A 72,089-nucleotide genomic window follows, 5' to 3' on the forward strand; every position below is an offset into this window, starting at 1 on the left:
CCACAATACCAACAAAGAGTGAGAGTACCAAGGAAACAAGCAAACTCTAGTTGGGGTTCTCACAATGACCACTTGGGAAGTTCATCCACTGTGGCACTGCTACACAATCCCCTCTAATTCTAAGTTACACAGACCCGGGTATAGGGCCCCACTCATTATATGCACAATGTGTGTGTGAAGGGAGAATAATGCATACCCAAACCCCCACCTGCAAAACAACCAGAAAATTTCCCAGGCAAGTAGAGCAATTCCATATATATCAAAATAAGCAAAGAAATTCACACACAATTAATCCAAAAAGAAAATATATACAAAGACATATAAAGACATGAATACACAAATGAAAGAAATGGGGAAAGAAAACATTAGGAAAATCACATCAAGTTTGCATATCTAATTAAATGGTTTGACTCTCTAGCGTCCCCAGTGAAGTCGCCAACTGTCGCAACCGAAATCACGACGGGAGGGCGAACCGAAAAAAGAAAACGGGTTTAAAAAGAGATTTGGAGTCGCCACCATAGTTATTCTGGAAAACTATGGAAAACCATAAAAATAAGACAAGTCTGCGGAAAAAACCAAAGTTTTGGGTTCGGGAGTCGGTTACGCGTAGGGAAGGTGTTAGCACCCTATAGCGTCCGCCCAAGGGCGGTACCCTTAATTAAACATGCAAAGTTGATGTGGTTTTCGAAATATTAATTTTCCCCAAAAATAATGAGACAAATAATACTAAAAAGAAACAAAAGTATTTTTTGATTTTTGAGCCCGACAAGGATTGACCTTCGTCCTACGTATTCTCATTAAAGATGAGAAATCAGGGTTACGTAGTTCTTGAAAAGCTTGTTTGTTTGGAAATGTTGATGTTTTTATATTTTGAAATTTTATATATATATATTTTTTTTATTTTTGAATTACTTGAAAATACGTGTCACACGACGCGAGCGGTCGGACAAACACAAAAAGAGAAGGAAAATTTTAGTATTTTTTTTGGTTTAGTGGAAGAAAGTGTCACACGATGCGAGTGGCCGGACAGACACAATAAAAATGTAAAAGAACCCTTTTTTCTATTTTTTTTATATTTTAATCTTTTATAATTTTTAAATATTTTGTTTTCTTTTTAGAAAAGAAATTAAAAGGGGAAATTTATTTAAAAAGGATAAAAGCGGAAAACAAAATATGAGGATACATGAGTAATGTATGAGGTGCATGAAGCAAATTGGGTGTGTGCAGTAAAAATGTGTGTGCAACAAGTAAAATATAAAACATGCCCAAACTTGACAATAAAAGGAGGTGTGATGCTAGCGAATAACAGGGGTGCAGCAGGTAGTCACGGAATATGGGCTGCACACAGGAAACCGGTCCAAAACCAAAAAGGGAGTGTGATGCTAGCAAATAACAGGGGTGCGCAGAGAAAGAGAAATAAAAAACAGCATAAGAAAGCAGAGGGGTGCAAAGATTGAAAGTGGGGGTGCGCGGAGCAAGAGCGTCTCACCCATCTCCTAAAACCTAAATTCTCTTCGCGCCTCTTTCTTCTCCCAACCGTCATCTTCCACACAGCACAACTCCCCGCCCTAGGTCACGCACCTGCTCAACCTTAGACGCCAGCGACAATGGCAGCCACCGTCGACGGAGCTGCCGGCACTCGCGCCACCACTCCGACTTCGTTCTCGCGCACCACAGAACCAGTCGACTACGGCGTCTTTCGCGGCTCTGACGACCAACCAACGTCGCTGCCACCACCTTCGTTCTACACCGGAGCCGTCGCCGCGGTGGTCATGATCGAGCTTTCACCGGCAGCGACACGTCCTTCTCTCGAGCAACCACCGCTTCCCTCGACCCTCCACCTAGCCGCACCTCTGGAGCTCGCCGCCGCTCATCTCCGGACGGCTGGTGTTGTCGCAAATGCGATGCTCGTGATCGAGACCTTCTCTCTCGTCACTGTTGCACGAAAACCATTGGAACATGTGGCCAAGATGCTTCTCTGCTCCAGCTCTGACCCGCCGGCAGCCTTGCCGCCGACGATACCTTTTCTTCCTCACGCGTGAAGGGTGCGGGTGTTTGGTGTGCTGTGAAAGTAAGGGATGAATTGAACTTGTTTGGTTGTTTTGTGAAGGTGTTCAAGATGAGGGTGATGATAGAGGGAATGCGTGTATGGAGTTGAGGTTCTATTTAGAGGAGAAGGAGGCGTCTGTTGGTCATGTGTTGGGATTGAAAACTTTGGAATAATTATGCACGACTGATGAAAACTTGTTGAGTTAAAAATGATGGTAAAGTGGAGAGGATGGTTGTGTTGGGTCTTTGTTTCTTCCTTTGGACTTTATGCAGGTGAGCGACAAAGATGAAGGTTGGTGAAAACGAAAGCAGATGGCGTGATGTTGACGGGTTGTTTCCGGGTTGTTGGTTTGGCATTCATGTTGGGTGCAGCGGAAGAGAAAATAAAGTGGCGAGGGGATGATGTTGATGGTGACGACATGGATTGTGGGTGAGGAGCTTGGTTCTGTTTATTTTTCATTTGTGCAGTGGTATGGAGACATGGGATGGAGGAAACACAGCGTTTCGTTTTCAAACATCACTCAAATCCAACAGACTACGAGTTATACCAACCCAACATCATGTTCATGCCAAAGTGTCTAAGTATTGGTGCTTACCTCTTGGAGCTCCTGCTGGTGGTCTTGGGTTTGCTCGTTCAAGTCTGCGATCCCTTTCGCCTTCTGCTCTTGTTTCCTCTCCTCCAATTTTCTCCTCCTCTGTTAGGAAGCTCCCCCCTCTTTCTTTCATACCCTCTATTTTTGAAATAACCAAAAACTTCAGCCGTTCCCTCCCAACCACCCTACGTTGCTATCTGCATGCCATTGGCTGATGTCGCAGTGAATAGTTGCCATCTAAACATTTCCTTTTTCATGTCAAGACCCAAAATCAGGGAAAAGTATGCAAGTTGACAATCTTTCTTTGGACGAGAGTGGGTGGGTCAGCGAGAGTGCAGCAGGTGTGGCAGCTTCAGCCCAGTTGACTTCAACATTCATCATTTCATTTTTTTTTATATTATTATTATTTTTTTCTTTTTTTTTTAAAAAAAGAAAGATAAAACGAAAATAATAATAAAAAAGAAATAAAATAGGATAAGATGAAAATTCAAAATAAGATAAAATAAATGTAAAGAAAAACAAGATAATAATAATAATAATAATAATAATAAATAAATAAATAAACGTGTATATATCTATAAGAAATACAAATAATAATAAGATAAAATTAAGATTAAAGTAAAAAAAAAAAAAACTGTTCATACTCAAATCAATGTTCACCTTTTTTGTATTTTTTTAATTATTTTTTAAATTAAAATTTTTATTTCTTATCTGGACGAAATTGGGTGTTGACAGAGTTCATCTTATGTTTTATTCCATTGTTTTTCCAGTTCCCTAAACTGTTCCAGAGCTGCTGTGCTCACTCTTGTGGTGTCGAGGTCCCTTGCTAAACCCTTTCCAGGTAAGGGAAGCTAGAACCCTCTTGTTTGTTGGTGTGATTACAGTTGTTTTGCGTTTGTTCCATGATTGGTTGAGTTGTATGCTGCTGTGGATGTATGAGCTGGTTAAAATTTTTGTTTGGGTATGAAATATAAATGTGGCAGGGAGAAATAGTGGCGAGGTTCGATACACTCGCCCAAGCGAGCCTGTCTCGCCTAGGCGAAACTTGTAGGAACAAATCAGAGCTGCACTCGAGCTCTCGCTCAGGCGAAAGCCCTTGTTTTGAGCGAGAAATTATCTCGCTCAGGCGAGAGACGCTTGCCTAAGCGAGGACGCGTGAGAGCTCTGGGCCTGTTGCTCCTGTTTTAGCCCAGGCGAGGAACCTCACCTTTGGGCGAGGGGTTGTCTCGCTCAGGCGAGGAGGGCTCGCCTAAGCAACCCATGCGAAAGCCTCTCCATGCCCCTGTCACGATCTCGCCTAAGCGAGGGAACTCCTCTCGCATGAGCGAGGACTCTTGGCTTGAGCGAGATCTGCTGCAAGTTGTGTTGTTTCCTTCACTTGGCTAAATGAAATGTTTGATTTACGATGTGTGAAGGCTCGGGGGTGAGCAGAGGTATCCACCACAAGTGCAAGCATCCGCTGAATCCGACCAGTTTATATGTATCCAGGTAAGGGAAGCTAAAACCCTCTTGGATGATATATGTATATTGGACTGTGAAGGCATATCTGATTGCATGATAAAATCTTTTTGGCTCTAGCTTACCCTTTGCTTGTTTGATTGTCTTGTATGTGATTCTTCTCTTTTGCGATGATCATCAATTTATTGATGTGAGCAGAGGCGAGAGGTTCTCGCGGTCAATAGAGGAATGGTGACTCCAGTGCGTAGCTCGCCTGGGTTGGATCCTGTTTTGTGGATTTTCTTTTAAAGCCACGACCCATGTAGTATCTCTGCCCTTTAAATTCCAATATGTTTACTGTAGAATATTTGTACCTGGTTCAGTTTGACTCCGTTACGCGTTTTGGAGATTTGTATAGAGTTACTTTTAAACTCCGTGACTGCGCTACGATATTATTCTAGTGTGACGTTTATTTACGTTATTAATTAAATTGGGTGTTACATTAATGGTATCAGAGCAGTTTGTCCTTAGGATGACCTGAGGTTTTGGGTTTGTCATGCCTTGTAGGCGTGAGTAGTCATGTCTAGTCAAGTGTGTCAGTAAAACCAAAAGTTTTAAGAACAGAAAAACGCCTTGATAAAGTAATGAGGGTGCACACTCATGACTAGATCAAAGGTTATATTTCCTTTCTTAATTCTAATGGTTTGGGGAAGGAAGGGTGACAGACGAAAGGTTTGATTGTTTGTAGATGATGGAGTGTTGCCTTGTATGTTCTAGTTTGTCCTGTTACGCCTTTGTGTTTTGTGTCTCATGTTTGTAGCGATGAGGAAATGCAGATTCAAGCTCAACTTGACCTACTCACCCTTACTAGGATTGGTGGGGCCTAGGATGAAGTCTCTTGTCTCAAGGGTGCGAAGATGTAAAGGATTGTATATTGATAGATGATGAAAGTTGAGTCTTGGTTTAGAGGGCTGAGAAATGATGTTAAAAGTTAAGAAACAATGCTTTAGGTTGAGAGAGATGATCAAGTTCTAAGATCGTATACCATAAGTTTTACAATAAGAGTTGAGTTCAGAGATTAGTATATGAGAAAATATCAGTGGGTGTTCATGCGGCAATGTTTGAGAAATCAACTTGGTTTTACATCTTGACAATGTCTAAGATTCAAAGTGGAACAGTGTGGGAAGTTTAAGGTTAAGGGTGGAGGCCATGAAGTGTATAGGGAAAGCAGACGTGTAGTTGGAAGCTTTTGGGAGGCAGAGCTTTGAAGATCAGTTAAGTATGATGATGTGATAGGAGAATGAAGTATATTAGGAGTTATATACCAAACCAATTCAGTAAGGAATAGTCAGGTCTTCTCAGCGGTAGCAGTTACCCAAGTTAGGAGGATGAGGGATGTTCTAAGTAAAACGGACTACAAAAGAGAAAGGTTTAACCTTGGATATGAGATGAATGGTTTTAAGTATAAGAAGAAGAAGCACACAGTTAAGTTTGTTTTGGTGGGGAAGGATAGTTAGTAATGTCATGATGCAGGGAAATAGGAAAGGAAAATAAAAGTTTTGAGTAGCTACGAGAGTGTTTGTGATGATTGGTACTAAAGTGGTTAGCACAAATGATCTAATTCAAAAGATACATGTGATGAAGGATTGACCCCAACCAAGGATGGAGGCAAATGCTTAAGAAGACTAAGCATGTTTAGAAAGGAAGTTCACTAATCCTTCATCTCTTTCATTTGTGTTTGTTATTTTTGATTCCCTAAGTTGACTTAGTTGAATCAACTTTAGTTGACTTGTTGACCTTTGACTAGGTTTGACTTGTTGACTATAGTTGACTTGACTTAAGCCAACATGCTAATCTAAGTTTATTTGCTTTGTAGGTTAATTAGGAGTAAGAAAGCAATGCTAGGTGGCGCATGGTGATTGGGGAGCATAAATGATGTGGAGGAGAGAGTAAAGCAAAGGCATAAAGCATAAAGTAAAAGGCATAAAACAAGTGTACCTATGTACCTTTGGTCTCCTTTGTTTTTAGCACACTTTGGCCACTTTTTGGAGACATATGAGACACATTCTTTGTCTCCTTTTGTGCTAGAACGAAATTAGCCTTGCACACACCATAGTTAGCTCTTTTGTCTCTCATTTTTTGTAACCTTATTTGACCTAGTGTCTAGAAGCTAGGGTTAGGTTTTTGTAGAGACATCCTTAGGTATCTTTTATTTGCTTAGAGGCCCCTAAACTCTTCTATATAAGGGGTGCTCCTAGACATGTAAAAGGGTTGAACATTTTGAAGTAAAAACACTCTTGTGTCTCAACCATTTGTGAGAGTTTCCTCCCTTGGGAGTGAAACTTTTAAGCCTTATCTTGCATAGCAAGTGGCGGCACACATCCACTCATCTTCAAGGTTGTCATGGCTTCTAGCCTAGCCTTGTAGTGGCGTGCTTCTCACATTTTTACCATTTCTTTCCTTTCCATTTTATGTTTTCTTCTTCCTTTAATTGTTCTTGGTTTTCTATGGTTTATGTGCTTTCCATTTCCTTGTCATTTTGAATCAATCCATCATCTTCTTCTCTTGAGCTTTGTGAAAGGAACCTTCACATCTAGATAGCTTGCTATCTTAATGTCCAGTGGGGATTTCACTTAGCTTTCTTAATCAACTCACACCATATTCAATATTCTTAAAAAGGAACAAGATAATCCTTCATCATTTGGTATCTAGAGCCTAGGTTATCTTGAATATGGTGTTTTTCGTGTGCTAACCTTGTCTTGTTGTAGCTATCTTGGTATGGTTCAAATCCACTTCCATGACACACAAAAACAGTGCTGGCAGAAAATATGACGATTTTAAAACATTAAACTGCACCAGCTCAGCGCTCCAAAAATTACGTTTTTGGTGTCAAAAGAAAGCTCTTTGAGTCTAGTTTCCAGAAAAAAAAGAACCAACGCATTTGGAGTTCTATGGAGAAAGTTATGATCAAATTAGTGAGCAAAAGTCAGATCTGCCAAGAATACGTGAATCAGCGTTTTCAGGTTTTATTGGGGCAGTTTGACTACGGTTTTTGCACCTCTTTAAGTTCCTAAATGTGGTTGGATAACATGTCTTTGGATGCTTAGTCTTTGAGCCTCAAATCCATGAGTTTAAATGCATGATAGCTACATGTTTGTGTCTTTGTGTATGTCATGTTGAGTCTTTAAATGTGTCTAACTTTTGCTTGAGTCATATGTCATATGCTTCTTTGAGTTTTCTTCTTCTTGTTTCTAAGTATTTGAGCTATTGCATGAGATCTATGCCTTTTGTTGTAGCATGCTCCTTGAGATTGATTTTGACCTAATTTTTAAGGAACTAAGTGTTCAAGACACCTTAAAATATCCTTCTCATCATCTTAAGTACCTAGTTTTGAAAAGAAAAATTATTTTCATGACCAAAAACAGTTTGGCCAAGAGCTAATGTGTTGCTTGGTGAATCCATTTGGCCATTGTTACTAGGTGTTATGCTACCAAATTTTATACTTGGATTTTGGGTGATATTGCCAAATTAGTTCCATGCTTTAACTTGGTTATGATCTTTCTTGGTGTATGCATAATTTGAGGTATAATCTTGGCTTGTTCAAATGCTTTCCATAGAGTCTTTAAAAGTGTTTTTCATTGCTTTAGTCTTGTTCAAGTTTTGTCTTTAAAACAAAATTTCCTTAGAAGTTAAACTTTCTTGTTTTTGTGTTTTTCTTGCTTGTCACTAGGTGTTCTTTGTTGTGTCTTAATAGTTTTCTTTTCTTGAAACTCTTGGGATGTTGTGGCCGAATCACTTGTCTTGCATTTGAAAGGTTTTGAACAAGTTTTTAAAAGTGTTTGCTTCACTCCTTTGGTGGATTTTGAGTGCTAGCCTTGCCTTGTTACTTTGGGAGAGCGATCTAAACACTTGGGGTTACAATTTGGGTTGGATTTAGTCTCGGTTTTCATGTTGTCTAACCTCTAATCCATTTATTTTGTCTCGGATTTGAGTGTTTTTGTTGTAGGAATCATGGCAAGTTCATCAAGTGCACCTACACCAAACAAAAACAATACTTTGATGAGATTGCTTCGGGATTTGGAGTTGTCTAGGAAGGAGACCTTTGAACAATTGAGAAAAGACAAGGAGCAAAGTGACCTAAGAATCCAAGAGCACATTCAAAGGCTTGAAGCTAGGGAGAAAGAAAGAGAGCCTAGGAAAAGAAGGCATTCTAGACGCAACCCATCACAAGAGAAGCAAACTCTAAAGATTCCTAAGTTCTATGGTGGAAGTGATCCCAAAATCTTCCTTGATTGGGAAGCTAAAGTTGATCAAATTTTCAATGAAAATCATGTAAAGGATCAAGCACAAGTTGATCTAGTAGTTTTAGGATTTTTGGAGTATGCCAATACTTGGTGGCATAAAGTTTGTAAGAATTATGACCAAGGGCCACCCGCGGCTTCTTGGATGGACATTAAAACTCTTATGTGCGCTAGATTTGTTCCTCCCTCCTATAGGAAGGAACTTCTTTTGAAGCTCCAAAGGCTTCACCAAGGTTCTATGAGTGTGAGTGAGTACTTTAAAGAATTAGAGTCTCAAATACGTAGGGTTGAAATAAAAGAAACTAACAAAGAGAAAATAAAAAGATTTGTGAGTGATCTTAGGAGAGACATACAAGACCAAGTAGAGTTGTATGAGTACTCCACTCTTGAAAATGTTTTCACACTTGCCCTTGGGATTGAAATTCAATTGAAAAGAAAAAGAAGGGCAAGGAAGAGTTACTCACCCAACCACTACTTTAGTCACTCATGGAAGGGAAAGGATAAAAAGAAACATGATAAGTTCCTTTCTAACTCTCATCAAGAACCACCAAGTAAAAGTAAGTCTCCAAGTGATCACATTCACCATTCCACTTCTTCAAGATCAAGTTCCATTAAATGTTTTAAATGTTTGGGTTATAATCACATTGCTTTCAATTGCCTAACCAAGAGGACCATGATCTTAAAGAAGAGTAATGATGTTGAAAGTGAACACTCATCTCCCATTCTCTTTCAAAAGAATCTTCTTCCTCTAGTAAAACTAAAATTTTTGAGAAAGACCCTATGTTATTAAGGCGCATGATAGGTCAAGATCAAAGTGAGCTTGAGCCAACTCAAAGAGAAAACATTTTTCAATCTAGATGCAAAATTAACAAATGGGTTTGCTCTCTAATTATTGATGGAGGAAGTAGTACCAATGTAGCTAGCACAAGGTTGGTGGAAAAGCTTAACTTAGAGACCATTCCTCATGCTAAGCCCTACAAGCTTGCTTGGATAAGTAAAGAGGGAGAAATAGATGTCAATAAACAAGTCCTAATTAACTTCTCTATAGGAAGCTACAAAGATGAGGTGTTATGTGATGTTGTTCCCATGGAAGTCACACATATCTTACTAGGTAGGCCATGGCAATTTGATAAACAAACTTTACATGATGGTCATACCAACCAATACATTTTCTTCAAAAATGGGAAAAAGACCACTTTACAACCTCTATCACCTCAAGAAGTTAATAAGGATAGAAATAAAATAAGAAAAGATAAAAAAGAAAAAGAAAAGGGGCAAGCTTTCACTAAGGTGTTAGTTGCCTACAAAAAAATTCTTCCAAAGCAAGATGTGCATCACCCTTCCTTCCCTTCCCAAGCCAAAAAGGAAGGCCCAAAGCACAAGAAAGAGAGGAAGAGTAGTCTAGAAAATAAAGATGGTCTAACCAAAGCTAGGGGTAATACCCTTAGAAAGGATGGAACAAGAGCTCATAAAAGGGAGGCGCAAATCCTCCCCCAAATCAAGTCAAGCTCCATCTACAAAGGCTTAAAGAATTTATGGGCAAATTCTCTCTAAGGAGGGGAGGATGATGAAGGATTGACCCCAACCAAGGATGGAGGCAAATGCTTAAGAAGACTAAGCATGTTTAGAAAGGAAGTTCACTAATCCTTCATCTCTTTCATTTGTGTTTGTTATTTTTGATTCCCTAAGTTGACTTAGTTGAATCAACTTTAGTTGACTTGTTGACCTTTGACTAGGTTTGACTTGTTGACTATAGTTGACTTGACTTAAGCCAACATGCTAATCTAAGTTTATTTGCTTTGTAGGTTAATTAGGAGTAAGAAAGCAATGTTAGGTGGCGCATGGTGATTGGGGAGCATAAATGATGTGGAGGAGAGAGTAAAGCAAAGGCATAAAGCATAAAGTAAAAGGCATAAAACAAGTGTACCTATGTACCTTTGGTCTCCTTTGTTTTTAGCACACTTTGGCCACTTTTTGGAGACATATGAGACACATTCTTTGTCTCCTTTTGTGCTAGAACGAAATTAGCCTTGCACACACCATAGTTAGCTCTTTTGTCTCTCATTTTTTGTAACCTTATTTGACCTAGTTTCTAGAAGCTAGGGTTAGGTTTTTGTAGAGACATCCTTAGGTATCTTTTATTTGCTTAGAGGCCCATAAACTCTTCTATATAAGGGGTGCTCCTAGACATGTAAAAGGGTTGAACATTTTGAAGTAAAAACACTCTTGTGTCTCAACCATTTGTGAGAGTTTCCTCCCTTGGGAGTGAAACTTTTAAGCCTTATCTTGCATAGCAAGTGGCGGCACACATCCACTCATCTTCAAGGTTGTCATGGCTTCTAGCCTAGCCTTGTAGTGGCGTGCTTCTCACATTTTTACCATTTCTTTCCTTTCCATTTTATGTTTTCTTCTTCCTTTAATTGTTCTTGGTTTTCTATGGTTTATGTGCTTTCCATTTCCTTGTCATTTTGAATCAATCCATCATCTTCTTCTCTTGAGCTTTGTGAAAGGAACCTTCACATCTAGATAGCTTGCTATCTTAATGTCCAGTGGGGATTTCACTTAGCTTTCTTAATCAACTCACACCATATTCAATATTCTTAAAAAGGAACAAGATAATCCTTCATCAACATGTTACGAAGGCGGTGATTAGATTATGGGTTCTGGTCTCGTTTAAAGTCGTATACTCATTGATGTTGCCAGTATGGTAAAGAAGTCATGGTTATCTCTAAGAATGAGCTAAGGTTGAGATGGTGGTTTTGCTACAAATGCGGCCAAATGGAGATTCACTCGGGTGTGTGGTGCTTTCGTGGGGATCAAAGTATTTAAATTCAAACCCAATTTGAATTGTTTCCTTTGCAAGGTTGGGACATAATCTCAAGGGTGGATTGGTTGCTTTCTCAATCTCATTCCGATGAGTTGGGACAACCAACAAGGTGGTGTTCTTTGATTGGAAGAGATAAGTCAGTGGTTGCATATGAAGTATGGATCAAGCTAAATAGTGGGGGCAGAGTTTCACGTGAATCAAAATCATCTCACAAAGGAAAGTGAATAATAGACGCAAAGGATCTCAATGGTATAAGAGTTTATAGACGTGTTCTGAAGCTAGTATTAGAATTTTGACCTTGGTGGGGTGGAATTCACTTTTGCATTGGTGTCTGAAGAAGAACTTGTGTCAATAGTTCCTAATTGGATGGTTCCTACTAAGAGTTTGAAGTTAATACGGAAGTGGAGGAGATGTTGGAGAAGTAGTGACTTATACTAAGTATAATCACAAAGATGACTGCAAGTTGGTGGATCTTAGGGGAGAGCTAGTGGTAGGATAGACTGTGCAAGGATAAACGTTGGATAAGGGAGGATTGGCTTTTCAAGCCTATGGTTTTAAAGAGTGGAAACATGATGAAGGTAAGGAATTTCAAACAGGTTAATGGTATCATCAAGGTTTAGTGGCAAGTTTTTCAAGTGTGAAGAGAGTCCTTAGAATGTTCAAGAGGAGTATTGACAAAGGTCGGAGTGACTAGTAAGACATATGGTTTAAAAAAGATGGATGTGATGCTGAGAAGATAGGATGTTAAGGCTATAAACAAGGGAGTCCAAAGGGTTTTGCAAGTTTCATAGAAGTTTTGGAAGAAGGTTTCTCAGTGATGATTGATTCCTTGTCATGACAGACATGAAAGGAGCATCATTTTGAGTAAATAAATAAGTGACCTTTTGTGGTGATCAGAGTTGCGTAACGAGATTATGGCAAGTGATACTTATGAAGGGTAAAAGGTGCGTGGAAAGAACTATCTTACTTATGACCTAGTGGTTACTACGACAACTAGTTCTTTATAAACAACAAATGTGTCGTTCTTATGAGTATCAATTAAGGATGTTCAGTGACCAGTTACTCAAAGAAAGTTGTGCTAGAGAAGTAGGAGATGGTTTGAGTTATGATTTCAAGTTAGGGTGCCAACTTGGAAGTGAGAAAGTGGGGGTAGATGTTTAGCCAGAGAAGGGAATTCAAGATCCTTGATTTGACGAGGTAAGAGTGAGAATTGGTTGAGAAACATAAGTGTTTGGGTTGGGAAGAGAATGTGTGAGGAGACTTCATTAGTCTAGTCATTTGACTAGCACTAGTGAGTCTCTCAACAAGGTTGAGAAAAGGCGAATCAAAAAATCTTAGTTTGAGGTGTATCGTGGAGTTGCGTGGTACGAACCGGATTAGAAATTTGAAGTCAATGGAAGTTATGGTTCGTAGGTTTTGTGGAATGTTGCCTATAAGTTAGGGAATTAAAGATGAAGATGTGATGCCAAGACGATATGGTGAAGGAAGCAGTTGAATGTTTAAATGGGAAGTGGAACAACTCAGTAGTGAACTTTGTTGCCTTGGTTGAAGTCAACAAAGGAAGCAAGATGTAGGAGTCTCGTTATACATAAAAGTGGTCAAAAATGTTGATGGTGTGGCAGTAGGCCAGCACTCAAGAGTGATCAAGTCAGTGGAGTGATGCATAAAGGAGTGAACAAGGTGATGTGAAGTGATAACGAACATGCTTTAGTTTGAGACTTAAGGCCATCTGAGACGTTGATAAAAACCTATAGGAGGTAGTGGAGAGCATATGGTAAGTGAGTCAGTATAGCAGATACAAGTTAGTGGGGCATGTATGGAGGAGCATTCCAATTTTAAGGCTGGAGGATTAGGAGTGCTTCGAGAGTAGTGACTAAAGTAATCTACATAGTTGAACACATATCGCTTAGCACAGAGGCAAAGTTTCCAGTGACTATAGGTGTTGGAGTCGTTATATCCGTCGTGTTTGAGTGGTGGTTCTCAGAGGAGATAAGGAGAACATAGTTCCTTACTATCTCATCGATGAATTTTTGAGGACGAAAATTTTTGTTGTTGGGGAGAATGTAAGGCCCAATTTTCTGCCCTAATATTTTAAGGGTTGCCTTAAAAATTGTTAGGCCTAAAGGCTGGCTCAAAGGATAAAACCCACTCCTAAGTCTGCCCTAACTCACACTTTCTACTCACTTTCAGAGAACCTTGAGTTGCTGTCGTCAACCCCTCTGCTAGGGTTTGTTTCCTCACCGTTGTCAAGTTCGCTCGAGCTCTTTCCTACTTAACGTAAATTACCCTTCGTCTCGTACCATCCCTCCCTGGTTATGTTTTCGTATTTTCCCAGTTAGGGTTCTGTAGGGAGCTCATCTTATGTTTTATTCCATTGTTTTTCCAGTTCCCTAAACTGTTCCGGAGCTGCTGTGCTCACTTTTGTGGTGTCGAGGTCCCCTGCTAAACCCTTTCCAGGTAAGGGAAGTTAGAACCCTCTTATTTGTTGATGTGATGACGATTGTTTTGCATTTGTTCCATGATTGGTTGAGTTGTATGTTGTTGTGGATGTATGAGCTGGTTAGCATTTTTGTTTGGGTATGAAATATGAATGTGGCAGGGAGAAACAGTGGCGAGGTTCGATACACTCGCCCAAGTGAGCCTGTCTCGCCTAGGTGAGACATGCAAGAACAGATCAGAGTTGCACTCGAGCTCTCACTAAGGCGGAAGCCCTTGTTTTGAGCGAGACACTATCTCGCTCAGGCGAGAGATGCTCGCATAAGCGAGGACGCATGAGAGCTCTTGGCCTGTTACTCCTGTTTTACCCAAGCGAGGAACCTAACCTTTGGGCGAGGGGTTGTCTCGCTTAGGCGAGGAGGGCTCGCTTAAGCGAGCCATGCGAAAGCCTCCCCATGCCCCTGTCGCGATCTCGCCTAAGCGAGGGCACTCCTCTCGCTTGAGCGAGGACTCTTGGCTTGAGCGAGATCTACTTCGAGTTGTGTTGTTTCCTTCACTTGGCTAAATGAAATGTTTGATTTATGATGTACCCTATATAATGTATGAGACCTGCGAAATGAAATGCATGAGATAAGCTATGGTTATAAATTGGATTGATATGATTTCATGATCTCGGCATGTGAAACACATGAGATGGTTGGTGTTAAAGTGGCATGGTATTGGCATGAGCTGAAATTCCACAACTATAGTTTGAGAGTAATGAAAGGGTATGGAATCACTGGGAAAGAAATGAAAAAGGTGAATTATAAAGAGCTGATATGCGATGTATATGTATATGTGTGATAAACCTTTCTTGATTGGTCTGGTATGCTTAGTCCGTGTCAATGCGTAATTCCTTGGAAATCTCTAGGTGGGATTTCAGGGTCGTGCTTCAGTGGTCGAGACGTAATTCCATGGCCCCTGTTAGTGGGTGTCCATGGTGGTGCCCCATCTATATAACTTGGTAAGGATTCAAGGTAAGGATTGCATCCTGACACTTTAAGGAGTCAGTTAGTCTCACTTAGAGCGGACTAACACTTATGGTGAGAGTAATAGGAGGCCTAAAACTCATTAAGGGCTAACCTTGTGTGTGAGGGAATTGATTCATTATAACACTTGTAACACATAGCTCGGGGATGAGCAGAGGTATCCACCACAAGTGCAAGCATCCGCTGAATCCGACCAGGTTATATGTATCTTGATGAGTCGAATCAAGTCTTAGTGTATTGATTGGAAGGTCATAACATGCTTGGAATGATATATGTATATTGGACTGTGAAGGCATATCTGATTGCATGATAAAATCTTTTTGGCTCTAGCTTACCCTTTACTTATTTGATTGTCTTGTATGTGATTCTTCTCTTTTGCAATGATCATCAATTTATTGATGTGAGCAGAGACGAGAGGTTCTCGCGGTCAACAGAGGAATGGTGACTCCATTACGTAGCCCGCTTGGGCTGGATCCTGTTTTGTGGATTTTCTTTTAGGGCCACGACCCATGTAGTATCACTGCCCTTTAAATTCCAATTTGTTTACTGTAGAATATTTGTACCTGGTTCAGTTTGACTCCGTTACGCGTTTTGAAGATTTGTATGGAGTTACTTTTAAACTCCGTGACTGCGCTACGATATTATTCTAGTGTGACGCTTCCTTTATTTACGTTATTAATTAAATAGGGTGTTACATCGTTTGTGTGTTCGCATTTTTTAATTTTCAAGAAATTTAAGATAAGATGAATAACAAATATATAATTAATTTTTAATATAGTCTTTAAATGTAAAATTAAAAAAATAAGATATGTACAAAAAAATAATTTAAAATAATGGTTTAAGACAAAAGAGATTTTTAGAATAACGATTAAAAGTAAAATATTTATCAAATAATTAAGGGTAAAATTGGTATTATGAAATGTGGACACAAGAAAGAATCCTCTTTATATATTGTTATAGATTATTATTATTATTATTATTATTATTATTATTATTATTATTATTATTATTATTAGTTTAAGTATTTTTTGTAAGTTGTTACTCTGAGTTGATATGAAAGTAAAATTTTAACTTAAATTTTGTATTTGGCAGTTACTTTTTTAACATTAGTTTTCAATTGTATTTATTTTGTATGAGTCATATTACACAATATGTCTATATTCTACCTTAACAAACAACACGTGCATACAATTTTATTTTAATATAACATACAAACATTTATATCTGCATGTGTTTCTATTTAAAAATTTTAACATCAATTCCATATTTTATTTATTTTGTATGAGACCATATTATACAATAGACCTACATTTTACTTTAACGACAATTTGTACATACGCATCTCATTTTAATATAATATACATTTATTTATTTCTACGTGTGTTTTTATATAAAAATTTTAACATCATCTTGAATTTATTTATTATTTTGTACGTGACCATATTATATAATATACCTATATTTTATTTTAACAACGACCAGTCAAGATTATAATTGTAAATTTTAATAATGTAAAATCTTGTTTTGTTACAGGTTACTTCAATTTTATAATTTAAAAGAAACAAATTTATAATTACTTATTATTTTTTAATTTTATCATTATTATTAATATTATTATTAGTATAATCTATTATTATTATTAATATAATAATAATTATATAATTATATAATAATAAAATATAATTATAAAAATAAATAATTTATTCAAATATAATAATAATAATATTAATTTTTTTAATCTTAATAATTAAAAAAAAAAAACGACCCGTGCATAGACACGGTCTCATATTAGTTTTGAGTAAAATAAGGAGTATTGGAATTTTGTTGAACAAACTTCTTTATTATATCTTCAAATAAAAAAAATCATAAATTAAAATTAAGTAATTTTGAATAAAAAAAGTCCAGTTGTTTGTTTCTAGCAAGCCCATTTTTGCTCTCTCCAATTCCTTCTTAATTTTTTAACATTGTTAAAAAGAAGACATTGGAACAATCGGAAGTGGTTTAATAACATGGAAAATACCAACTTAATAATTTCTTAAATACAAAGTTGCTTTCCCATCACTCTAATCAGCAATGATCAACTTTCAAAATGAAAGCATAATTCATTTGAGTTAAGTGATTTTGTTTTATTGGAGCTTGTAAACTTTCCATTGAATTGTCACACCAATTGATCTTTTTTCTTAGTGCACCCATTACAAACCAACGGATATTACATAGAATTTCTTCTATCAAAGCGTAATATGCCATTTAAAAAGTCACATCCTTTCTTTCTTTTTTTACCACTGCATATCCTAAATTCAGTTCCAATAAAAAACTAAATTATTTAAAGGGTAAAAATGTCTTTCACTATATATATATTCCAATTACCGTCATGTATACTAAAATGTAAATGTTTTACTGAAGATAATTTCTTTTTCGATGAGAAAAATTTAAATTTATGTTGTACATAAAATTATTTATATATAAAAAGCGAATATTCTTCTTTTAACAGAAAATAAATTCGAATTCTTGAGACGCCGCGTAAGGGTAAAAGTAAAATGATGGCATGGGAAATATGATAATATGATTTTTTTTGTACCTTTTAGAAAAAAACATGCAATAGCAATATCGTTAAAGTAGAAAACAACACAAGATCCAATTCATATAAAAAATATTCGAAACTGCATGGGAATGAATGCAGGTGCAGGAAGCGCAGAGAGTCCACGCTATCGAGATTGTCGATCACGCGAGTGGGTGGCGCGTGTACGAGGCTTGTATTTGTAGCAATAGCACAGTGAGAAGACAAAGCGCACTCGTTTCGTTGATCACCGTTCCCCTGCCGGTGACGGAATTCAAAAACACCCGCCTCTTTCTCTCTCTCTCTCTCTTGCTCTGACCAGAATCTGTTCCATTCATCTTCTCTGGTTTCGATTCCAATTCGCTGGGGTAAGAATTCGATACACCGTTTTCGTAGTAGTGTAGGGGAATTTCGGGGTATCTGATCTCATTATGTTTTGCTTCATTTTCACGTTTTTCGTTGCGTTACTTCACTCCACTTCGCATCGCATTGCCTAACTCCACTTCCCTCGCATTTTCGATCCTACGCTGGTTTTCCTACCGCCTCTGTTTCTCTCTCTCTCTCTCTCTTTCACTCTTGTTTTTTTCTTTTAAATGATTTTCAAACTTTTGAAGTTTGTTGTTGATTTCATCGATTTTGTATATGCTATATCAATTTGCATGTCTATTCGTGCGAGTACGAATTTCTTTCGTCCTTTTTTTATGTGTTGTTTGCTGTGTGAAAGTGTTTGATAATCGGTTTATGTTTTTCCTTTTTATGTATTGGATTGGCATCATCCCTCTCTGAACTCTAAACTTCTTAGAAACAATATAGAAAGAAGCTGAAAACGTTTAGCGGTTAAACACTCATACTCCAGTTATATTTCATCGAGAGAGAGAATAGATGTTCTTCTGCTTGCTAGGGTGTAACCACTCTTCTTCTCATGCTTGGTTTGTAAATCAAAGGTATTGTAAAAAGAGATTCTTATCTTTAAAAATAGATGGATTGACGTGTTTGAAGGAAAGATGGTAATGAATATGGGGAAACTATGCTTGGTCTGTACTTTAGCCTGTGATAGACTTGTGTCACAGAAAGTTTTATGTTAGAAAAATGAAAGATGGGGGATGATAATTTCACTCTGTATTTGCGTTTGTTGTCTGTAGTTGGACTGCATCTCTTTCTTACAGTATGTATTGTGTAAATTGAGAGAAAGGTAGGAATGCTATGGTTGCATAATGATCGCAAGAGGTGGTTCCATATTGGGAGTAGCCTGAGGGCTATTGGTTAATCTTCTGGTATTTAGGCGCCTGAAATCTCTTCGTAGTTTCATTTCTCTAACTGGACAGAACAAATTCAGGTGAGGCAGGAGACAACTTGATTATCAGTTTCTCTTGTTACTGCTGTTGAAAATAAGTACCTGACTAATTAACTTATCAATCAAACAACAGTGGTTTTGAATTGGGAATGGAGAGATAGAGAGAAAATGGTTGTGCTTTATAACTATTACATGAATTAACTTGATCACAGTGGACTATCTACTATTACAGGAATTAACTTAATATCTTGCTTTAGAACTTTGAGGTTTGTGATCAACTGCAATGATGATTTCATCAGTATGTTTCTGGTTTTTACTTGTTTTCAGGATTGGGCATGCTTTTTATCTAGTCTGTCTTTGATGATGAGGTTTTATAATCTTCAGAAGTTCTTACTAGTGAGTTGCTTTCTTTATTGAGTAACTTTTTATATTACAGACTAGAGTACTTTTTCCTTTCACAGATCTGAAGATTGATGACAAATAGTCTGGTTTGGGTATCAAAAACAAAAATCAAGTTGAGTGGTATTTTGCTGGTGAGCATTATGGGGAAAAATGCAGGGTTTAAAATTTTATAAATTGACTGAAAACTGATATTTTATTCTTTCAATCAAACAATGAAGGAAAATAATGGAAGCACATCCTACTTTCTCCATTGAAAGATCAAAGCAACTCAATAACATGGGGATGTCTGGAGCACTTTCTTCATCTTTGTCAATCCTTCCAATACCCACAGAAGATATGTATCCTAGGCTGCCTGAATCACAGTTGGATATTGTAGAACAAGAGCTTGTGACAAGACCTTATACTAATTCAAGTTATTTGAATTCAAATGGAGTAGTTGGGCATATTTTTTCGTCTTCTTCTGGATATTCAACTGACCTTCATCACTCATCTCTTTCACCTGATGAAAAGCACTCTACTAACGCTCGTTTTATTTCACAATCATCAACCAACATTGCCCAATTTCCATTATCATATTCTTCGAATACTGGACCACCAACTTCAGCAGCACCAAGCCATTTTTCCAAAGAAAACAGTGCTTCCTGGCATACAGAGTCCCTGCCCAGTTTTCTGGATTTTCCTGCACATCACTCAATGGACGATAACAGAGTAGAAAGTAGTGATTGCCCTATAATGGCATCCGAGGAGTATTGCAAGCAAAATGATTGGCAGGAGTGGGCTGAGCGGCTAATCAGTGATGATGACACTTTGACTTCTAATTGGGATGACCTTCTTACTGACAACATTCGAGACATTGAGCCAAAGGTGAACTATTTCATAACTCAAATCAATATTTTCTTTCATAGGAAACTGATACATAATTTATTTAAGGAATATGATCGGATCTCATTTCGTGGCTTTAGGTGCCATTCCAGGTTGCAAAATCACTTTCACAGTTTCCAGGACATCAATCCCAAGGTCTACAACTTCCTGCTTCATATGGAGACAATTGCTCTGGAGCTACCCTCTCCTCCTCATCAAATTCTACTCCTGCCAAGTCACGAATGCGTTGGACACCAGAACTTCACGAGGCGTTTGTGGAGGCTGTCAACCAACTTGGGGGAAGTGAAAGTACAATAATCTATTTTTCTCTGTTTGGTAAGTCTTTATCCTTATTTTGATAAACTTTGTTCTCATTTTTTTTCCTGTTTTTCTGTCTTCTTTCTGCAGGAGCTACTCCAAAGGGTGTGCTGAAGCTCATGAAAGTTGAAGGATTAACTATATATCATGTGAAAAGCCATTTGCAGGTATGTGCACTTTGCTTTTAACTCCTCTGGTTTGTTTGGTAGCGTGTGTACGTTTACTGAAACAGATTTGGCTTGGGATGAAGAAATACAGGACAGCTAGGTATAGACCGGAGTCATCTGAAGGTACATAAATTATGTCTCGTATAATATTTACCAGCATGCATTAATTATAAATACCTGTTTTGTTTGAGTATTCTTTGATGCTACTGTAATATAAAACCACTCTTCCACTACAACATTTATTGTAGGATTAAAAGTAGATCATTCTTGATTGTGAACAAGGTTTTCTTTAATATGCTTTTCAAACATAAGAAAATGTTTTACTAATTTATTAAATACCTATTAATGCATGGTATCTTGTGCATTCAATGGTTACATTAATGCAAATCACCTTGAGTGACAAACTATTGAATCGTGTAAAGCACTTAAAATCTAAACTGATGTTGATGAGTTTAATCCTTTGCCTGTAAGATCGAGTTAGATACGCACTTGGATTCTTTTCCAATACTATACATATATTAGTTGTGAATGGCTTAACTTAATATTTTTTGAGAATGTAGATACTTCAGAAAATCTAAACGTATTTGAATATATTAAGAAAATTAAATAACCTTTTGGGTCTTTATATTAGGCAAAAAACCCTCACGGATGTTGATCTCACATATAAGCAAAATTTTAATTATTTTCACCCTATTGCAATGAAATTATTCCTAGAAAACCCTTCCTTTAACGGAAATTTTATTTCCAGTGACTCTTGTTTCCTATTGAAATCAAGTTCCAATGAAAAATAGTTTTGGAAAGAAGTTTATTTTTTATTTGGAATTGTTGCAATTAAATAATTCTAACCAACTTTCTTAAGTAGCATAAATTAGTTTTTTGGCTTATTCAAGATTTAAGAAAGTATGATTTTTTTTGTTCGTTTTGATTCTCAGAACTATTTTTTTTTTCCTGTTTTGCATCCTTATGTTAGACCTCTTATAAGTAAACTATAAGAGGAGGAACCAAAAATAAGGAGTCTGCAAGGTCTATAGCAAATAGGACAGTTATTGTAATAGTCTTTGACAGTTCTGTGTTTAGTTTGACAGTTTTCTATATTTTATTAGGGCCAAGCATAACTGCTTTTAGGCAGTTATTAGAACAAGAGAAAAATAGAGAAAGGGAAGGAAAGCGGGGAGATTAGACTAGAGAGAAAATCTGGAAAGGGAGAGACCAAGATCTCGGTAACTTGGAAGATGCAAACTGTCCTGAGTGTTGTTCTTTTTCAATTTATGTATTTTGTTGTGTTTTGTGTAATTTGGTAAATTGCAGACCAAATCTTGTGCCAGTAATTTAATATATTTTCTATACCAGTTGGTTTCTATCAACTGGTATCAGAACGTGTCTGGAGACCCTCATGGTGACAACAAGAAGCATGGAAGCAAAGGTGGAAGCATTGGAGAGGGGGTTAGAGGGCTTGTTGGCAATGCAGTAAACATGGTGAGAAAATGCTGAACAGTTAAACTAAGTTCAAGCATCCATACGTGAAACTCGTGTGAGAAAAGAGGAAGAGAACAATGATGGCATTTAACCATTTCGTGTGGGTTGCACACAAGGGAGCCATACGGGTGGACGATACATAGGTGTAGGAAGTTATAGATACCGAGTTTTGGTGGTGAGGATGGATATGGATGGATAACCCAAGTAGAGCGATATTTTGACTTAAAAGGGATGACAGGAGAGGAGAGGAGAGGAGAGGAGAGAAGAAATTACAAGTAGTGATTGTGGCAATGGAAGGGAAGGCACTGACTTGGTATAAATGGTGGGAGTTTGCAGAACACCAACCAACGTCGGAGGATTTTAGGGCAATAGTGATTAGATGCTTCTAACCCACCATGGTTGAAAATCCTTTTGAACTGTTGTTGAGTCTTAAGCAAACAGGAACAATGGAGGAATATCGGGAGAAGTTTGAACTCTATACTGGTCCATTAAAGAATGCAGAACCAGTATACTTGAAGGGCATATTTTTGAATGGGCTTAATGAATTAATTAAGGCAAAACTTAAACTCTACCCAACGAAGAGTTTGGCTGATTAAATGGATTATGCACAATAGGTTGATGAGAAGAATCAATTGGCGAAGAGAGGGAGCATTACTAGTACTAGTTGGAGTTGGCCAACTCGCACATCTAATAACATTCGCACAATCACGTGGGAACCGAGATGATGGAAACATGACAATGAGCAAGGGCAAGGATCCACTTGAAGAACTTGGAGACCTATGACAAGGGCTAGAGCAAGGAAAGCAAAAATAGCTCTGCAACAAGTGTTGTCCATATTATTTGAATACAAGCCCAAGTTTCAAGGAGAAAAGACCAAGGTTGTGAATTGTGTCATGGCCTAAATGGAGAAGGACTAATATACCAATTTGCTGCAGTTTCTTTTAAGTTATTAGTTTGTTTAAATAAGGGTCCAATGCTTTGTAAAATTGGCTTACCGAATTATGTTTTGGGTTAACCAATTTGGGCTTTAGTTTTGCTTTATTTTCAAGTTGTAATAAGAGCCCATTTGCCAACTTAAGAATCAGCATTTGGGAGACAAACAGGATGCATAGCTGAATGCTTTTGGGGTGATTTTTGGGTTGCCAAATTTGTAGTTACAATCAGCTACAAAGTAGTGGGATCATTAATAGCTTAAGTGGGATGTAAATGTAATTTATGGATCTTTTGTAATTCTGATGGTTAAAGCTTCTATATATGCTAAATCATTTTTATCAATGAAAACAAGTTGAGTTTTGTTCAAAAATTATCTCTTCTAACTTAGTGAGAGTGATTCTCTTGAGTTCTTGAGTGATTCAAGAACCCCTTGGTTGTATCAATGGACTTCCCCATCCTTTGTGTATTGCCTCTCTTGGAAAGAGTGATTCTTTCCTTCCTGGGCTCTCACGAGTTTACGTAAACTCTCAAGTTTGACAACCTTGCTCTCATGAACAAGGTACTCAAGCTGTTTTTGAAGAAATTTGCTCTAGTTTTCTTTGATGATATTTGGATTTATAGTAGCAATGAGGAGGAGCATCATCAACATTTCAGCATTGTGTTAGCATTATTGAAAGAGAATGAATTGTTTGCCAATAAGAAGAAATGTCATTTTTGTCAGTCCCAATTGGAGTATTTGGGTCATATCATTTCCAAACATGGTGTAGTAGCAGACCCAAGTAAAGTTGAACTCATGTTGGATTGGCCACCGCCAAAAGATTTAAAAGCTTTGAGGGGGTTCCTTGGTTTGATAAGTTACTACAGAAGATTTGTTAAAGATTATAGCAAGATAGCCCACCCTTTAACCGAATTGTTAAAGAAGGATAATTTCATTGGACAACAGAATCCCAAACAGCCATGGACAAATTAAAAAAATTGGTGGCAGATTTGCCTATTTTGACAGTTCCAGAATTTTCCAAGACTTTTGTTATAGAGACAAATGCTTCCAATCGAGGACTCGGTGCTGGTTTAATGCAGGAGGGAAGGCCAATGGCTTTTCTCAGCCAAACACTCTCAACCAAGGCCCAATACAAGTAGAGTTAATGGCTATTGTGTTGGCTGTTCAAAAGTGGCGCCACTACTTGCTGGGAAGACACTTTATAATTATTACATATCAGGAAAGGCTGAAGTTTTTGACGACTGAGCAAAGGGTGGTGGGAGAGGAATATTTTAAGTGGACTTCTAAACTCATGGGTTTGGATTTTGAAATATGTTATCATTCAGGCAAGGAGAATGGGTTGGTAGATGCTCTCTCTAGAAAAATGACCTTTTCAGCCTCAATATTCACTTTGACCAATTACCAGACTAGGAATCTGAAATCCATGAAGACCCTCATCTCCATGGCATTATTCATGATTTAATTCAAGACCCAATTTCTCATCCAGATTATAAATTTCAGAATCAAAAGTTGTCCTATAAAGGTCGACTAGTGCTTCCAAAAGGGTCTTCTAGAATGCCCTCATTATTGCATGAATTTCACAACTCAGCTATGGGAGGCTATTCTGGATTTTTTAGAACCTATAAAAGGCTTCCAAAGGTGATATTTTTGGGAAGGCATGAAGAAGGATGTGCAACAGTATGTATCTACATGTGAGACTTGCCAAAGAAACAAGTATCAAGCTTTATCCCTGGCTGGACTACTTTAACCCCTTCCTATTCCAACTCAAGTATGGGCTGATATTTCCATGGATTTCATTGAAGGGCTTTCCAAGGCTCACAGGAAGGATGTCATTTTGGTGGTGGTTGATAGGTGGACTAAGTATGCTCATTTCCTTACACTTAGTCATCTATTCATCCTTTTACAGCCAAGGTGCTTGCTGAACTTTTTGTCAAAGACATTGTAAAACTACTTGGTTTTCCCTCCTCTATTATTTCAGATCATGAGAAAAAATTTCCCAGGCATTTCTGGTCTGAATTATTCAAAGCTGCTGGCACAAAACTCAGGTTCAGTTCAGCCTACCACCCCTAAACTGATGCCTCACTGACACTCAACCCAAGCAGTGGCCTAAGTGGTTGAGTTGGGCTGAGTTTTGGTTCAACAGTAATTACAACAACTTTCTGAAATTAACTCCTTTCAAGGCATTATATGGTCGAGACCCACCCCACCTACTCAATGCTGCCACTGTTCCATCAGTTGTGCAAGATGTGAATGTGCTAACTCAGGATAGGGATCAAATGTCGAGGGATCTCAAGGAGAACTTGGCCAAGGCACAAAATCTAATGAAGAGGTATTTGACCAGTTTTGACGTCCTCTCCAATTAACTGTTGGGGATTGGGTGTATATTAAGTTACAACCCTATCGATTACGGTCCTTAGCTCGGAAGAGTAATGAGAAGTTGAGTCCGTGTTTTTATGGGCCTTACCAGATCACAAAACAGATTGGAGTAGTTGCTTAACAATTAGCTCTTCCACCACAGGGTAAGATTCATCCGATGTTTCATGTCTCTCTATTGAAGAAGGCTCTTTCGCCCTCCATAAGGCCATAACCTCTACCTCCAATGTTATAGAAGAACTAGAATTACAGGTCACCCCAGCTGTGGTGAAAGTGGTGCGCAATTCCCCCAATGGGACTGCAGAGGTACTAATTCAGTGGACAGATCTACCAGAATTTGAAGCTATGTGGGAATCCATGGAGACCATTATGCACCACTTTCCTTCTTTTCACCTTGAGGACAAGGTGACTCTTGGGGGGAGTATTGTTAGACCTCTTATAAGTAAGCACTATAAGAGGAGAAACCAGAAATCAGGAGTCTGCAAGGTCTATAGTAAATAGGACATTGTAATAGTTTTTGACAGTTCTGTGTTTAGTTTGACCGTTTTCTATATTTGATTAGGGCCAAGCATAACTGCTTTTAGGCAGTTATCAGAACAGAAGAAAAATAGAGAAAGGGGGGGAAAACAGGGAGATTAGACCAGAGAGAAAATCTGGAAAGGGAGGGACCAAGCTCTCAGTAACTTGGAAGATGCAAATTGTCCTAAGTGTTGTTCTATTTCAGTTTGTATTTTGTTGTGTTCTGTGTAATCTGGAAAATTATAGACCAGATTTTGTAACAATATTTAATATAATTTCTATACCAATTGGTTTCTTATCACCTTATTAAAGGAAATGTTTCATTTTAGTCCTTGAAGTTGTGTTCATTAGTGATGATGGTGTGGCTAACACAAATTGAATAAGTAGTTTAACTCATAATGACAAAACGAAAGCCTTCTCATTAGAAGGAACCTATTTCAAAAGTTTATGATTGTACACATACGGGAACCACAAGTTAAGACACTAAAATTGAAAAAAAAAAAATTAATAGGGTCACAAACAGCAAAAAAATAAAGAGGAATAAAATGAAAAGGTGCATAGAAACTTGTATAAGTCTAATATTAGATTTAATACATGACAGTAAGGGGATGAAACAATTCATAACTAATCTAAGCCTTTTGGATATTTCCCAATTCTCTGTTTCTCCATGAACCACCCTCTGTTTCCAGAAACCTATGGTTTCTCAAGAAACTCAAAAATCGCCGATTAATTTGTCTGAGAAATTGACCAAGACCACAGTGATTGTTGTCTTGAAGTGTTGTGTTGTGTTCTGTCTTGAGTCAATTCCTTGAAACTAGAGTCATAATCATCTGTGTTGTGAGCTGATCAACAGTTCGCTCGTTGACTACTGTTGGCAGGAGTAACGGAGAAAAAAGCAGGTTCCATTGAAGATATGGCATCTCTAGATTTAAAAACGTAAGTATATACTATTTACTGCTTTGTAAATAATTTATGTTATGCAGTATTATCATAAATGCTGATACATCAAATCGATAACAGAAGTTCATTCGTTAACATGACTTTTACTGGTGCAAATGTTACATTCTCAGAAGAATTTGAATTGATTGTGTTGCACGTTATGATATATGGAATGCGCTGTTAAGTTTGTTTCTTCAGATGGCAGTTACTATTTTGTATCTTACCACTTAACCTAAGCTGAGTACAAATATCAATTAAGGGCAAGCTCAGGAATGAATATAAGGATTAAAATAGAAGAGGCTTTGTTACTTATCTTTGAATAGAAGCTACGACAAGGTCCAAAAAGTATTAGTCTTTGGATCACCAAGTGGCTTAGAATTTTCACTGACTCAGGATTAAGAGCATAAAGGCCAATATATGGTCTTATATATTAGCCTTGTGGTTTCATGTAAAGTTTTTGGTAATATTTCAGAGGCAGTAATTATTATGCTGAATTTACTATTGTATTACTGACAGTGGTATTGAGATCACTGAAGCTCTACGACTACAAATGGAGGTTCAGAAGCGGTTGCATGAACAGCTAGAGGTATGAACTTGATTCCTCTAGAATTTATTTCGAACATATATCAATGAATTGAATGAATTTGTATACAAAGGGTGGTTCAAAGGTTTGTTCAGCTTGAAAGATTTATTTATATAGCAATCCATATTTTTGAAACTACAATATCGGTCATTGATTATAGGCACAATTAACTAGTCATGAACCGTGGTCAAAACATTCATATGCTTACACAAGATCATGTAAAAAAGTCTCCTATATACTCATGAAAGTTTACTTAATATTAAAAAAGTATTGAAATATTTACATATAACATATATTAATAAATAATACTAATACAATAATAATACTTCTCAACTCGATTGATACTAATACTTCTCAACTTTATTATCTGTTACTTGAAAAAACACACATTGTATTTTAATAGTTCGGTAGACATTTGGCTTAAACCTTAAAATAATGTCATAGAAAAATAAAATCACAAAGGCTTAATGATTTAGTCCTCTAATTTGTTAGTTTATTCATTTTGATCCCTTATTATATTTTGGTTTAATTTAGTTCTCCAATTGCTTAAAAAAGTTCAATTTGGTCCTCCAATTATTTAAAAAGGTTCAATTTTTTAAAAGTTTACAATTTTTCTATTTAAAATTTTGATTCAATTTAATCTTTCTATTTCTTACAATGATTTAATTTTGTCCTCTCCGATTTGAAACTAAATTAGTAATTAAGCTTAATTATAATTTATATATACATGTTAAAATAATCTAAAATAGTAATTAAATTTAATTACAATTTATACATACATATTAAAATAATTTTTTATAATTTATAAATTCCACTTAAATGTTCAAATTTTTTACATTTAGGTAGAGTGATTTTATATATAAATTATAAATTTTTTTAAATGTATATAAGTTGAAATTAAACTTAATTATTCATTTAATTTGAAATTAGAGAGGACAAGATTGGATAGATTTAAAAAACAAGGGATTAAATTGAATAAAAATTTTAAATGGTGAGAAACTAAATCGAAATTTTTTTAAAAATTGAATCGTTTAAAACAATTGGAGGAATAAATTGAATCTAAAAATAAAGGAACCAAAATAAATCAAACCAACAAATTAGAAGATCAAATCACTGATTAAACCAATCTCAATATAAAATGAGAGTTTGGAAGTCAGGTTCCTCAGGTTACTGAGAGCAAATATTCACTAAATGACAAAATCACAATAGAGAAAATAAAACACAAAATCACAAAAATTAGACTCAAATGGAACTAGGAAGAAGAATGGGTGTCACTGGTTGTTGTCTGGCTGCCTTCAACTGACTGGTCTTGGTGAACACAGTCGGGAAGACCAGATCATTGTCAGAGTCGCGAAGAGGAAAAAAGCAGAGAATACATGAGAGAGGATGAAAATCGGGAGACTATAAAAACAAGTTTGATTGCGAGAATAGAATACAAGAGAAGCCTTGAATATTTGTTTTGAAAAAAAGGACTCAAAATGCCCCTATGCAATGACGCTGTGGAAATAGTCTATAATAGGTCTATTGGGAGATTATATCTTATGCGGATCTTTTTATAGACTCGATGGGTGGTCATGTGCAGAAACTGTTACATACCTTTAAGAAAGCTATTTTCATTCCCTAAATTCTCTCTCTAAATGATTGTTGAGATATCATTAAAATATTCTCTATTTGGGTTATTGAAATCTAATACATCTAATACATACAAAAGAGTTATTGAACGGAGTATCATCATCATAAGCAGAACATCAACTCATACAGCATACACAAAAGCTAAGAAAGGAATACGCCAGTCTTACTTGCATATGCATTTGCCTACAAGCACAAAACATTTTACTGGTAATTATTTTTAACATAAAATTCGAGGTTATCAATTTTTTACTGGCTCAGCTTGTTCTTTGGGAATTCAGTTTTGTTGGTTGATTGGAGGACCAAATATCAGAACAATCACTGGTTTTCCAATCCAACTAGCTGGTTTGGTTTGATATTTTCAACTATGGTTGCAATTGCCATGATTATAGAAGTTCATGTTTTATGGCACATGGGATTTGCGAGAATAATTTTTTACTTGTAATTGAAATAGACTAGAAGTGAAGTCTGTGTGTTTGTAAGTTAGGTGAAAGAAATTGAAGGGATGTAGATGTTCTCTAGAGAAATAATTCAATATTGTTTATTGTTCATCTTGTTTCCTGTATTCTGATTTATATTTTATTAATGTATCGTATAACAAATTATAATTCATTTACTGGTCATTCCCAATCTTATATCTTTGATTTGTTGAAGATACAAATTGTAATTGTAAGATTCAGCACTTTGTCATTAATGTTGTGTTATGTGGTTGTGATATCTGTTTCGTGGTTCTAATATCGTTCTTCTAATCCGCTTGTTTTTTGTCAGATTCAAAGAAATTTGCAGCTGCGAATAGAAGAACAAGGAAGGTACCTCCAGATGATGTTTGAGAAGCAATGTAAATCTGGAAGTGAAGCGTTGAAGGCATCATCATCTACCATTGAGACTCAATCTGGAGTATCTTTGAATGCCACGAGAGACTTCGCGGTCAAAAATGTTTTAGAAGCATCACAAGTAGAGCATTGTAGGTCAGAAGCTGATCATGCTAACCGCAGTACCACAGTTGAGGAAGGCTCGCTGGAAAAGGGTGGGAATGCTGATTCTCCCAAAACTCAACATGTTATTGCTAGTGATGACAGTGCAGAAGCCCCAAAACGTCAAAGAACAGAGTAAGCCATATGATGGGTGGAGGTCGTAAGTTATGAGTTTCTTCTGTCCTATTGTCATGAAAGAGTGCAATGTACATTTAGCAGATGATGTCACCTCAATTGCTTAGGTCAAGTTTTGTTGTTATAAATCCTTTTTGTTAGGTAGTTTGTAAATGTCAGTAACTGTAAGCCATACTTGAGCTTGCGCATACTCTATCCTTGGAATGCAGAACCCTTTATGCGCCCTGGATTACCGTTCCCCACATCAATAAAAAGCAAATAATGAGTCAACTTGATGATGCGCAAACACCTTTTTCCTCTTTCCTGCATCTAAGTAAGGCTTAATACATATTTTGTTTCTATTTTTATTGGGTTTATTTAATTTGGTCCTCAAGAAGATTTAAAGAAGATTTAAGTAAGATTTATAATTGAATTTCAAAAGTAATTAATAAAAATACTAATTTTAGAAAAAATATTAATGTAATAATTAGAAAGGAACAAAATTGATTCATTTTAACAAAAATTATGATTAAAATAAACAAAAATAACGAATATAGAAATTTAATTGAACAAAAATAATGAATATAGGAATAAAATTGAATAAAAAATAATAATATAACCACAAGTTGACATGTGACACTAATATTAATATGTGATACAATTATTAATTACTTGACATGTGGACAATTTTTTTAAAATTAAAAAAAAAATAAAAAAAAATAAAAATTTTAAAATTTTAAAAAAAATTAAAAAATCATGAGCTTACACATGGTATGCATGGTTAAAAACCGTCAACTATTTATACATCGTTAGTAAAAAAGACCAAATTGACTAAAATTTGACGAAAATGAAATACTAATTAAACACAAAATGAAAATGAGAACCAAATTGAACAAACACAACAAAAACATACATCAAATGTGTATTTAAGTGTAAAAGTAATTACTAATTTAATTTTTATTAGTACAAATACTTTTTAGTTCCTTGTAATTTTTAAACTTTGTGTTATTGTCACATAAACTAAAATTAATATAGAGATTGGAAGTGACAGATTACAAGTAATACATTTTAGTAATAAATTTTAGGATTAAATATTATTTTATCTATTAACTTTCAGTGAATTTTGAAATCAGTCTACTCCGAAATATTGAACCAATTTAATCCTTCATCTTTCGAAATACGTAAATTTAGTCATTTTAATCAAATTTGGTTAAGTTTATTTGATATTTAAAGCGCATTTCATAATATTATTTGACTTAATATTAAAGTAAAAAAGCAAAAATATGTAGTATAAACAACTCAAATATAATCTTGAAATGCGTACGAAACATCAAATAAACCTAACAAAATTTGATTAAAAAGACTAAACCTGTAAGGCCCAGTTTTTTTTTCTACTACCTTAATTTTAAAGGTTGTCCCAAACTATTGAGCCCAAGGGCTAGGCAAAAAAGGGAAACCAGACCTAACACACTCTTCTCCTTTCATTTCAGAAAAGATAGCCGCCTTGCTCTCCCTTCTCCTCCTACAGAGCTCTGCTAGGGTTTCGGAGTTTAATCAGATTCAAGTTTAGCTTGACCCTGTCTTGCTCACGTAAGTGTCCTTTAACTCCTATCTTCCTCCCTGGTCTAGTTTCATGGTCATTGTTGGGGTTTCCGCAATAACCCCGCTTCTGTTCACTATTTCTAGCTTGCAAGCCTAGTTCTAGAGTTGTTGTGCTCCGTGGTTCAGTGTTGAAGTCTCGTATAAGCCCCTTTCCAGGTAAGGGAAGTTAGGGTTTTGCTAAATCGTTGGTTTCCAAGTTTGCTTTGATAATATTTTCGTGATTTGATGGATTGTTTACTGCTTTGAACTTATGAAATGTGCTATTGCATGGTTTGGATTGGATTTTTGGTCTATTTCGCGAGTGAACAGTGGCGAGAGCTGTTAATCTCGCCCAAGCGACCTTGCCTCGCCTAGGCGAGGTGAGCAGAGACTCGCTCAAGCTTTTTCACGCGAATGGTCGCTCAGGCGATCATCTTAGTTTTGAGCGAGCGAGCGTCTCGCTCAAGCGAGAGGAGTCTCGCCTAAACGAGAACGTGCAGAGGCCACTATTCCTGGATGTCAAGCTCTCGCCTAGGCGAAGGGAGCTCGCTTGAGCGAGAGAACCTCTCGCTTGAGCGAGGCCCTTCAGCCTAAGCGAAGAGCTGGGCGAGGGTGCGCTCTGGTTCTGTGTTTCCTTTCCTGTTCTTGAATGTTTGGCATGTAATTGATTGGATTATTGTATAATGGCATGAGGGGGATGAATATGCATGAGTAGGAGGGTGTATGGGTTATGAATAATGAACATGAGTTGGTTGGTTATGAAAGTGGCATGGTAATGAGATGAGCTAAAACTTTATATTAATGGATGGGGTATGAGGAGTTGGTATGGTTTGACCTGGAATATAAAGGAGGTTGATTATAAAGGGTGACATGAGATGTATATGCGTGATGAATATATTACTTGGGTGTTTAAATATGTTTGGTATATTACTAAGTGAGATTTCAAGGTCGTGCTTCAGTGGTCGGGACGTAATTCCATGATCCATGTTAGTGGGAATTCATGGTGGTGCCCCATTTATATAATTTGGTAAGGATTCAAGGTAAGGTTGCATCCTGACACTCTAAGGAGTTAGTTAGTCTCACTTAGAGCGGACTGACTCTTGTTATGAGAGTAGTAGGAGGCTTGAAACTCATTAAGGGGGATTGAAACATTGCAACACTTGTAACACTTAGCTTGGGGGGTGAGCAGCTGGGGGTGAGCAGAGGTATCCACCACACGTGCAAGCATCCGCTGAATCCGACCAGATTATATGTATCCGGATGAGTCGAGTCAGAGTCTAGTGTATTGTTTGAGAAAGTCATAACATGTTTGGATGATATATATATATATATATATATATATATATATATATATATATATATATATATATATATATATAATACCGCTTGGATTGGATAATTGCATGTGACTACATGATAATTTGTTTTGTATTCTAGCTTACTCTGTTTGTTTGGTTGGTTGTCTTGTATGTGGCTCTTCTCTTTTTGCGATGATCATCAATTTATTGATGTGAGCAGATGCGAGATGTTCTCGCGGTCAACAGGGAAATGGTGACTCCGCTGCTTAGTCATCTGTGCTGGATTTTACTTCCTTGGGATTTCTTTTTGGGGCTATGGCCCATGTACTAGTCTATCTTTTAATTTCCCATTTTGATTACTGTTGCACTTGTATCTCATTAGTTTTGGCATCGTGGTGTGCCTTGATTAATTGTAAGGAGTTAAGTTTAAACTCCAGGACTACGCTGTTATATTATTTTAGTGTGATGCTTCCTTTAATTATGTTTATTAATTAAATGGAGTGTTACAAAATCCATATAGTTCGAAATATGAAGAATTAAGTTGGTCCAAAGTTTTGAAATAGACTAATTTCAAAATTCACTGAAAGTTAAAGGACCAAAATCATATTTAACCATAAATTCAATGATTAATTATATTTTTATATTTAACCCTAAATTTTAGCAAAATTGTGTAAGGCCCACTTTTCGTGCTGCTTTTTTTTCTTAAGGTTGTCCCTAACCATTGGGCCTTAGGGCTGGCTCAGAAGGGGGAAAACAGACCTAAATCTGCCCAAACCCTAATCCTTGTGCTCATTTTGCGTAAAACAGATTCCCACATTCCTTGAGCTGTTGCCGCCTCTGCTAGGGCTTTACTCTCACCGTTACGTTAAGCTAGGAGGACCAGTTGTTCCAAGTAAGTTAACCGCCCCAAACGTTCTCTCCTCATTCTAGCTTTATTGTCAAGGTTTTGACAGAGGTTCCCTTATTAATCCCATTTCCGCTCTATTTCTCTAATCTCTAGTTCATTAAGATAAACTTGTAGCTGCTGTGCTCGTTATTCGGGGTTGGGAGTCTTGTACTAGCTTATTCCAGGTAAGGAAAGCTAGACTTCATGCTTTTGATTCACTATTTGGTGTGTTTTGGTCCTGTTTTGAATTTTGATGATAGTATGTTGTTTCTGATGGTGCGAAAATGCTTTGGGTGTTGTTGTGAGCGAGTCCATGTTTGAATATGCGTGGTTCAGTGGTGAGTACTGATATACTCGCCCAGGCGAGCTCAGCTCGCTCAGGCGAGAATAACGGGAATTCGCCCAGGTTTTCTGCTCGAGCGCTCGCCTAGGCGAGGGGCTGTATTTTTAGGGACGAACTGTCTCGTCCAAGCGAGACCGCCTTGCCTAAGCGAGAGTTCGCGAAACCTTTCAGGGGAATTGGCGCAATCTCGCCTAAGCGAGAGTCTGCAGCTTGAGCGAGAGCACTCCTCTCGCTTGAGCGAGGACTCCCAGTTTGAGCGAGACCTCGCTGGAGTTTTGGTTATGCTTCATTTCATGAATATTGTTGGTTGTTTGATGGGCTGGATCATTGATTTATTGTATAAAGGTGATGGATATGCATGTGCTATGTATGTTATGGGTGGGAGCTACTTAATTGATGATGAGCTTGGCATGATATATGATTGATGGTTAATCATGTATACTAAATGACATGTTAATGGTATGCATAGGAACTCCATGATTGGTTGATAGTGTTTGGGAAAGGTTTGTATAGGACATAATTCCATGACCCTCGTAGGGGGGCCTGTGGTGGTGCCTCATCTTAAGGACATAATTTCGTGGGCCCTTCTAGGGGGAGTCCACGGTGGTGCCTCAACGATTTGGACTTAATTCCATGAACCTCGAGGTGAGAGTTCACGGTGGTGCCTCGAGATTAGGACGTAATTCCACGAGGGTAACGTGGTGGTGCCTCACGACCAGGACGTAATTCCACGAAGGCTACGTGGTGGTGCCTCTTGCAAGGGTGTAATTCCGCGAAGGCCTCGTGGTGACGCCTCACTACTAGGACATAATTCCACTACCACGTGGTGGTGCCTCATTAAGTTTATCCAGATAGTCAAGTCTTGGTGTTTTACATGGTTTGGTACCTCATATGTGGATGTCTGCTATGTATGTTTGAATATTTAAATTGTATATTTAGTGTATGATATGATGATTTCTTCGCTAGCTTACCCTTTCGCTTGCTTGTGTGTCATGTGTGGTTTCCTCCTTCGCGATGATCATCAACCTTGTTGATGTGAGCAGATGTGAGAACTTCCGGCAGTGGTAATAATAATGGAGATGCTGCGGTTTGATGAATCTTGGACGTCTATCAGGCTCACTTTGGAGACCCATAACCTTTGGGAGTATAGTAGTAGTAGTCATCTCGCACTTGACGAGACCTTGTACCTTGTTTAAGCCGTGTAGGGCCTTTTTCCCTTTTTGGTTATGTTGGGATATTGTGTACTTCATTTTCCAGTTTTCCGCACTCTCTGAATATTGTTATATGTGACGTTTTATTTAAATTGATTTTATCCATTTAATTGAGACGTTACATTTATGGTGTCAGAGCGATCGTTCCTTAGGATCCATGGTCTAGTGTGCCTGCTTAGCTACCGTTGTGTCTTTTGTATTGCTAGCTAAGTTTCTCATCTAACCAAGTTGACTCTTGTTTTCCTGTGTGCCAGTGACATGGCACCTCCACGTAGGACTTCTTAGTCATCTCAGGGCGACGCACCAGATATCGCTAGGGCGATAGAAGCGATGGTGGCCGCCTTAACTCAACAAAGCACTAATATGATGCAACATCATGAGGTGTCGATGCAACGCCAGACAGCCTCTTTAGAGCAGCAACAGATGGTGATGCAGCAGATGGAGGCTACGAGATTGGCCGCTGAGGACGCCCACAAACAACACATGGAGGCCCTCCGCCAGCTGGAGGAGAACATGGTAGCTGCCCCTGTATTCGGACCCGAGCCACGACCTACAGCCAGGGAGTGGAGCTTGGAGGACTTTTTGAAACACCACCCAGTGAAGTTTGGGGGCAAGACCAGTCCGGACGCAGCAGATCAGTGGCTGAAAGATCTGGAGAGAATATTTGATGCCAAGATGTGTCCCGAGGAGAGTAGACTTGCTTTCACGGTGTATATGCTCACGGGTGAGGCTGAGCACTGGTGGGTCAGTTTGAAGTCCATGATGGAGGAGAGGTAGGAAGCAGTTACTTGGGAGGTCTTTAGGAGAAAATTTCTCTTAGAGTACTTCCCCGACAGCGTCAAATATGCCAAAGAGGTGGAGTTCCTACAATTGACCCAAGCGAACAAGTCTGTGGCTGAGTATGCCGAAAAGTTCAAGCATCTCAGTCGTTTTTATACCATGCCACTAGATGAAGAGTGGCGATGCAGGAAGTTTGAGAATGACCTCCGCGGGGATCTTTGTTTGATGGTGGCCCCGCTATCCATCAAGGATTTTGCAGCCTTGGTAGAGAAGGCCAGAGTCATGGAGAAGATGAAGGTGGAAGTGGAAACTCAACACTCTCACCAGCAGCGAGTGGGAGGACCATATGGATCCAGGCATAGGCACGAGGAGAGGAGGAAACCCTATACTAGGCCCCATTCCCAACCTCAGGGGTCTAGGGAGTCTTCTTCCCATCAGGGCAAGATTCAGTGCTACCAGTGTGGGGGACCGCACAAGAGGAATTTTTGCCTCCAGCTTGCAGGCTTTAAGAGGTGCAACAATTGTGGCAAGGAAGGTCACTTTGGCAGAGATTTCCCCACCCTCACGAGGACAGCGACACGTCCCCCAGTTCCAACCCCAACTCAGAACCAACAGAGGAAGGGAGGCAACAGGCCTCAGGCATCGGACAGAGTATACGCCATGACTGGAGCAGAGGCAGCGAGTTCAGGTAACCTTGTTATAGGTCATTATTTGATAGTTGGGAGGACTTGTTGTGTGCTATATGACTCTGGAGCGACACACTCATTTGTGTCAGATGCATGTGTGAAAAAGTTGAGTCTGCTGGTGTGTAAGCTGTAGTGTGAACTTGTGGTGTCTACTCCGACATCGGGTTTGGTCAGGGCGTCATCCTTATGCGCTTGGTGTCCAGTGGAGGTAGAAGGACGGAGGTACAAAGTGAATCTGATCTGCCTACCTCTACAAGAGTTGGAAGTGATCTTGGGGATGGATTGGCTATCTGCCAATCGCATCCTTATAGATTGCTGAGAGAAAAGGTTGTTGTTTGCCAACTCAAAAGAGCCTGAGTTGTTATCATCCCAGGGGGTTGCAAGAGAGATTCAGTTGGGCGCTCAATGCTTCATAATTTTTACTCATCTGGAGCTGGAGAAGGAGGAAGGGACATCGACCATACCAGTAGTACACGAATTCGAGGATGTGTTTCCAGAGGAGGTACCAGGGTTACCACCCAGTAGAGAAGTAGAGTTCTCGATTGACTTGGTACCTGGAACCGGGCCAGTGTCGATGGCTCCATACCGGATGGCCCCAGCAGAGTTAGTGGAGCATAAGAAACAGATTGAGGAGTTATTGAGGAAGCAATTTATCTGGCCCAGCACTTCACCTTGGGGAGCGCCAGTGTTGTTGGTAAAGAAGAAGGATGAGAGTTCGCGTCTGTGTGTGGACTATAGGCAACTGAATAAGATGACGATAAAAAATAAGTACCCCCTCCCCTGAATTGATGACTTGATGGATCAGTTGCACGGATCACCAATATTCTCGAAGATTGATTTGAGGTCGGGATACCATCAAATTCTAGTAAAGGCAGATGATGTACAGAAGACGGCCTTCAGGTCCCAGTATGGACACTATGAGTATGTGGTCATGCCTTTTGGTGTGACCAATGCTCTGGCGGTGTTCATGGACTACATGAACCGGATCTTTGGACCATTCCTAGACTATGAGGTTGTTTTGTTATTAATTGTCTCTTTGCATATTTATATATCTTATATATTTAAGTATATGTTACATTTTTTTAATGTTTATGAATCGTACGATTCACGATACGATACGATTCACGATTCAAAATTTAAGCTCTCCGATACACGATACGATTCACGATTCAACTACCATGGTTTAGAGACAGAGTATTCTACATTGTCTTCTGCATTTCTTAGGTACTATAATTTGATAAATTATAAAAGAACTAAAAGTCCAGCCATAAGCACCAGAAAAAGAAAAAAAAAAAAATATATATATATATATATATATATATATATATATATATATATATATATATATATATATATATATATATATATATATATATATATATATATATATATATATATATATATATATATATATATATATATATATATATATATATATATATATATATATAGCAAGGAAATAGAAATATATCAAATTCAAAGTCCAACTAGATAATGCTAACTAAAGGCCCTAGAATCCATCCATTAGTTTGTATCAAAAGAAAAAAATTCACAAATGAACAACTTTTGTTACAATGTCTATATATACTGCTGCAGAATATCAACCAAGTAAGAGGTCAGTTATAACTGTCCAACAAATGATAGTTATAAATGCCTTTACAGAAAACTGGCAAGGAAAAAATCATTTAACTATTTTCAAGGCTGAAATCAGATTGTATTTCACTATTTGTATGAGAATTCTCTAGCACGAGAAAAAATAGCTTACATTTTGCAGTCTAGGTCTCGCGTTTTATTTTATGTTGAATCAAAGGGCTTATAAAACAACGGAATGAAAAATAGGAACAAACTATGAACCAAATGTGATAAAGATATTTCCATTTTCAACCACTGAAAAGAACAAAAGCTGGTCGAGAAAGGCAGCAGGATAATGACTAGTGATTAGCTCACCGTACCTTGCTAAATGAACCAAGAGTCGTAGAGATAATTCCACTTTCAACCAAAGCAAAAACCATGGAATCATCCAACTTAATCGAACGACCATAAGACTGATGGATGGCCCATAAGCAAAAACAGCACTTCGGGGATCAATCTTCCAGACGATTTAAAAGAAATTCAAGCAAAGTGATATCTTTATAATTTCAGAGCCTAAAATGTTTTTAAATACTTATCCAAAAAGGCCCAAAGCCTAACAAAATTTTCAAATATTTATAAAGAAAAAAATAGGGAATAGCAAATTCAATGAAAGAAAAGAGTGCTGAAAATTACTTCGCACAAATTAGGACATGTAGGATAGCCTCTAAGGGCATATTGAAGACTCTGAACAACTTCACACCATTTCTTTTTATGAACCTGTGAATTAATGAATAAAAATCAATAAATGGTCAGCCTCAGCTTGAGTTAATTAAAGGTGTCAAAACAATCTAAATTTGCAAATTAAATTGTTTAATCTGGTTTAGATAGGAAAAATATGTAGAATGCAGTTGTTAGGCGAATAGAAGAGTGTGAGATACAGAAAAGGCAAAAGCTGCCTGTAAAGTTCTTTTTCCAGGAAAAGACAAGGAACATAATAGTATAAATGGAAGACAATCACAGAAAAGGACAAAATCTTGATTTTTAATGTCTATGTCTTTATATCTTATGTTGCAATTGGATACAATTTATAGTTGCAAGAGGAGAAAAGATAGGAAAAGAAAACTGTAAATGATTAAGGGACAAGTTGCAATACCTGAGAGAAGAAGAAGAAATTCAGAAAGATCCATCAAAGAGAAGAGAAAATAAAGAGAAAAAGTGTAATACCATCATCCCCTCATTTGAGGTGTCGAAGGTGTTTCTTTCTTCTAATGAAATGAGTATACAGAAATCTGTATCATCTGCATTTGTATCTTTTGATACATGTCATTCCCTGGAATATGTTTTTGTTCTGATGGATGAGAAAGGGTAAGTTGCCGAGCAACTGGGCTGTGGACAGGTCACAAGAAAATTGAGGATCATATGTATCAAATGAGAAAACTCAATATGTATCAAATGTCATAAACATGCACGCTAATATTCCAAGCTCGTAATAACATGTCTGAACCACCTCCATGATATGGAGAAACGTGTAAGTTGGAAGTAGAAACAGCCAGAAGAAGCAAGAAACGGAAGAGAGAAACCGTTCCAGAGGGGAGAGAAAGAACAGAAGAATACAAAAAAAGGATCCAATAGTGGATTCCACGTGTTACTGAGATAAGAGACGGAGCATGTACAAGACAAACCTTGGCCTCAAGGTTTGAAAAAAAGGAAACTTTCGCTTTAAATCATAAAAGAATTCCCAAGTAGCCTCTCCAGGCAGCTGGTGCTTTCATTTAACCAGAACCTTTGTTACTAGTATCCCCTTCCTTTTGACAGTAATGCGGTCAAGAATGGCCTCTAGTTCTTTGTGGCTAGATTGATCCTCAGCATTTGAAGGAAGATTAGAAGTCATTGTTGTCATTCCCACATGTTTTTTTAATTGTGAAATATGGAAAACATTATGAATGCGTGAAGATTCAGGTGGTTGTAGTTTGTATGCAACTTGTCCCACTCGATCAACAATGAGGAATGGCCCAAAGAATTTTGGAGACAACTTCATATTAACCCTCTGTGCTACACAAATTTGTGTATTGGGTGTAGGTTAACATAAACTAAATAAATCCCCCATATTATAAGTTCTGTCAGATCTATGCTTATCTGCATTTTGCTTCATTCGATGTTGTGCCCTTCTTAAATGAAATTTAAGAACTTTCAGCATTTCTTCTCTTTTAGTTAAACTTCTATCAACTAGATCCAACTTGGATTCTCCTGGTAAATAGGGAAGGTAAATCGGTGGTGGTTGTCCAAAAACAATCTCATAGGGAGTTGAGTTAGTAGAGGTATGGTAAGTGATACCACCATTCCGCCAATGGCAACCATTTACACCATTGAGGAGAGTTATAGATGAACCCCATGAAATGCCATGAACTCCTTCTAGAATGTACTAATAAACATGGAATCACAATCACTAGTTATGGTATTTGGAAATCCATGCAGCTTGAAAACATTATCCAGAAATGCTTGGGCTACTTCCTTGGCTGTATAAGGATGAGCTAAAGCCATGAAATGAGCAGCTTTGCTCAATTTGTCCACTACAACGAAAAATGACTTGTTTACCTCCTGAATTAGGTAATCCTTCTATGAAGTCCATTGAGATATCTTGCCACACAAGGCCTGGAATGGGTAAAGGTTGTAGCAAGCCGAGAGACGCTATTGTTTCATATTTTGAGCGTTGGCATACCTCACATTGTTTTTACAAACGTTTTTATGTCCTTCGTCATGCCCTTCCAATACAAAATTGACTTAACTCTCTGCAAAGTATCATTTATACCTGAGTGTCCACCCGAGAGTGCGTAATGGAGCCAGTTTAAAAGGCTTTGGCGTAGATCAGCATCATTACCTACAACCAGTCTACCTTTTCTGTGTAATTCATCAATTACCCATCGAAAATGCTTGTGAGAACTAGGCTTAGCAATTAATTCTTGGACCAACAGTTGTAGATGAGGATCATTCAAGTAAGCTTGCTGTATTTTTTGTGATAGGTCTGGATTCAATAGGTGTATAACCAAGGCACTACATTCCAAGGTGTCTTGTCTTGATAAAGCATCGGTGACTACATTTTCCTTTCCCTGCTTATATTCAATGATAAAGTCAAATTCCATTAACTTGACTAACCACTTTTTCTGAAATACAGTGGTAAAGCGTTGGTCCAACAAATATTTGAGATTGTAGTGATTAGTTCGAACCACAAATTGAGTGGTTAATATAAAATTGTATATGTTCTGAATGTATTGTGTGTCTAATGTAAACCATATTGTGTGTCTAATGTAGACCACACAATATGTATTTATACTATTAAATAGAATCAATTACAATAAGGCACATAATAATATGGAATCAATCACCCTAATTTACGAGATTATGGAAATCACCCTCAAGCTGGAGCATATATGTCATATGCACCAAGCTTGTTACAAATGTATTCAATCTGAGGGCCTCTAAGGACTTTGCAAATACGTTGGCCAACTGATTGCTAGAGTTGACAAAATCAGTAGTGATTTCTCCAGAGAGCAGCTTTTCTCTAATGAAGTAACAATCAATTTCAATGTTTGGTTCTTTCATGGAAAACCGGGTTTGATACAATGTGAAGTGCAGCTTGATTGTCACAAATAAGCTTTCTTTCATGGATGTCCCCTATTTTTAGTTGTAGTAGTAGTTGCTTGAGCCATATAAGCTCACAAGTCGCTGCTACCATGGAACGATATTCTACTTTTGCACTAGATCTGGCAACTATATTTTGCTTCTTGCTTCTTTATGAGATAAGGTTTCCTCCGATAAGAACACAATACCCATAAGTGGATCTACTATCTAATGGTGACCCTGCCCAATTCGCATTAGAGTAACAAGTGATCTTAATACTACCTTTGTCTTCGTACAATAATCCTCATCCTGGAGCCTTTTTTATGTATCGAAGAATACGTGTTATAGCATCCCAATGGCTATCACAAGGAGTATTTAGAAAATGGCTTAACACACTAATCGCGAAAGCGATGTTGAATTTGGTAATGGTGAGATAGTTGAGTTTGACTACCAGGAGCCTTTTTTATGTATCGAAGAATACGTGTTATAGCATCCCAATGGCTATCACAAGGAGCATTTAGAAAATGGCTTAACACACTAATCGCGAAAGCGATGTTGAATTTGGTAATGGTGAGATAGTTGAGTTTGACTACCAGGCGACCGGGTCTTTTAGTGGCTCCCCCTGACCGGGAAGAAGCTTAATATTAGGATCCATAGGAGTATCACAAGGACGACAATCAAGCATAGCAGTTACAGTAAGAATATCCAGGGAATACTTACGTTGATTAATGATAATTCCATAAGCAGATTGAGCAACTTCAATGCATAAAAAATATTTTAAAAGGCCCAAATCTTTAGTATGAAATTGTTGTGAAAGGTGCTCTTTGAGTTGTCGAATTCCAGTCTCATCATCACCAGTTATGACAATGTCATCAACGTAAACGACAAGGTAAATGCACTTGCCAAAAGAGGAATGAACGGAGAAGACAAAATGATAAGCCTCACACCTGGTCATGGCAAACTCTATCAAGACAAATGATGCTTGAAGATTAGTAGAGTGAGTCACAATTGGAGTTTGAACCCGTCTGTGGTATTGAAGCAAAGGACGTGGAGGAAAAGCAATTACCTGAGCCAGAACATGCGAGACTTCTAAAGATTCTACTATAAGATCGACATCTAATATAGTGTAATGGTAGAAGGGGTAGTGTCGAAAAATGTGACATCAGCAGAAACTATATAGTATTGAAGTTGAGGACAAAAAAAAACGATAGCCCTTCTGAAGGTGAGTAACCAAGGAAAATACATTTGAGAGATTTGGCAGAAAGTTTATCTTTACCTGGAGTAAGGTCATGGATAAAACATGTACAACCAAAGACACGAAGAGGAATGGAGTAAAGATCTTGTGTGGGATATAAGAGAGAGTGAGAAACCTAATTATTAAGGAGGAGGAAGGCATGTTGTTGATCAAATAACATGTTGTAAGAATGGCATCTCCCCAAAATCGAAGAGGAACATTTTGGTGAAGAAGAAGGGTACGAGCAGTTTCAACCAAGTGTCCATTCTTTCTTTTAGCAACACCATTCTGTTGAGGTCTATGAGAGCAAGATGTTTGATGGAGGATATCCTGTGAACTAAGAAAAGACTGAAATTGGGAAGACATATATTCACAAGCATTGTCAGTGCATAAAACTTTAATAGTGGTGCCAAATTGATTTTGAATTTCAGTCGAGAAACCTTGGAATATAGAAAAAACATCAGAACAATTTTTCATTAAGAATAACCAAGTAACAAAGTAACAAAGTAATAAAAACCCAAAGTAACATTGAGAAAAATGGTCAATGAAAGTAACAAAGTAATAAAAACCCAAAGTAGAACAGACACGACTAAGACCCCAAATATCAAAGTGAACTAAAGTAAAACAAGTGACGAAACGATTTTATTAACTCAAGTACCATAGGTATGACAAGTGTGTTTTCCTAACTGACAAGACTCGCATTGAAAAGACGAATTTTAAGAAAAACTAGGAAGCATAAGGTGCATTTTGGTAGGACTAGGATGACCTAAACATCGATGGTCAAGAGCTTGAGACGCAGTGGAGATACAAGCAACCAATTGTGACAGATAGTATAATCCTCGAGACTCATGTCCTACTCCAATTGTTTGTCCTGTACGCCGATCCTGAACAAGAACAAAATTATTAGCAAAAAGAACAGAGTAATTTTGGGTGCAAGTGAACTTGCTTATGGAGATTAAATTAAAAGGACACTCAGGAATACAAAAGAACACAATTTAAGGTAAGATTAGAAGAAGGTTGTGTTTGACCAATGCCATGAACTTTTATTTGAGAGTCATTTGTCATGGTAACTCAGGGTAAAAAATCCAAATAAGTCAGTTGGGAGAAAAAGAACTTGTTACCAGACATATGGTCAAAGGCACCAAAGTCAAGAATCCAAGGTCCAAGCGAGGAGGACTGAGAAATGCAGGCTATAGGAGTACCAAACTAAGTAATGGCGGTGACAAGTTGTGTAGGTTGCATGACTGCCTTGTATCGGAGAAACTCAATATAGGCATCAACCGAAATTGAAACCTCATCTAATAGTTTTGGAGAAATGACCTGAGCAATATTAGTTGTCGTGTGTTGTTATCGTGCCTTTCTATGACATTTTGCCTCTATGGCCATACCGTTGACTAAAATTACAACAAGGACGTTGACCATGATATCCCCCACGAGTTCCACTTTGTCCACCCCGATAGGAAGATTGGGAGTAAAAAGCAGAGGAATTAGTTGGAGGTACGGGAGAATGACCAAACATGTGAGGAACTAAGAGGCGAAGTAATTGTTCACTAACGATGTCATAAGATGGAACAACCGTGCAAGATAAGATTTGATTGCGAATAGAATCAAACTCAATAGGAAGTCCAGCAAGTGCAAGAACCATAAAAGACTTGCCACATTGTTCAGCATGTTTGACTACATCATTAGTGAAAGGCATGAGCAACTCAAAATCAACAATTAAGTGATCGAACTTACCAAGATATGCTATATATCATTATTTTCCAGCTTCACAGTGATAAGGTTGGAGACAACATTGTAAAGGCAATGAACATCATTGGAGAATACTCTTTTGGCTTTGTTCCAAACATCATAACAGGTAGTAAAAGCGTGGTATTGAGGCTACAATTTGACATCAATAGAGAACCAAAGAATGCTACAAAAGTAGGCATCAATTTGTATCCATTGGGCTTGATCCTTACTTGGAATGTCTTTGGCTTGTTTGGTCAAGTAGTCCGCACAACCTTGACCATGAAACCATAGCACAACCTTGACCATGAAACCATAGCTAAACAGCAGCAGCCCAGTAGCTATTGTTGCTCGTCCCGATCAATTTTTCACATGGAATCAGCGGAACATTGGTAAATGTAACTGTAGAGGGGGTACCTGATTGTGAGCTTTTGGAAGCCATGAGAAAAGTACCTGAAATGGACTATAAAAGGGTCGCCTGGGTGTGCGGAAGAAGGTAGAAAGGGTGTGCCGGCAAGTGGGTCGTGCCAAAATAGTGAGAAAAAAAAAAACAAGTGGAGACAGGCACATGAGACGGACACATCAGGAAGAGGCCGTATGTGGTTACCAAAGGAAGACGTTCCTAATCGCAGAAGGGCACCAGAGGAAAAAGGAGCTTGGTGATAGAGCAAATGGGCACACAGTGGCCGCAGGTACTGTTCACCTAAAAAAAATTCTAGATCAGAACCTTAATATATGTTTTGAATGTTTGTGTGTCTAATGCATACCACACTATGTATTTATACTATTAAATAGAATCAATTACAATAATAATATGGAATCAATCACCCTAATTTACGAGATTATGTATTGATTTCCTAAAAATCTGTAACCGCTGATTATATTCTAACAATTAACAAGTAGTGGTGCCCCTTTTGTACTGCCGCAAATAACTCTTTCTCATAATTAGAAAAAGATTGTTGTTGTAAGTTTAGAACCCGGCTTATAAAAGTGACAGGATGTTGTTCCTGCATTGAAACAGACCAATGCCCCTTTCGGATGCATCAACGTCAACTACAATTATTTTCTGAAAATCTGGCAATGCCAACACTGGTGTTGATGTCAAAGCTTGCTTTAACTGATTGAAAGCTTGTGTTGTTGCCAGTGTCCAAAGGAAGTTATCTTTTTTTAATAGATCGATTAATGGTTTAGCTATCCATCCAAAACCTTTTACAAATTTGCGGTAATAACTAACTAACTGATAACGCTGTCGTTGACGCGATCAAATTAATACTACTTATCTTATAACAACTTCAGTATTGTTAAGAAAGTAGTCAACAAAATAGTAAGGGTAAAGTAACCCAAAGTCGTCTCCCAACGAACACGGAATTGATTTTTAACAAATTAATTCTTATAAACTATACAAATGAGTTAGTCAAATAAAATAAAAAATATAGGGGATTAAGATAAACAAAGATAGAAATAAAATTTAAATGATAAAAAGAAATAAAAACAATAGTAAAGAAAATAGATTGATTCCATTGCTTTTTCAAAATAGATTCATCATCGGTTATCTAAAGATTATTGCTCAATTAATTATTGTTATAGTTTTACAAATTAATCAATGTAAAGTCTCAATTAATTTGTTGGTGTTCTCACTTTAAACCAAAGTACAGTCTCAATTAAAAGTTAGAACTTTTAGATTATCCATAGTAAATTCAATCAAAGTACAGTCTCAATCAAATTTTACTATGCCTAATCATGTCTATTCTTTTATCTCCTCACCAAATAAAAAGCTTAATTATTCAAAGTAAAGTCTCAATTAATTTTCATTAGAGTAAATACCTTTAATCAAAGTAAAGTCTCAATTATTGGTAAAAACTCATTTAATCACATGAAAGTTTCTAAATAAAATCAAAGTAAAGTCTCAATTAAATTTAAAAACCCTTGAACTCATATGATCAACATGCATATAGATTTAAAATCATTACTTTTTACGAGATTCAAAGATAAAAGACATAGATAAATTAAAACCTCAACAATAATAAAAAGAACAAAGAAATTAATTCATTCTAACCTCAAAATCCATAATGAAATTACAATGGAATCAACTCAAGAAGTTTAGCAATCCATGGAATACAAAATAAGAATAAAAGAAGAATAAAGAGATGAAAAGAGAGAGAAAGAAATTAGGTCCCCCTAAGGGTTCCTAAATTTCGAAGTGTCGAGCTTGTTTTCTACTTCTCCCTTGGTCTCTTTATATAGGAATTGGACTGGGCTTTTCTGTTGCTAAAATCTCTCAAATATCTTTAAAATAAAGATAAATATAAATATTTAAAAATATTTGGAGAGATATAGAGTATTTGACAAATATAGTTGGTTGATAATATCAATATCTAATATAATTAAATAAAGGTAGTTAATATCTTTTAATATTTTATGGTATAATTAAATAAGATAATTATTTAAAAATATCAAATAAAATATCTAAAGATATATTTTCCCAAATTATCTTCTATCATAAAGATAAAGAAAACCGCAAGGTCCAACTTTTTTTGTTCCTCTCTTCTTGGTTTAGCCAAACTTCTTCACTTTTTCAAGTTTTTCTTGCCGTCTTCATGTAATGCTTGACTTGAATTTTTATGCTTTTAATAATTTCTTATTCTTGGATTTATCTTTAAGGTGTCATGAAGCTTTAATCAATTTATTTCCACACCTCCATGAGCTCAACTTAGCTACAGCTGCACTAACACACCTCAAAATATCCAAAGAACATTTATGCAACTAAAAAGCTATTTTTAACATGTTTTTGTATCTCATGCTCAATAAACCCAATTATAGGAAATCCTAATTAAATCAATCTTTAAACACACAAATTTAATTAAACACCCAGAATTAAACACTAAATGAGGGCAAAAATACACACTCATCATACCCACACACTTATCCTTTTGCACTCCTGGGCAAAATTGAGTAATTTCAAAACTTGTTCTGAGGTATTTTATTTCACATCAACATTAGATCAAAGGAATGAACATCATTGGAGACAAATCAATCTTCTAGAAATCAAATTATTATGTATATACAAACGGAAAGGTTCTATTTTTCACACATGAGTTAATCTTTTGAATTCACAAGACAATCAATTATGAAAGAAAGCACTCAAGTTAAATGTGTATTTTCTCACCTAAATTCTCTCAAGTGTTTTGGCTTGTGTTTTCACTCAAAATACTCATGTAAGCTAACTCTCATAATACTTAACAAGACTCTAATATTCACAAACTTTTAGAAAAATATGCATTCAAAGATCATGAGGATTTTTCACAGGTTATAATGGGGCCAAGGCAAAGGTAGAAAAAATTTTAGGATTTTTGGGTTTTTGAAATTAAAATATAGAAAGAATAATGGAGCATAATTTCAAAAACAACTCTTTTTCATTTATTGCTTGTTGCTCTCTCTTTTTCTTTTAGAAAGCAATTATTTCAACATTTTTTTCATCAACAATTTTTCCTTTTGCCATTTTTATTAATTTGTGGGTGAGGTACTCACCCACACACTTTATTCCTCAACCATTCCTAAACACAATCCATTAGCTCCTTCTTTCTTCCTAAAGTAGAATATGGTCTTTTTCTTTTCAAGGTTATGCAATAGGCTTAAAACAAGAAAAAAAGGTTTAAAAGCTCAAAGGGGCTACCAATGGATTAATATCAAGGTGGGCTTATTTGGCCAAGTAGCTAAAAACAAGAAATGCCTCAGTCATATCAAATCATGCATATTCACCTAAGTTGGAAAACAAAAGAATCAAGCTAAATATTTGAATATAAACAAGCATGAGCAAGTCACTCAAGAAAAACAATAGGAGTGGCACATGGCGGTCCATCCTTTACATTAAGGCTCAAGACTCACAAGGTCAAACTCTTTCACAAAAGATTTAATCAAGAAATTCTCAAATCAACTCATTTAGCAAATCATAGAAACAATCCACTCATATCAACATGACTTTTATATCTCAAGAATTATGATCATCCCAATTAGTTAATCAAATCCTAAAAATTCAATGTCAATATGTTTTATTGAAAGCAGGGAAATATTTTTTGTGGATTTCTTATGAGACATATTGTTTAAAAGTTTCACTTAGTAAAAAGTTAATACTTTCACAATTTTCTCAAAAAGAAATCACAATTTTTTTTTCTTTTTAAATGAAAACAAAAACAAGAAATTGAAAAACAGAAAAAAATAAAAGATAAAAAAAAAAATCCTACCTATAGTTTGTCTCCCCCACACTTATTTCAAAAATAAATAAATAAATAAAATAAGAAAATAAAAAATGTCCTTGATGGACTTATTTTGGGGAGAAGACGAAAAATTTATGACTTCTGGCTCAATCTGGCCATATGTCAAAATTTATTTTCTTTAACTTTATAAAGTACAAGTCAGCTTGTACAATTTTATTAAAGAAAACAAAAACACATATTTTTGAAATTTTTTTAATACTTTTAAAATTAAAAACAAAAACAAAAAACAAACATGCATGCAAATTAAATTTTTTATCAACAATGCTTTCAAAAGAATTTGAATCTAACCTGTTTTCTTGTTGCAGCAACCTTTCTTCTTTTTCTGCAGCCATGTCAACAAAGATAACCACTGAAAACTTATTTGCATCATTCATATCAACAAACTTGATGTGTGGATTGTGTGGCTTCAACTCAACTTGAGCATCATCAAGTGCATTCAGATTGTTAACAGGATCATCAGTAATCCTCATAATCTCACCTTGTGAGCAAAAATCTGCACTTGAAGTAGTTGAATTTGCTGCTTCATCATTAACCAAGTCAGTTGCAATAGTAGATGATTCAGCTGCATCTTCGAATAGTGTAGGCTCTTCAACTGCACTTGGTTCCTCCATTGTAATGTTCTCACAACTTTGCTCTTGAAAATGATCATTTGTACTCATATCCTCATCAACGGGTACAACTTTATATTCACATTGAGCAACATCAACATATCCATTAGTAGATATGTTTGTGTGAGAATCTTTAATTTCTTCATCAACTTCAGCAACATCCTTAATATGTCCATCAGTAGATATATCAATGTGATGTGATTCCGCTATTGGTTTTTCAGACTGACTTTGCAAGCTTTGTGTGGCGGCATTCATCATCTCTTTCTGATCTGTGTGATTCATCTTCATCATTTCAGTCATCATATTCATCATATCTTCCAAAGTGACCTTTCTAACTGTATCATTCATTAGCAGACTCAAATCTTCAGACATTTCTTCAGCTCTGATGGCCAACTTCAAAAGCACATCTTTGATTTCATGACGAAGTGCATTAAAATCTGGATTTTCAGGAAATCTCTGATGTGGTTGAGGGGTGGTATTAACAGTTACAAGTAATTCTATGAAGTTGTTCTTACTTGCATCCCTCAACATATCAGACAATATTTGCTTATTTTCGTACCACTCTTGCTCAATATTTCTGCATCTTTGATCAACCCGCAACCTTTCATCCATGGACTCTAATTTCTCTATAACTTCACCCATTAATATCATAACTTCCCTGTAGGATGGTCCATTGGTTGCTTCAACTTGCTGTGGTGGTACATATTGTTGCTGAAAACTATTTGGAATATATGGTTGCTGAGGTGGACACTCAGAATATGGTTGTTGCTCATATCCCAAAAAAGATGATCTAGGATATAGATCATTAAATTGTCGTAAAGTTAACCCACTAATATCAGGTGCAGAAGTAGGTGTGACAATTTGTTGTTGAAAATCATTTGGTTGTTGTGGATAGCAATTATAATCCATTTGAAAACTACAATGTTGATTATTTTCATATGAAAAATTATTTTGCATTTTTGAAAGAGGTTTTCTGAAAAGAAATAATTTGAAAGCTTGTTGAGTAGACTTCCAGGAAAGAGAGGTGTGTCTCAACGGACAACTTAAGTACCTTATCTTTCCTTAGCCAAAGTGTTTTCCAACTAGTTTCAAAAACTTCTCAACAAAATTCCTCAAACAAAAATTATGCTTAAAAAAAATAAGTAAATAAAATAAAATAAAATAACTAAAGAAAATTAAAAAAAATGTTAGAACAAAAATTGAGAAAAGAAAATGTTAGTGATAAAAAAAATAAAAATCAAAATAAAAAATAAAATCAAAAGAATAAAAATAAAAATAAGAACTAAAATGATAAAAATTCTAACCGTGTTCCCCGGCAACGGCGCCAAATTTGATAACGCTGTCGTTGACGCGATCAAATTAATACTACTTATCTTATAACAACTTCAGTATTGTTAAGAAAGTAGTCAACAAAATAGTAAGGGTAAAGTAACCCAAAGTCGTCTCCCAACGAACACGAAATTGATTTTTAACAAATTAATTCTTATAAACTATACAAATGAGTTAGTCAAATAAAATAAAAAATATAGGGGATTAAGATAAACAAAGATAGAAATAAAATTTAAATGATAAAAAGAAATAAAAACAATAGTAAAGAAAATAGATTGATTCCATTGCTTTTTCAAAATAGATTCATCATCGGTTATCTAAAGATTATTGCTCAATTAATTATTGTTATAGTTTTACAAATTAATCAATGTAAAGTCTCAATTAATTTGTTGGTGTTCTCACTTTAAACCAAAGTACAGTCTCAATTAAAAGTTAGAACTTTTAGATTATCCATAGTAAATTCAATCAAAGTACAGTCTCAATCAAATTTTACTATGCCTAATCATGTCTATTCTTTTATCTCCTCACCAAATAAAAAGCTTAATTAATCAAAGTAAAGTCTCAATTAATTTTCATTAGAGTAAATACCTTTAATCAAAGTAAAGTCTCAATTATTGGTAAAAACTCATTTAATCACATGAAAGTTTCTAAATAAAATCAAAGTAAAGTCTCAATTAAATTTAAAAACCCTTGAACTCATATGATCAACATGCATATAGATTTAAAATCATTACTTTTTACGAGATTCAAAGATAAAAGACATAGATAAATTAAAACCTCAACAATAATAAAAAGAACAAAGAAATTAATTCATTCTAACCTCAAAATCCATAATGAAATTACAATGGAATCAACTCAAGAAGTTTAGAAATCCATGGAATACAAAATAAGAATAAAAGAAGAAAAAAGAGATGAAAAGAGAGAGAAAGAAATTAGGTCCCCCTAAGGGTTCCTAAATTCCGAAGTGTCGAGCTTGTTTTCTACTTCTCCCTTGGTCTCTTTATATAGGAATTGGACTGGACTTTTCTGTTGCTAAAATCTCTCAAATATCTTTAAAATAAAGATAAATATAAATATTTAAAAATATTTGGAGAGATATAGAGTATTTGACAAATATAGTTGGTTGATAATATCAATATCTAATATAATTAAATAAATTAATTACTTAAAGATATATGATAAATTATCACCAATTAATATTTGTATTAACTTTCCAAATCAACCCTTTGCAATCTCCTCAAATTATCTTCTAAATAATCCAATATCTTCAAGATATTTTTGTTTGTTGTGGATCTAAAAAGATTCCAGAAGATCTTGTCATATTTAAAAAGATTTGGTAGTTAATATCTTTTAATATTTTATGATATAATTAAATAAGATAATTATTTAAAAATATCAAATAAAATATCTAAAGATATATTTTCCCAAATTATCTTCTATCATAAAGATAAAGAAAACCGCAAGGTCCAACTTTTTTTGTTCCTCTCTTCTTGGTTTAGCCAAACTTCTTCACTTTTTCAAGTTTTTCTTGCCGTCTTCATGTAATGCTTGACTTGAATTTTTATGCTTTTAATAATTTCTTATTCTTGGATTTATCTTTAAGGTGTCACGAAGCTTTAATCAATTTATTTCCATACCTCCATGAGCTCAACTTAGCTGCAGCTACACTAACACACCTCAAAATATCCAAAGAACATTTATGCAACTAAAAAGCTATTTTTAACATGTTTTTGTATCTCATGCTCAATAAACCCAATTATAGGAAATCCTAATTAAATCAATCTTTAAACACACAAATTTAATTAAACACCCAGAATTAAACACTAAATGAGGGCAAAAATACGCACTCATCACTAACCCCAAGAATCCCCTCAATTGTTTGATTTTTTGAGGTATAGGCCAATTCAGCATAGCTTCAATCTTGGCAGGATCCATAGATACTCCATCTTTATATATAAAGTGTCCCAAATATTCCACTCGATTAACAATAAAGAAACATTTGGATTGTTTGGCAAATAATGTATTTGCTTTCAATGTTAAAAAAACTTGCTTCAAGTGATCCTATAAATCTTTATATATAAGGATATCATCGAAGAAAACCAAAAGGAACTTTCTAAGATACAACCGAAAAATAGAATTCATTAACCCTTGAAAAGTGGCAGGCGCATTTGTTAAACCAAAGGGCATAACTATATATTCATAATGGCCTGCATAAGTTTTAAAGGCAGTCTTGTATACATGATCAAGATTCATACGTACTTGATTGTATCCATCTTGCAAGTCAAATTTAGAGAAAATAGTAGAACCGTGTAGCTCATCCAGTAATTCATCCATAAGAGGTATGGGAAATTTATTCTTAGTTGTGTTTTTGTTAAGATCCCTATAATCCACACACAATCTCCAACTGCTATCTTTTTCCCTACTAAAACAATAAGACTAGCATAAGGGTTGTCACTAGTTTGAATAATTCCAGTTTGAAGATACTCTTTAATTAATTTGTTTATGATATCCTTTTGGGACTTGGCGTACCTGTATGGCCTTTTGTTGATGGGGTTAGAACCCTTGTTCAAAGGAATAGTATGATTTAATTAATTTGTCTATGATATCCTTTTGGGACTTGGCGTATCTGTATGGCCTTTTGTTGATGAGGGTTAGAACCCTAGTTCAAAGGAATAGTATAATCAAAACCAGGGCGAAAAGGTGGAAGCTTAGAAGGAGTGCAAAAAAGATCTTCAAATTCATTCAACAACTGCTGAATGGAATTGATGGAGTCAACTTGAACTGCCAAAGATTGTCGGATTCCGGTAGTGTTGGTGCATAATTGTAGCAAAGAGAAATGAACCCCGTCTTCCCTGGCTTTTATCATTTGCTGCTTTGATGCAGTTTTAACCTTTTTTGTAGTTGCCCCTTGTACGATATGTTTACATCCCTTGACTATAAATTCCATTGTTAGTGTTTAAAAATTCCAACTGATGTCTCCCAACGTCACCAACCATTCTACTCCAAGCACAAGGTCACAACACACAACCCAGGAATGAGAAACACATCTGATGTAAAAGTAGTCTGTTGGATCCTCCAAGAAAAGTTCTTAACCACGGATGAAATAGTGATTTTATTGCCATCTAACACTGTTACTGATAAAGGGTCTCGGTCTTCAATCAAGCAACCAAAGTTCTTTGTCGCACGAATATCCAAGAAGTTATGAGTACTGCCGCTATCCAAAAGCATATGCAGAGGATGTTTATTAAGGTAACCAGTAACCCTCATAGTACGAAAATTATTCACACCAGTTAACGCGCTTATTGAAATTTGTGGGTCAACCTGATGTTTCTGGGATTTGGAGTTTCTTGTGGGTCAAACTATTCTTATGGGTCAAACTATGCTCAAGCGAGTACAACTCATCACAAAAGTAACAAAGGCCTTTAGATCTTCGTTCGGCCATGAATGCAGGTGTTAGAGTCTTTGTGGAACGAAGAGACTAGGTTTTGCTGCTGTCTGTGTATTTGGTTTTGTCAAAATTGATGGGCTTACATCCCAAATGCCTTTGTTCATGTTAAAAGACCACGAAGAGTCTTTATTAGAAGAAGAATTAGAAGCTTCCTAACTTGTTACTGATAAAGGGTCTTGGTCTTCGTCTAGTAGTAGTGAAAGTACCGAGTCAGATAGAAGTAAGGATAGGCAACTTGGCGGAGAGGGTACGAGTTATGGAGTTGTTACGAGCGGGATGCCGATGGAGGTTTTGAGGGAGGTTCGAGAGGATCCCCCTGAAGAGTTGGAGGAGAGCAACTGGCCGGCGAAAGGCGGCTATGGGTGGGTTGCTACTAATGTTCGTGATCAATCATCTCTATTTAGATGGTCTCGTCTGTTGAATTCTTGGCTGAACTGCACACCCGTCATCTCCAAGGGTGTCAGTGGAGACATTGTTTCGCTAGAGAGGGTGAGTGCCATCGACCGGGTATGCCACGGGCAGGAGGGGGCTACCGAAAAATTCTTCTACATGTATATGTGTCACTTTTCTCAGCTTCATGTGCGACTACCCTTAGACGATTTCACTATGGGTGTGTTGCGGGCGTTGAATGTGGCACCTACCCAGCTACATCCTAATAGTTGGGCCTACTTGCAGGCCTTCCGCATTCTGTGCAAGTCCTTATATTTGGAGCCCACTCCCTATGCTTTCTTATATTTTTACGACACCAGACCTAGGAGGCTGGCTACTTGGCTCTCTTTGATCAGTCGCCCCAACATCAGCAAACTGGATGCTTTCTCCCAGTCTTTTAAGCATTTCAAAGATGGGTACTTCAAGGTCGTCGTCAAGGAAGGAGGAAACGCTTATTTTTTGAACGCAGACGGAAGTCCCAAGTTCCCTTTGAGTTGGACAAACAACCCTTCTCGGTATAAGGATATGGGGATGGATGAATTGTCGGTTGGTGATAAGGAGGTTGTGGAGACCTTGTTGAAGTTTGTCGATAAGTTGCCCACTAAGGGTCTAGTTAGGGTTTATAATTCGGTGCACCCGATAATAGATATCGAAGGTATCGGTTTATTACTTAAGCTGTGTTAATAATGCTAAGTTGTTTTGATCTGAGTCGTGATGTGTTATTGCAGGGCATATGACATAGTCTGGCAAGAAGAATATGGCGCTCTTTCAAACATTGAGGAAGGAAATGGCCGCTAAGGCCAAGGCGGCTGGGAAGGCTGATGTTCCCAACCTACAAGAATCGGTGGTGGAGGTGCACGTGCATGGCGGAACGAAAAGGAAGGTTGAGCTTCCGCCTCGACCCAGGAAGGGAAAAGATGTGAAGAAAATAAGGGCGACTCTTCTTGGAACGGCTAGCGGGGCGGGGTCAGCTAGTGGGGAAAAGGGGCCTGAAGCCGGGTTGATCGAGTTGCCGGAGATATCTGTGAGGAAGGATATTTCGATCACCCTCCCCGATACCGTTGTAAATTCTATTGACAACATGGACGTGGAGCATATTGTGAGAACAATGGTCGAGTTTGGGAGCAAGGCTTTAGTTCTGAGCCGGCGTGTGGGGTCTCTTTATAGGAGGGAAGTAAAGGAGGTGGGGGAGTTGCAAGGTAAGGTGGATAAACTGGAGGAGGAGAAGGCGGCTTTGGAAAAGGAAAAAGAAAGTTGGGAAGCGGAGAGGAAAAGGTTGGCAACATGGAGGGTGCGTTGCTTGGACTCTGAGGAAATGCTGAACAAACGTATAGGGGAGTTGAAGGAGGATTATGAGGACTTGAAGGACAAGTATGATGGAGCTGTTGGTGAACTTGATGATCTAAAGAACAACATTATTCAGGAGCACATCAATGGTTTTGAGAAGGGGTTGCGGTAGGCGGCCTTCTTCCATCAAGATGTGGACGTCACGGATTCAAAGTTCGATGTGAATAAGGACGTAGTTGACGGAAAGTTGGTGAAGGAGGACGAGGGCAGTTTAGATGAGGAGGTGGAAGAGAAGGCGGCGGAGAGGAGAGGAAGGTGGATGATGTTGCGGAGGTGGCCCATGATTCAGCAGAATAGGACATCGATTTTTTAATGATTTAAAAGTATTATTGAGCCTATGTCTGTAATAACTGGTACATTATGTTCGTTGCGTTGGTACATTTTTTGCATTTATGCATAATGCGATTAGTTTCTATATGTTATTGTGTATACCGGGTTTTGATGATTTGTTGGTGGGCTCCAAAGGTGCATGAAGAGCTCCATGGGCAGCGGAAATGGATGAAGGAATGGAGGCAAGTTGGAAGGCACTTGCAAGCAATGGAAGGTGAAAGAGGTGATAGGATTTCCTAATCTATGCTAGCCTAAGGAAGGTGGCTAGAGGTAGAGAGAGGAAATCTCTAGAAAGTGGTGACTCTCAAAGGCAATAGAGGGAGGAGTGCTCTCAACTCAAGTTGCATCTATTGCTTAAAATTTCAAGAGTGTCTACAAATGAGTGAAATTTTGGCTTTTATATGAAGCCATTTACACATGAGAAAGGAGAGCCATTGGATGGAGTGGGCCTTGATCTTGGCCCTTAGATCAAGCTTGGAGAAGGAGGCTTGATCTTGGCCATTGGATGATGCCTTGGAAAAGGAGGAAGCATTCCTAGCCCTTGGATGCTTTGGATCCATGAGGTGTAGGAAGAAGTGTTGACTTCCACTTAATCCACCTTGGCTTTTTTGATAGCTCATGGCCAAATCTCCTATTGGGCTTAGTCAAGCCCAATTTTATCAATTGAACTACTTATTGTTTGACTTATTATTCTAGAAAGCAAAGCCTAAACAATCGGCCAATATTATTGCTATTTTATTGCTCTTTGAGAAACCTCTTCAAATCTTCACATCTTCTTTGGCCCATGTGAAGAGTATGAGAAGCCCATGTGGGTTTGGGCCATCTTGAATGAAGCCCAATTGGATCTTTTTTAGCATGCTCCTTGTTATTGGGCCTCTTGATGGGCTTGGGCTTGATTTGGGCCTAGGTGTTGACCCAAGCTATAAGCCTTGTTGGGATCACATCATTTGTGGTGTATGCTATGTATGGCGTAATTGGTTGTATGTTAAGGGTGTTCGACCCAGGCCGCTTACTTGTGGTAAGGGTGGGGAACTTAAACGAATTAAGCACAAGTTAAGGGTGTTCGACCCAGGCTGCTTACTTGTGGTAAGGGTGGGGAACTTAAACGAATTAAGCACAAGTTCAGGGTGTTCGACCCAGGCCGCTTACTTGTGGTAAGGGTGGGGAACTTAAACGAATTAAGCATAAGTTAAGGGTGTTCGACCCAGGCCGCTTATTTGTGGTAAGGGTGGGGAACTTAAACGAATTAAGCATAAGTTAAGGGTGTTCGACCCAGGCCGCTTATTTGTGGTAAGGGTGGGAAACTTAAACGAATTAAGCACAAGTTAAGACACATAGAGAGTCATAAAGTAGGGAAACCTTCTTTTTATTTATCAAAAGGGGGTGCCTCGTTAAAACCTCCTTGGCCAAAACCCTCCTTAGGGAAAAAAGACCAAGTGAGGAAAAAGAGTACACCTGGGGTTACAAGTATTGGTTTGATTACAATACACATTTAGCTGAAGTAGAACTTGAGGTGGGATATATTCCATGTGTTGGGAATCTCTTCCCCAGACAATTGTTCTAGGCGATAAGATTCTCCTCCTGCATCTTCTCGTCTGCAGTATGGGCCGTCCCAATTGGCGGAGAACTTGCCATCCTTCTTTCTAGCACTGCTGGCCATTCTCCATACTAGGTCCCCGACGATAAATGATCGTGGGTGTAGGTTTGCATTGTATTTCCTGGCAGCTCGTTGTTTGGCTGCTAGGTTGCGTATTTGGGCTTTTTCTCTGAGTTCGGGTAGGAGGTCGAGATGTAAGGCCATGTTTTGGTGGTTGTGGGTTGGGTCGTATAGTTCTCGACGTAGGGATGGTTCGCCAATTTCTACTGGTATCATGGCGTCTGCGTCGTAGACTAAGCTGAATGGAGATTCGTTTGTTGATGATTGGGGGTGCATTTGTAAGCCCATAGTACTTCTATTAACTCTTCAGGCCATCGGCCTTTGGCAGTATCTAACCTTTTGCGCAACTCTATAAGGATGACTTTATTTGCTGCCTCTACCTGCCCATTGGTTTGTGGGTGTTCTACAGAGCTTGTGATGTGCTTGATGCCTAGGTCGGTGTAGAATTTGGCTAACTCCTTGTCGATGAATTGTCGGCCATTGTCTGTTATAATGGTATGTGGTACACCATATCTGCATATAATCTCCTTCCACTCGAAGTGCTGGACTTGCTGGGCCGTGATGGTGGTTAGCGGCTTGGCTTTGATCCATTTGGTAAAATAATCAATGGCTACGATTAGGAATTTTACTTGTCCCTTGCCGGATGAGAAGGGGTCGAGGATGTCCATTCCCCATTTAGCGAATGGCCATGGGGATAGTATGTGATGTAGTTGTTCCTGTTTCTGATGAATAAGGTTGCCATGCTTCTGACATGGCTTGCACTTCCTGACATGATCCTGGCAGTCTGCTTCTATAGTGGGCCAAAAGTATCCGGCTCTAAGGACTCTTGTAGCCATGGTGCGTGCACCTGAATGATAACCACAAATTCCTTCGTGTAGCTCTTTGATGATATATTGGGCTTGCTCTGTTGTGACACACTTAAGTAGGGGTTGGCCGTATCCGCGTTTGTAGAGGTCATCGCCTATCATAGTGTACCTGGCGGCCTTAGCCAGCCAAGTTTTGTCCGCGTCGAGGGGGGGTTGCCGGTTTTGAGGTATTGAATGTAGGGGGGTGGTCCAGTTTTGGGTTTGAGAGCGGGTGACGTTGTTAGCTGGGGTGTGGGTTAATATTTGGCAAGTGTGTGTGATAGAAGGTGCGGATAGTGTTTGCTGTAGTAGGGATCGGTTACGGTTTTTGAGCTTGGTGCTGGCCAATTTGGAAAGGATGTCGGCCCTAATGTTGTCGGTTCTTGGAATGTGTTTGACGCGGACTTGTTCAAAAGCGGATTGAATAACTGCACGGACCAAATGGTAATACTGTAGGAGGATGGGGTCTTTGATCTGAAATTCGTCATTTAGATGACCTACAGTGAGTTTGGAGTCGGTTTTGCATGTTAACTTCTTGACGCCGACTTCACGGGCTAGGGAAAGGCCGACGAGGATGGCTTCGTATTCGGCTTGGTTATTTAACGTTTTGAAAGAAAACTGAAGGGATTTTTCGATGAGGATGTCGTTGGGACCTTCTAAGACGATGCCGGCGCCGGCACCCCTTGGATTTGAGGAGCCATCTACATGAAGCGTCCACTAGTCCTCAATGGGTGTTTGTTGTAGGTCGTTGACGAAGTCTAAAAGACACTGGGCTTTGATGGGGCCGTGGGGTTCATAGCGGATGTTGAATTCTGACAGTTCCATGGCCCATGATGACATGCGTCCGGCTAGATCTGGCTTTTGTAATATTTTTTGGATTGGGTAGTCGGTCTTAACGATTATGGTATGGTTTTGGAAATACGGGCGAAGGCGGCGTGCTGCGTGGACTAAGGATATGGCTAGTTTTTCTACCATCTGATACCTAGTTTCAGGATCCTACAGTGTTCTGCTCACAAAATACACAGGATGTTGTGTGCCCTCTATTTCTTGAACAAGCGCTGCGCTGACGGTATAGTCGATGGCCGTGATATATACCAACAGGGGTTGGCTGGTGTCCGGTTTGTGGAGGATAGGCGGTGAGGTTAAGGTTGTTTTGAGTTTTTGGAAGATCTGTTCACAATCATCAGTCCACGTGAACCGGGTGGATTTCTTTAGGAGTTGGATTATGGGTTGGGTTTGTTCAGCTAGTTTGGGTAGGAAGTGAGAGATGGTTGTGAGACGGTCGATGAGACGTTGGACTTCTTTGACGGTAGTGGGACTGCGCATTTCGATGATAGCCTTGCATTTTTCAGGGTTAGCCTCTATGCCGCGTTGGGTTAACATGAAACCAAGGAATTTACCCAGTCAACGCCGAATACGCATTTGTCGGGATTTAGGCGGAGGTTATATTGGCGCAGCGCGGAGAACACTACCGCCAGGTCTTCAGCGTGTTGATAATGGCTTGGGGACTTGACAACCATGTCATCGACGTATATTTCGACACAGTGTCCTGTTAGGTGGCTGAAAACTTTGTCCATTAGTCGTTGGTAAGTTGCCCCGGCGTTTTTGAGGCCAAAGGGCATGACCCTATAGAAGTAGTTGGCATCGTCCGTGATGAAGGCGGTTTTGTGCATATCTGCTGTGGCCATTGGGATTTGGTTATACCCTGAATATGCATCCAAAAAGCTAAGCACCTTGTTTCCTGCCGCGCCGTCTACGAGTCAATCAATGTTGGGTAAGGGATAAGCGTCGCGAGGGCAAGCCTTGTTCAAGTCCGTGTAGTCTACGCACATCCGCCATTTGCCATTGGCTTTCTTCACCAAGACAACGTTAGAAAGCCAAGTGGTGTATTGAGCTTCTTCTATAAATCCTGCGCTTAGTAACTTGTCGGCTTCCACCTTGGTTGCTTGTCGGCGTTCTTCCCCAAGCTTGCATTTTTTCTAGGATACGTAGTGGGATTCTTTATATATGGACAGCTTGTGGGATGCCACCTGGGGGGTCTACTCCAGGGAGGTCGGCGGCCGACCAGGCGAAAAGATCTGTGTTGTTGATGAGGATAGGTGTGATTGTGGCACGCTCGTCAGAGTTTAAACCGGTGCCTAAGTTAATAGAGTGACCATTAGGAAGCGCCAGAGGAGTGGTGTCCTCGACTGGTTTGAGGCGGACATCCCGGCCTATTCTGGAACTAGGGGATCGTTCGATATGGTTGGTTTGTTGGATTGGGAGTTGTGGTCACAAGCTTGCCATGTAGCATTCGCGTGCCGAGCGCTGGTCACAGTGTATGGTCAGGATGTCACTGGATGGGGCAGGGAACTTCATGGCCAAGTGAGGGGTGGAGACGACTGCGCCAAGTGTATTGAGGGAAGGACGACCTAGGAGGATGTTGTAAGATGTTGGCGCATCGACAATAAGGAAGCGGATTGGGATGGTTTTGGTTTGGGTTTCGTCCCGAAAGACGGTGTAGAGGTCTATGTAGCGCCGGGTGGATACTTGTTCGCCGGAAAAGCCATATATGGGCTCATCATATGGGATCATGGCGGTGTCAGGAAGTTGTAATTTTTGGTAGGTGGCCTAGTAGAGGATGTCAACTGAGCTGCCTTGATCCATAAAGACTTTCTTAACAGCATAATTCTCGATTTCGACGGTGATGACCATGGGGTCATCTTGTTGATGGTCGAGGCCGTGGAAGTCATCATCTGTGAATACAATAGGGGCATACGGCGCCTGTGATGGGAATAGGTGATATGGTTGATGGATTATATATGGTAGAGGTGTCTCTTTCTGGTAGAAGAGGTGGAGCCTCCGCTTGCGAAGCCACCAGAGATGGTGTTAATGGTGCCTCGTAAGGGGGGGTCGGCAGGGGTGATGTCGGTGCGGGCGGGCTCTGGTTGTTGATTGTTGGGTTAGGTGGGGTGGCTATTGTGATGGGAGTCATTTGGTTGACGTCTGTGGTGAGGTCGCGGGGGGTGGCGGGATCGAGAGGAGGAGGAATGGTCATCCCTACAGATGAAGCGGCAAAAATGGCCTGCACGGACCAGTTCTTCTATTTTATCCTGGAGTGCTTTGCATTCTTCCATAGTGTGACCGTGGTTGCGATGGTAGTGGCAATATTTGGTCTTGTCGGCGTTGGGAGGTGTGGTTGTTTTGCGTGGTGGAGGGATTAGATCAGCTTGGAGGGCTTCGTCTAGAATGCGGGAGCGGGCTACTATGAGGAGGGCGTATCTGGTGAAGCGAGGTTGGCGGGGTTCCCGTGGGCGGGTATCAGGGCGTGGGTTAGGCTGTGGGGTGGGGTTGGAGGTGGTGGCGACGTAGTCGTTGCAGAATTTGGTGTGAAGTGTTTGCATTTCCTCCATGCGGACGTAGTCGGCTGCACGCAGCTTGAGTTCGTGCATGGAGGCAGGTGGGTGGAGGTAGACATTATTGGCGAAGGGGTCGGGTTATAGAGTAAGAGTCATGCACTAGAGAATCATCTCTTGGTTGAGGTGCGTTGTACGAAGGGTGGCTTTACTAAAGCGATCGATGAACGCTCTGAATGGTTCGTTAGGTTCCTGTCTGATACCCAATAGGGATATGGTGGTGGTTTGATGGGGACGGCTTCCGGCGAAGTGGGTGGAAAACATGTGGGAGAGGATGTCGAAACTATCGATTGAGTAGGGCGGAAGAGTTGTGAACCATTCTAGGGCGGGGCCTTTGAGGGTGGTGGGGAAAGCTTTGCAAAAGACTGCGTCTTGGGATGTGTACAAGGCGACATAGGTGATGTAGACTTTAAGGTGCTCGTTAGGGTCGGTTTCGCCAGTATAGCGATCCAGGGTAAAGGGTTCCCACTGGGCTGGGAGAGGGGTGTTGGCGATAAAGTCCGTGAATGGGTGGCGACGTCTGGGCTGGTGAGGAGGGAGCATGTGAGGTGGGGGGTGGTTGATCATAGCAGGAAAGGTGGAGGTGATGTTGTGAGGGGGAATGTGGGTTATGGGAAGATATTATGGGTTATAGGGTGGAATATGTGTGGTGTGGAGGGTGGTGGGTATGTTGTAGGGGATATGGGTGGTAGGGAGGGTGGTGGCGGGGGTTGGGGGTGCGGTAAGCCCCGGTTGACCAGATGGAAAGTGATGGGGATGGGTAGAGGTAACGGGTGTCTGTTGGGTGGTGGTGAAGGTATAGGGGGTGGGATTGTATTCACTTTCTTCCTCTGTAGGCTGGAAAGCCGGAGACTTCACAACTTCAGAGGCTTCTTTGGCTTTTCCCTTCAGATTGGGATCAGCCTCGATCCTTCGCTTGAGGCGGGAGTTCTCTTGTCTCAGCGCCTCTATTTCTTCAGCACTGCGCTTCTTCAGGTCTGCGAGTTCCTGTTGCATCTCTGCTTGGCCGTCTAGGATGGCGGCCAAATCAGGGGTGATGCTAGGAGGTCCAGAGGGACCAGCATCCGCTTGCTTGTTCGCTCTAGCTCTGCTGCGGGTGGAAACCATCTTCAGAGAAAAACGGGTACTAAAGGTGTTCGTCTCGTGCCCCACGGTGGGCGCCAATTGTTCCTGCAGGAGAACAAATAAGATAAGTTAGGCACGAGTATCACCTTACAATGTAGTCTGCTATCTCTTCAGTTGGCCTCTTCCCGTTCGATACATGTCAGCTTGAACCCAGGAGGGGTTACCTGCAGGAGAGTCTCCGAAGCTCAAGTAAGTCAAAGCTCTCAGAGAGTCAAATCAGTGATTAATGAATGCGTACCTTTAATTGTTGGGGTCCATGTGTATTTATAGAACATTAATGATGTCTGATCATCCCATAGGTTGGGCCTTGACTTGGGCTCTAACTTGGGTTGTGAGTGAGCCTGGGCCCTAACCCAGGCCCTTAAGGTTTATTGAACGTGGGGGCTTCCATCATACTGAGTTTATTGAAGTGGTCGGCCTAGGCTCTAATCTTATCGGACATGCTGGAGTAGTCGGTCTAGGCCGGCTACTTGCCTTGATGGCTTATGTTGGTGATATGAGGTGCAGGTTGTTCCCTTAGATGTTTAGTTTAGGTTAAAACTGGTATAAGTTAGGCTAACTCGGCCTAGGCTGGATACTTGGCTGCCTTGATATGCACATTGTTTACTTATTTGGTCGAGTTTGGCTAGGTGCGGTACACCAGTCCCCCAGCCTTGTCCGATATGAGTTGTCGGTCAAGGATGATATGTGTTGATAAGCTAGCGGAACCGGCTAGGTGTGATACACTAAGTTTTTGAACTATTGCTTGAGATCTATGCCTTGTGTTGTTGTATGCTCCTTGAAATTGATTTTGACCTAATTTTAAGGAACTAAGTGTTCAGGACACCCTAAAACATCCTTCTCATCATTTTAAGTACCTAGTTTTGAAAAGAAAAAGTGTTTTCAAGACCAAAAACAGTTTGGCCGAGAGCTTTTACAATGCTTGGTGAATCCATTTGGCCAATTTTATTAGGTGTTATGCTACCAAAATTTATACTTGGATTTGGATGATATTGGCAAATTAGTTCCATGCTTTGACTTGGTTATGATCTTTCATGGTGTATGCATAATTTGAGGTATAATCTTGGCTTGTTCAAATGCTTTCCATAGAGTCCTTAAAAGTGCTTTTCATTGTTTTAGTCTTGTTCAAGTTGTCTTTAAAAACAAGTTTCCTTAGAAGTTACACTTTCTTGTTTTTTTTTTAGCTTTGCTTGCTTGTCTTTAGGTAATCTTTGTTTTGTCTTAGTAGTTTTCTTTTCCTTGTCTTCCTAGAGTGTTGTGGCCGAGCCACTTGTTTGAGCTTTGAAAAAGTTTTCATCTCTTTAAAGGTGTTTTCACTTGTTTGGAAGGTTTTTGAGTGCTAGCCTTGCTTGTGTGCTTTGGGAGTGTGATCAAAAACACGTGGGTGCTTGAGAAGACCACACTTGGTCTCCGGTTTGGAATTGTTTGTTAGCTAACCTCTTCCTTGTCTCGGTTTTTGGTGAGTTTTTGGTGTAGGAACATGAATATGGATCCAATCTTGGAGGTAGAAGAAGAGGAGTCGGCCTCACCTTATTCCCCTCCCATGGTGACTCCTATGGCCCAAGAAAGTGGACAAATGACCCTTGCCAACATCTTACGTGAGATGGAAGTGAGTAGGAGAGAAACTTTTGACCAATTGAGGGCGGATAGGAGGCAAAGTGAGATCTTCCTACAAGAGCACATCCAAAGACTTGAGCTTAGGGAAGATGAGAGGAGAAGGAGGAGGTCCTCTTCCGAGGACTCTAGCCATGGTGGAAGAAGAAGAAGACACGGCTATGATGGTGGTGGAAGGCGCAATCAACTCCCAAAAAGACAACCTCCACCAATCAAGATTCCAAAGCTCAAGGGGGAGAATGATCCAAACCTCTACATAGAGTGGGAGCAAAAAATGGACCAAATCTTCAATATTCATTTAGTTAGTGATCAAGAACAAGTAGATTTAGTAGTTTTAGAATTTGAAGATTATGCCATGACATGGTGGCATCAATTGTGTATGGACAATATTAACCAAGAGCCACCCGCGGCCTCTTGGATGGACATTAAAACTTTGATGCGCGCTAGATTTGTTCCTTCCTACTATAGGAGGGAGACTCTTTTGAAGCTCCAAAGGCTTCAACAAGGGTCTATATGTGTGAATGAATATTTTAAAATGATGGAGTCCATGCTTCTCAAAGTAGGACTCCAATTTGAAAGTGAAGAAGAAAAGGTAGCTAGAGTTGTGAGTAGTCTTAGAAGAGAAGTTCAAGATGTAGTTGAGTTGTATGAGTATTCCACTCTTGACAAAATTTTACACTTGGCCTTAAAAGTTGAAAGTCAGTTGAAAAAGAAACAAGAGGGCAAGAGGAATACTTCATACAATGAATACTACTCTAGAACTTGGAAAGGAAAAGAAAGAAAGGATGAGAAACCACCTTCCAAAGACCACCCACCTAGGACTAATTCGTCTAGAACCTCCCATGAAAGTGCAAACTCTTCTCAAAGTTCAAGAACTAGTTCCATCAAATGTTTTAAGTGTTTGGGTTATGGTCACATTGCTTCAAATTGCCCAACAAAGAGGAACATGATCTTGAACCCTAAAGGAGAGGTTGAAAGTGAACATTCTTCTCCCCCCTCCACTAAAAGTTCTTCCTCCCACACTTCTTCCCAATCTTCAAGTGAGGATGAAATCAAACCTAATGAAGGAGGTTTGTTGGTGGTTAGGCGCATGCTAGGCCAAGTGCCTAAAGAATTTGAAAACCAAAGAGAAAATATTTTTCACTCAAGGTGCCAAATCAACAACAAAACTTGCTCCCTCATAATTGATAGTGGAAGTTGTGTTAATGTGGCTAGCACAAGGGTTGTGGACAAGCTTGGCTTGAAAACCATCCCTCATGCCAAGCCCTATAAGCTTTCTTGGCTTAGTGAGGAAGGTGAGATTAAAGTGGACAAACAAGTCCTTATTAACTTCTCCATTGGAAACTACAAAGATGAGGTATTATGTGACTTAGTGCCCATGGAAGCAACCCACATTTTATTAGGAAGGCCATGGCAATTTGATAGGAAAGCTTTTCATGATGGCCATGCCAACAAATTTACATTTAGCTTCCAAGGCAAAAAGATCACATTACTACCTCTTTCACCAAGAGAAGTCAATGAGGACCAATTGCAAATGATAAAGAAAAGAAAAGAAGAGAAGGCGCAAAAGAAGGCGCAAGGGCATGGCAATGAGTCCAAGAACAGCATGATCACCCTCAAAGGGGTGAAGAAGGTAATGCTTGCCCAAAAACCCATCTTCCTAGCTTATCCTAGTGAATCTTCCCCCTCCTTCCAAAACCCTCACTCTAGATGTCCCTTAGACTTGTCATTAGTCTTAGATGAGTTCAAAGATGTTTTTCAAGAACCTCCAAAGGGTCTCCCACCCCTAAGAGGTATAGAACACCAAATTGATTTCATACAAGGCTCATCTTTGCCTAATAGACCAGCCTATAGGACTAGTCCCGAGGAGGCTAAGGAAATTCAAAAACAAGTGAATGAGTTGTTAGAAAAGGGGTGGGTGCAACATAGCATGAGTCCTTGTGCAATGCCCGTGATTCTTGTCCCCAAAAAGGATGGAACATGGAGAATATGCATAGATTGTAGGGCTATCAACAATATAACCATCAAGTATAGGCATCATATTCCTAGATTAGATGATTTGATTGATGAGTAACATGGTGCAACCATATTTTCCAAAATAGACTTGAAGAGTGGGTACAATCAAATTAGAATCAAAGAAGGTGATGAATGGAAAACCTCTTTCAAGACTAAGTTTGGATTATATGAGTGGTTAGTCATGCCTTTTGGCTTGACCAATGCACCTAGTACATTCATGAGACTCAATGACCATGTTCTTAGAGAGTTCTTAGGGAAGTTTGTTGTGGTGTACTTTGATGACATTCTCATTTATAGTATGTCTCAAGATGACCACTTGCATCATTTAAGGAGTGTGTTAGAGACCTTAAGGAAGGCATCCTTGTATGCTAACATGGATAAATGTGTGTTTGGGATGGATCATGTGATCTTCCTAGGTTTCAAAATAAATCAACATGGGGTCCATGTGGACCAAGAAAAAGTGATGGCCATCAAGGATTGGCCTCCCCCCAAAGAATGTAAGTGAGCTTAGGTCTTTCCATGGATTGGCTAGTTTTTATAAGAGGTTTGTGCCAAACTTTAGCACCATAGACGCCCCTCTCAATGAATTGGTCAACAAAGGTGTGGTCTATAAGTGGGGCAAAGATCAAGAAAATGCTTTTGAAACTTTAAAACAAAAATTGATCAATGCACCACTCTTAGCCCTCCCTAACTTCTCCAAAACTTTTGAAATTGAGTGTGATGCATCCAATGTAGGCATTGGGGCCGTGCTTCTCCAAGAAGGGCACCCCATAGCCTATTTTAGTGAGAAACTCAAGGGGAGTCACATCAACTACTCCACCTATGACAAAGAGCTTTATGCTCTTGTGAGAACTTTGCAAACTTGGCAACACTATCTTCTTTCAAAGGAGTTTGTGATACATAGTGACCATGAGTCACTCAAATTTTTGTAAAGCCAAGGCAAGTTAAACAAGAGACATGCTAGGTGGGTAGAGTTCTTAGAGCAATTCCCATATGTGATCAAACATAAGCAAGGAAAGGCTAACATTGTGGTGAATGCACTTTCAAGAAGGCATTCCCTCCTTTCAATTCTTGAAACTAAATTTCTTAGTTTTGATCATATTAAGGAATTGTATCCAAGGGATGTTGATTTCTCCTCCATTCTTAGTGAGTGCCACCAAGGGGCTTACAAAGACTTTTACCTTCTCAATCAATATCTTTTCAAAGGTAAGAGACTTTTCATTCCCCAAGGTTCCTTAAGAGCCTCACTCATTAGATAGGCACATGAGGGAGGATTAATGGGGCATTTTGGGCCAAACAAGACTTTGGAAGTCTTGAAAGAACACTTCTATTGGCCTCACATGAGGAAGCATGTAGATAGGCATTACAAAAGTTGCATAGCATGCATGAAAGCCAAGTCTATGAGTCCAACCCCATGGCCTTTACACTCCCTTGCCTATCCCTTCCAAGCCTTGGGTTGACATATCTATGGATTTTGTCTTAGGCCTCCCAAGGACCAAAAAAGGTAGGGATTCCATTTTTGTAGTGGTGGATAGGTTCTCTAAGATGGCCCATTTCATTCCTTGCCATAAGATTGATGATGCAACTTATATTGCAAATCTTTTTTTCAAGGAAGTGGTAAGACTACATGGCCTACCTAGGTCTATTGTAAGTGATAGGGACTCCAAGTTCCTAAGCCATTTTTGGATAACCTTGTGGGGTAAACTTGGCACCAAGCTTCTTTTCTCCACCACTTGTCATCCCCAAAGTGATGGCCAAACCGAGGTGGTTAATAGAACCCTAGGGCAAATGCTAAGATGTATGATAGTGCAAAACATTAGAGAGTGGGAGGAACTTCTTCCCCACATAGAGTTTGCCTACAATAGGGTTGTGCATTCCACCATTTCTCATTCCCCTTTTGAGGTTGTGTATGGGTTCAATCCCCTAACTCCCTTGGACCTCCTTCCCCTTCCCACTCATGAGGCATGGACTTGCCAAGATGGTGAAGCCAAAGCCAAGTACATCCAAGACTTGCATTCACAAGTCAAGGAAACCATTGAGAGGAGAGTTAAGAAACAACAAGAGGATGGTAATAAGGGAAGAAAGGAAGTCATCTTCCAAGAGGGAGATTGGGTTTGGCTTCACTTGAGAAAGGAGAGATTCCCTACTCAAAGGAAGTCCAAGCTCTTCCCTAGAGGGGATGGCCCCTTTCAAGTCATTAGCAGAATTAACAACAATGCTTATGAGTTAGACTTACCCCCAAGCTACAACATAAGTAACTCATTCAATGTTTGTGACCTTTCTCCTTTTGGTGTAGGGTTTAAGAATTCGTGGTCAAATTCTCTCCAAGAAAGGGAGGATGATGAAGGCGTGACCACCTCCTTAGAAGCTCCCTCAAGAAGGATCACTAGAAGCATGTCTAGAGAGGAGTCTTTTATTCCATCACCTTTATCTTTGTTTTGCATTACTTTGGTTTGAATTCCCTAAGTTGGTTTCTAGTTGACTTTTTTTGGTTGACTTGTTGACTTTGATCCAAAGTTGACCTTTGACCAATATTAGATTAACTTAAACCAACATGCTAATCCTTGTTTGTCTTGTTTTGTAGGTAATTAAGAGAAAGTAGAGCATGGCTAGGTGGCACTTGGTGATTGGAGCACTTGGATGAAGTGGAAAAGAGAGGAAAGCAAAAAGCATAAAGCAAAAGCAAAAGTAGACATGTACCTTGTCTCCTTTTACCTTTGTGGTTTATGCCTTAGAAGGTCACTTGGTCTCCTTCCTCTTTTGGCCTAGAATCCTCATGGGAATGCCTCCACCAATCATCTCCCTTCACTTGGCCAAGACTCACTCTCATATTAGGTTTAGGGTTTGCTAGTTAATCCTTTTTCATGTTTTTGTATTTGCTAAAGGACCTATATGAACTCCTATTTAAAGGGTGCTCCTTGTCTTGTAAAAGGGTTGATCATTTTGTTTCTAAACTATTGTCTTTCAACCATTAAATTTTCGTGAGCTCTCCTTCCTAGAAGTGAACTCACCTTTGCCTTATTTTGCTTGCAAGTGACGGCACCATCACTCATCTCTAGGGCTTGGTTGGCTTAGATCCCCCCTATGAGTGGCGTGCTTCTTCCATGCTTCATCTTCTATGCTTTCCATTTTTAATGTTTCTTCTTTCATTTTGGTTCTTTAAGTGTTGTTAATGCCGTGTGAGTTTAAGCTTGAATCCAACTCTCTTCTTCCTTTCATGAGCTTGAGAAATGAACCTTCACATCTAGATAGCTTGCTATCTTAATGTCCAGTGGGAATTTTCAAAAAGCTTTCTTAAATAACTTCACCATATTCATAACTCTAAAAGAAAACAAGATAATCCTTCATCATTAACAAGAAATCAATAACAATAATCTTTAGGAAACCAATGATGAATCCTATTTTTAAAAAGCAGTGAAATCGACCTATTTTTCTTTACTATTGTTTCTATTTTATTTTATCTTTTTTATCTTTATCTCTTATATTTTTATTATTTTATTTGACTAACTCTTTTGTATAGTTTTATAAGAACTAACTTGTTAAAAATCAATTCCGTGTTCGTGGGAGACGACTTTGAGTTACTTTACCCTTTTTATTTTGTTGACTACTTTCTTAACAATACTGAATTTGTTATAGCTTAGTAGTATTAATTTGATCGCGTCAATGACAACGTTATCACATGCTCAATAAACCCAATTATAGAAAATCTCAATTAAATCAATCTTTAAGCACACAAATTCAATTAAATACCCAGAATTAAACATGAAATGAGGGCAAAAATACGCACTCATCATAACCACACACTTATCCTTTTGCACTCCTGGGCAAAATTGAGCAATTTCAAAACTTTATTCTGATGTATTTTACTTCATATCAACACTAGATCAAAGGAATGAACCTTACTTGAGACAACTCAATATTCTAGAAATTAAGTTACCATGCATAAACAAATGAAAAGATTCTATTTTTCACACATGAGTTAATCTTTTGAATTCACAAGACAATCAATTATGAAAGAAAGCACTCAAGTTAAATGTGTATTTTCTCACCAAAATTCGTTCAAGTGTTTTGGCTTGTGTTTTCACTCAAAATACTCATGCAAGTAAACACTTTTAATTCTTAATAAGACTCTAATATTCACAAACTTTCAAAAAACATGCATTCAAAGATCATAAGGACTTTTTTACAGGTTATAATGGGGCCAAGACAAAGGTAGGAAAAATTTTAGGAGTTTTGGGTTTTTGAAATAATAGTGTAGGAAGAATAATGGAGCATAATTTCAAAAACAACTCTTTTTCGTTTATTACTCTTTGTTGCTCTCTCCTTTTTTTTAGAAAGACATTATTTTTTTCATTTCAACACTTTTTCATCAACAATTTTTCCTTTTGCCATTTTTATTAATTTATGGGTGAGGTAGTCACCCACACACTTTATTCCTCAACCAATCCTATCATAATCCACTAGCTCCTTTCTTTCTTTCTAAGATAAGGAAAAACATGATCTTTTTCTTTTTAGGGTTTACAATGGGCTTAAAACAAGAAAAAAGAGGTTTAAAGCTCAAAGGGGCTACCAATGGATTAATATCAAGGTGGGATTATTTGGCCAAGTAGCTAGAAACAAGAAATGCTTCAGTCATATCAAATCATGCATATTCACTTAAGTTGCAAAATAAAAGAATCAAGCTAAACATTTGTATAAATAAAACATGCGCAAGTCACTCAAGAAAAAATAGAAATGGCACATGGCGGTCCATCCTTTACATTAAGGCTCAAGACTCACAAGGTCAAACTCTTTCACAAAAGATTTAATCAAGAAATTCTCAAATTAACTCAATTAGCAATTCATAGAAACAATCCACCCATATCAACATGACTTTTATTTTTCCAGAATTATGATCATCTCAATTACTGAATCAAATCCTAAAAAT

At 38.3% G+C, this 72,089-nt stretch overlaps 2 protein-coding genes across 9 annotated transcripts; both read left to right on the forward strand.

Annotated features, from left to right (window-relative positions):
- Positions 1–17,331: 17,331 nt before the first annotated feature.
- On the forward strand, positions 17,332–30,099 carry LOC114191941 (protein PHOSPHATE STARVATION RESPONSE 1-like). 8 transcript variants are annotated; one of them, XM_028081400.1, is made up of 11 exons: positions 17,332–17,596; positions 18,371–18,564; positions 18,850–18,890; positions 18,984–19,055; positions 19,143–19,788; positions 19,887–20,094; positions 20,194–20,270; positions 20,354–20,393; positions 26,448–26,505; positions 27,025–27,094; positions 29,489–30,099. In XM_028081400.1, the coding sequence occupies exons 5-11, from the start codon at positions 19,150–19,152 to the stop codon at positions 29,831–29,833; spliced, it is 1,437 nt and encodes a 478-aa protein (XP_027937201.1). In that variant the 5' UTR covers positions 17,332–17,596; positions 18,371–18,564; positions 18,850–18,890; positions 18,984–19,055; positions 19,143–19,149; the 3' UTR covers positions 29,834–30,099. The 8 variants fall into 8 exon arrangements, with proteins under 8 accessions (XP_027937201.1, XP_027937207.1, XP_027937202.1 ...); XM_028081406.1 differs by lacking the exon at positions 18,984–19,055 and having other exon boundaries at positions 18,850–18,918; XM_028081401.1 differs by lacking the exon at positions 18,850–18,890.
- A 6,090-nt stretch (positions 30,100–36,189) lies between these two features.
- Positions 36,190–36,726, forward strand: LOC114191206. The gene has a single exon (XM_028080385.1). The coding sequence runs from the start codon at positions 36,190–36,192 to the stop codon at positions 36,724–36,726; it is 537 nt and encodes a 178-aa protein (XP_027936186.1).
- Positions 36,727–72,089: the final 35,363 nt, after the last annotated feature.

The sequence above is a fragment of the Vigna unguiculata genome, chromosome 7, assembly GCF_004118075.2.
Source record: "Vigna unguiculata cultivar IT97K-499-35 chromosome 7, ASM411807v1, whole genome shotgun sequence".
In the NCBI taxonomy this organism is placed as follows: domain Eukaryota; kingdom Viridiplantae; phylum Streptophyta; class Magnoliopsida; order Fabales; family Fabaceae; genus Vigna; species Vigna unguiculata.

What these genes read in the sequence shown, in the direction of transcription:
- LOC114191206 (XM_028080385.1), top strand. Translation starts at nt 36,190, where the DNA reads ATGGAGAAGATGAAGGTGGAAGTGGAAACTCAACACTCTCACCAGCAG.
- LOC114191941 (XM_028081406.1), top strand. Translation starts at nt 19,150, where the DNA reads ATGGAAGCACATCCTACTTTCTCCATTGAAAGATCAAAGCAACTCAAT. An exon ending in ATGTGAAAAGCCATTTGCAG is followed by an intron (nt 20,271 to 20,353) that starts GTATGTGCACTT and finishes CTTGGGATGAAG; the next exon opens with AAATACAGGACAGCTAGGTA. An exon ending in GCATCTCTAGATTTAAAAAC is followed by an intron (nt 26,506 to 27,024) that starts GTAAGTATATAC and finishes TATTACTGACAG; the next exon opens with TGGTATTGAGATCACTGAAG.